General features: G+C 38.5%; 4 protein-coding genes across 4 annotated transcripts in view; 1 reads left to right on the top strand and 3 right to left on the bottom strand.

Annotated features, from left to right (window-relative positions):
* Nucleotides 1-1,891: 1,891 nt before the first annotated feature.
* LOC414744 (receptor for egg jelly 4) lies at nt 1,892-55,451 on the top strand. Its single transcript, XM_030997532.1, has 23 exons — nt 1,892-2,539; nt 4,354-4,567; nt 4,837-5,055; nt 5,641-5,823; nt 7,001-7,975; nt 8,604-8,759; nt 25,251-25,446; nt 25,953-26,197; nt 26,658-26,894; nt 27,946-28,094; nt 28,590-28,853; nt 29,914-30,039; nt 31,596-31,693; nt 32,356-32,476; nt 35,777-36,031; nt 44,444-45,070; nt 46,282-46,512; nt 47,478-47,761; nt 48,841-49,975; nt 50,279-50,675; nt 51,035-51,300; nt 52,939-53,080; nt 53,795-55,451. Exons 1-23 carry the CDS (start codon nt 1,907-1,909, stop codon nt 55,078-55,080), a joined length of 8,439 nt encoding a protein of 2,812 aa, XP_030853392.1. The 5' UTR covers nt 1,892-1,906; the 3' UTR covers nt 55,081-55,451.
* On the bottom strand, nt 35,961-39,562 carry LOC105437536 (E3 ubiquitin-protein ligase TRIM71). The gene is made up of 2 exons (XM_011664230.2): nt 37,636-39,562; nt 35,961-36,038 (listed from the first exon to the last, which is right to left on the bottom strand). Exon 1 carries the CDS (start codon nt 39,479-39,481, stop codon nt 37,643-37,645), a length of 1,839 nt encoding a protein of 612 aa, XP_011662532.2. The 5' UTR covers nt 39,482-39,562; the 3' UTR covers nt 35,961-36,038; nt 37,636-37,642.
* LOC115929156 lies at nt 37,953-42,719 on the bottom strand. The gene is made up of 2 exons (XM_030997531.1): nt 40,883-42,719; nt 37,953-38,040 (listed from the first exon to the last, which is right to left on the bottom strand). The coding sequence occupies exon 1, from the start codon at nt 42,665-42,667 to the stop codon at nt 40,886-40,888; it is 1,782 nt and encodes a 593-aa protein (XP_030853391.1). The 5' UTR covers nt 42,668-42,719; the 3' UTR covers nt 37,953-38,040; nt 40,883-40,885.
* Nucleotides 55,452-59,192: 3,741 nt separating the features above from the next.
* LOC115929068 (queuine tRNA-ribosyltransferase accessory subunit 2-like) overlaps nt 59,193-60,948 on the bottom strand; it is a 4,345-nt gene continuing 2,589 nt past the window's right edge. The window contains exons 2-3 of the mRNA XM_030997213.1: nt 60,331-60,456; nt 59,193-59,676 (exon numbers count right to left, since the gene is read on the bottom strand). Coding sequence (XP_030853073.1) covers nt 59,574-59,676; nt 60,331-60,456 — 229 coding nt within the window. The 3' untranslated portion in view covers nt 59,193-59,573. The remainder of the gene's footprint in view (nt 59,677-60,330; nt 60,457-60,948) is intronic.

The following is a 60,948-nucleotide window of genomic DNA, read 5'->3' as shown; positions in this document are numbered from 1 at the left end:
TAGCAGATGAGAATTGAGAATGACTGAGAATGAGATTGAGAATGAGATTAATAATTAATAGAGTAGATCTAGGTCTAGATCTATAACAATAAACTTGGTTGGTGGACGATTGAATTGGACCCCTCCAAATCCCATTTTAACAATAACACTAACTCAGAGTTAGAGTCTAGATCTAGAAGTCTAACTCTAAGTTCTAACTAGACCCTAGTCTAGATCTAGATCTAGTACTAAGTAAGCTAGACCCTAACAAAGTTAGACTAGATCTATTTCCGTTCTCTTTGAAATAAAAACAATTCTGGCAATTTTGTTGAGTAGTCTAGATAATAGATCTAGACCAGTAGACCTAGTCTAGATCTAGTTCTAACGTTAGAGGTCTAGAGTCTAGATCTAGGTCTAGTAGATCTAGATCTAGATCAGTACAGTAGATGATATCTAAAATCTAGTCTAGACTCTAGATCTATAATTCTGTTCTGATGAGATAATTTGGAATAGGAGGTCAGTGTCAGACTCAGAGTCGGACTGTCTACTTTGGGGTATCAGACCGCCCTCCCCCCCCCCCCCCCCCAAGCCAACTGTTGTCCATAACTAGCATTGGGCCTAGAACTAGTACAAGTAGAAGTCTAGTACTAGATCTACATAGGGTCTAGGCCTACTAGTACTACCATAACTCTGGACTGGAGAGCCTCGGCATGTGAGCAAATTATAGATCCAGATCTAGATCTAGACTCTACAATTCTTTTTTTTTTTTTTTGAGTGGCCTAGATCTAGATCTAGACTACACTTGAATGCAGCAGCAAGATTGGAGATTGTTTCTAACCGGTGAAGATAGTGAGGTAGTTATGTGTAGGAGGTCAGTGACAGACTACTTTGGGGTATCAGACCGCCCCCCCCCCCCAAGCCAACCAACTGTTGTCCATAACTAGCATGATCTAGGCCTAGATCTACCACATACTAGCATAAATCTAGAGAGCCTCAACATGTGTGCAAATACATGTAGATCTATACTCTACAAATTTTCTTTGAGTGGTCGAAAAACACTTGATGAAATTGACGAGGAAATTATCATTAATAATAATAGGAGAGCAACCTGGTAACTTGACAACCAAGGCTTAATACTGTTTATGAAAGACTACAAAGAATTGGTTTGTTTTTGCTTTAACTTTATTGCTCTCAGTGAAATTTTGTATTGAATCTTGATAAAGTAGACTACCGTATGATGACTTTCATGTTTTTCCATTGATTTGGATAAAACACTTTCATTGTGATTGAGAGCAGGGAAAACCCTTCTGTTTTCCTATTCTTTTTCCACTTTAAACAGTATCTCATAAATTTCTGGTCAATCATATAGGTTGTACATGTACACTGTACATGTATAATTGTAGGTCAATTGAGACAATAATATGAAAACATGGCTATGCCATGTATGCTGTGAGCCATTCATCTGTCCATCTACTGATCCATTTTTTATTTATTTGTTTAATAATCATTCAGTTTGTATATAGATATGCGACGAGACATTGGTTACAAGACTAACAAATTTAAAAGTAGGGTCTAAATGATGTACATATAAATGAATATAAGATCAATTTATTTTGTGAAAAAAAATATCCTTATAGTCTAGGTCTAGTGCTTCTTTACAGACACAACCAAAATCTATTCAAAGGCTTTTGAAAACGGGTGTTTGAAAACATTTTAACAAATATGGAGCTTTTCTTATCACTGAAAGAGTAAGATTCATTTTTGAATTTTTTTTTTCTCCATTTAACATTGAAGTACTAGATTGATATCAACACTGCTTTTATTGTTGGTGTTTGTATCTTTTTAGAGTGTTTATTTTTGTTTATCTAAGTTGTAGAAAATAAGGTTTGTAGATCCAAATGGTATTCGATTGTAGCTCCATGATTTTATGACATTTTCTCCATGTTTTCTCTCCCCCTCAGATTTGTTTACAGTGAGCATCCCCTCTCTTTTGGAAGTGAATCAAACATTTGAAATTGCCTTCTGGACAGACTTTCCATTTTTCTTTGAGTGCTACTGGGACTTCAATGACAACATTATCTACATTGCAAATGCCACTGATCTTCAGGAACCGCTAATACACAAATATACACAACCAGCTGCATACAACATTTTAACAAACTGTTGTATGGCAGGCCAACTGGAAGCCCACTTCTCAGAAGTTTTGGTCTATTCTGAGATATATTATGAAATATGTTCCTATAGAAGTGTGAATCTGACCTATAACTATGACATTTACATCCTTGGAGAGTCAGATCTTTTGATCTTCAATCACCATGAGTTTCCAGATCCATTGTATTATTATATGGAACTTGATGGTTACCCGGTCTTTGATGAGGTATTCTCCTATGGTGCACTGCAAAATGATGACCTGTATGCGGTGCTCTTGGACACTTTACCATTTCCCATGGAACTTCAAAACATCATTGGATTAGGACCACACAATGTGTCTGTGACTGTTTACAGTGAGATTAACAATACAGCAGTGTATTGTGAGTCACAAATCAAGTTTGTGGAACTAGTAAGTATAATTCATTATTATCTATATATGGGTTCCAAGTGGTATAATAAATCAGTGTATTCAATATCTTTAGCGCAGTACTCTGATGTCTGACCAGTATTGTTTTTGTTTTGCTCATTCATACAATAACGTCAACTATCGATATCGATATCATCGCAATATCACACAAAAACAAAGCCACATTCAGTCAAAAAAAATTATTTCACTTGGCAGACTATTAAAGATAATAATGATAATGATAATATTGTATGGCTTTGTTTTTGTGTGATAAAAGAATATATTGCTCTCGCTAAGACTCGTCCGATATTGTCATATCTCAAGCAATATATTCTTGTATCACACTCAAAGCCATCCAATATTATATAATTATTGATGGATGATCAAGAAGTGGATTTTTATCAAAAGAAGTAAGCAGAGGAGGTACACTATACTATTCATTTTTAAAGTTTTGTCATTTTTAAAAAGAAAACTTTCATTCAGGCTATTCATATCCAGGGTTGGGTGGTAAATACCGGTGGCGGTAATTACCGGCGGTAAATACCGTCCGGTAAATAAGATGCGCGTCCGGTAAATATGTAAAAAACAGGAAATATGATTTTAATTCTCTATTTATTCATAATTTTACTTGTTTTTAGCCTCATAACTGAAAATATTGTTCTGAAATAATTAGCAGCACAATACTCATAGTAGAAACACACAAACAGATTTATAAAATCCTCACTGCATACATGTACACACCCAAATGGCATTTTGTTCACATGCTAATTAATAGGTATTCATGAATATGGTAATTAGCAACTGGGAACCAAAACATTCATACAAGTTACTTTTATTGTAAAGTTTAAGATATTTGAATAAAATCAGTGAAAATTTGAACAAAATTGGGCAAGGAATAAGGAAATTAAAGCTTTTTTAAATCACTAGATGACATCATTTGTGGACAACTCTCCATGCCTTTTGTACATCAAATTTCATGTTTTTCCTTCTTTCTTGTGGTTGAGATAATAGAATGCAAAATGATATTCTACTTCACATGTTATGAAATCCGATCAAGCACACAAATAAATAGGAAAAAACGAAAGAATTGTGAAATTTGATGTACAAAAGGTTCCTTGCCCGATTTTGTTCAATTTTTCACTGATTTTATTCAAATATCTTAAACTTTACAATAAAAGTAACTTAGTATGAAGGTTTTGGTTCCCTTTAATGAAGAACAACATATCTAGATTAGGTGTATATTTGGTATCTTTTTCCTGTATTTTTTTCCAGCATTACATAATTACAGACATAGACAAACACACAAACAAACACACACACACACAAATAGTACACACAAGAGCAACCATACTCACCAACATTGTTATTATGTTCAAAATTGGACAATCCCTATGAACAAGTGAGTGGAAAAATATATTTCCCGGTAAAAAGTGGTAAATACCGGTAAAAAGCGGTAAATACCAGTAAATACCGCTTATTCCCAACGTCCGGAAAATAAGCCGCCGAAGCGGGAAATATGCCAACCCTAATCCGAATGATAAGTGCCAGATAGAAAGCTTAAAACTATGTCTTTGATTTTCTAGTACCAATCAAAAGTTTTATTATAAGATAATAATGAAGAGATTATATTGGAAAAAAGTATACACAGAGATTTTGTAAGATTTCATTCTGGTAGTGCAAGCAAATTTGTTTTGTATAGTGCTTGGAGACTTATATAGACGGTAATAGATTCATTTTTAAGAGATGAAGAGGGAAATGTATGAATTGGTCTGTTGGATGTTATATGTTAATTGTGTTTTGTTCATTTCGTTCACCAGATTACAGGAATGGTGTTTTATATCAGTGAGTATTTCGTTCAGACCAACAATCCTTTCATTGGCTCTCTTGCTGCGGAGTCTGGTTGGCCTGCTCTCATTGAATGGAGTGCCTATAATGAAGATACGTTTGAACTAGAATTCTACTTTGATTCCTACCGCCAAGCTAGAAGCCCAGATGAAGTGGATGAAGTGTGGTTGTTTATTTCGAAGCCAGGTAAAGAAGACATCCTAACTTCTATTTTTATTTTGTCCAATTCCTATAAGAAAAGCTACATAGTACATTTCACTTGCTCTTTTGTGTGTTTAATGTTGTCTTTTATTCATTGTATACCATGGTAATTGTATAAGAACATTATAAAATGTATTTTCCAAATTTTAAAAGCTTACCGGTATGATTTTCATAATTAGAAAGTTTTTAGAGTATGCAAATAAATAATGAAAGTAATTAATACAAATCTTGTATGTAACTTATTTGGAACACAGGAAACTATACTCTGAGAGCAACTATGTACCATGAGATTAACGAGGCTTCAGAGTATACCACCATCATCGTTGAAAACCCTATCACTACGCTGGATATATCCCTCAATGCACCACTTCACTATCCCCTGGAGGATACACTTCAGATGTTTGTTAACTATACAAGTGATGGAATACCCACTGACATTCACGGTGACATAGATTATGGAGATGGAACTATAGGTTGGTGACCTTTTCCAGCATTTAATATCTAATGGACGTATTGTATTAGGAGGTCGAGCACACTTGCACCCCCAATCCCCCCCCCCCCCCCTCCCCAACTCTTTTCAATTCTCTGTGATCTTGGGGAGTTAGCCCTTAAATATTTGTCTGTAACTGATGTAAGTCAGTGCTGGACAAACTCAGATATAAACTGTATGTATACATCTTGGAAGATTACCAGTACCATCAGAGAATTTTTTTAATTAAATTTACCTTTGCTCCTCCAGCAGTCCCTACTGAAATAGTGGTGACATTTTCCCAATCTGACTCAGTGAAATTTGCATGAGATCCCAGTATTACTGTTTATGTCATATGGTCCCTCCAATTTACAGTAATGCTATAAACAAGATGGAATGTGTACATCTACTTTACATTACATTAGAATGACTGTATATTTTGGCCAACACCATTAAATGCCCATTTATAATTTTTGTGATTTCTAAGGTTATTAATTGTGTGTTCAATATGAATAGTCTTTCTTTTTCTTCAAAATCTTGTTAACTAGCCTGAATTGCACAATTCACATTTTTGTCATCAATTTATCAGAATGGTGGGAACCAATTCCATCTGAGCCAGACTACAGAAATTTGACTTTCAACCACCTATATGCCGTCCCAGATTTGTACACAGTCCAGCTTTTTCTCTACAATTATGTGAGCAGTGTTCATTACGAATGGTACGTTGCTGTGTTGGAAGATATTGAAGATCTCGCAATAGATAGCTTCTCAGGTAAGACAAAAAAATTCTAATAAAATGTATACAACAATTATAGCCTTGTACATCAGAGTACATGCGTTTCATGTGGATTTTGCCCAAATATATAAAAGCAGATATAGAAGTGATATCGTACACAAATATCACCTACAGTGTAGAAAGATTGGAAGATACGTACTGCATGGAACTAAAATAATTTTAGGTTGCAATAACTTCAGTTTACTCCTTTTGGCTACTTTTGGCTCCTTTTAACTCCTTTTGATAAAACATATTGATATCTAAAGTAGATGTAAACATATTGCACAGAAAACCCAAAACCATCCCTTACTGTCTAAAAGATAGATATATCTTTTTTAAATAAAGTTATTGTATATGAGAAAATGTGAAATGTGGTTAAATACTGAGCCAAGTGGACTAAGAGTCCCTATTCTGCATAATACCATGGACCTAGCTACTATGAATGGACATTCAACGAAGCAGTCCCTTGGAACCTACATGTACAGTATGAGCTCCACCGCTATAGGTTTAAATTTTGCGCCGATCCAAAAACCCATTGTGTGGTCCCACCCCGATCTGACAGCTGGATGTGATCACTTGCGCAATCTTGCATGAGCGGCGCCTACAGCGATCCTTGCAGGCGCGTAATTTTGGGTTGTTCGCTGCTCCTACAAATCGTTAAGAACCTAGTCTTAAATAGTATAAGCAAAATGCAGACGTAGCATAAGCAAATATATTTTTGTCTCGCGCCTGTTATTTCATTCTGTCATTGCTTTCAGCGCTGTATTCACTCACAATTATTATTTATTTCGCTGTGCTTGTCCGTATTGTAAATGTTCCATGATACCAATAATGTATTGTGTGAATTAAGCGACTCCGCTGATAGAGGGCGGCCAAATTGCGGCAGGTCTCATTGGACCAAAGGCCCGGCCCTTATCGAAGCCTATTAGAACATGCCGCAGCTTCGCAGTCAGACCTTAAACAAATTGAGAGTAAAGTAAGACATAAGAACAGGTATGGTAGCTATCATTAGTTTGACTACTCTCGCCATCAAAAGTCCATTCGTAGTAGGTCCATGGTGTAACAATGCAAGCTACACATTGTAAACATTGGGCACACAAACAAATTTTTCAGGTATTAACATTGATCGTTTAATGCACATTGCCTGATTTTGATTTTTTTTTCTCATGATAAGGTGAGGATGGGACTTGGACTGCCATCCTACCAATAGAATTTCCTGTGATATTGACTGCTCAACCTCTGAAAGGGACCATAGAGCTGTGTGAATGGAATGTAGGGGGATATCTCTTTAGCTCAACCAACCCCACTATACTGTATGAATTCAATGCAGAAGGGGTCTATGATATTGAGGTCTATGCCACAAATGCATTTTCCAGTGGCAGAGCTAGCACGAATGTGACCGTCCTGGAGAGCATTACAGGAATATATCTCATCAACGATGGACCCGTCATGGAAGCAGATGCAGTTACATTTGTCCTCTTCTCCTACCAGCTTGGATCAAACTCTTTATTTGCCTTAGATTATGGAGACGGAACCTCAGAAACTCTCCAGGAACCCCGGATCCAAGAAAATGTCACCATGTACATTCCTTCTGACCTTGACTTGCCTTTCAATCCCAGGGAGTACTTTTCAGTCAGAGTGGAGCACACGTACGTTTCGGCTGGATCGTATACTGCTACTGCTTCTGCTTCCGATGCAGTCTCCATCAGGCATGCAATGTCTGATGCATTTGTCCAAGCCTCACCCTGCTTTTTACCCAACATGCATATATTGGATGGTGAAAGCAGCTACAGCTTGGCGAAACAATATCATCGACAGAAAAGATTTCAGTTTGCTGCAGAAGTCAACATAGACTGTGTCATGGCTGCAAGTACTCATTATGAGTGGCTGGTATTCAAGCTCAATGATGTATTCACAGTGCCAGTGGATGAGAACCTTTATCAGCTACCGGCTTCAATCAGGACTGATCTCACAACACTCTATGTACCTGCATTCACACTGGAATATGGAACGTATGTGTTCAGACTTCATGTCACTATTAACTTAAGAGATGGATCTGTAGGTGTGAACAAGAATGATCAGACTTATATCAGAGTGGTAGAGTCTCCTCTTTATGCTGTCATCAATGGGGGTAGCTCGAGAGCTATTGGTGAGTGTCTGTCAACTATTTTACTCAACGCTTCCAGGCCTTGTTTCTTAAAACTTCTTATCATTAACAAATGATAAAATTCAATGACAAATTAGCTCTCGGCTATTCAGGTGTCACAATTTCAGGAGCTTATAATAAACAGTTGTCATGGATAACAAGTTTTATTAAACAGGGCCCAGATTGTTTAGTAGAAAGTAATGAAATACACATTAATGAAATTAATGTGTAGCTCACATGGAACAGTATTGATGTAAATGGTGATAATTTCAATTACAAAAGTCACCTAAACAACTTCTGTTATCATTTTTGATTTACCTGAAAAACTTGACTTATAGAAGTTTGGGAGGTTACTGGTACTAACATGTACTGTATGTATGTTTATTTTTCAGCCCGAGAAGAATAATTTTACCTTTGCTGCCTACAGTGTACTTTGAATTTACAATGTACATGTAGGTGAGACTCTACTGCATGCTTCATGAAAGGAAAATAACTTTTTCTATCATACAACAGCATGTTAATCAGGGAAATCAGATGTCCAATGATAGTGTTTGACAAACAAAACACTGCATTTGCATTGTCCATGGATGCTTGACTAAATTATCATAAATTCTCATTTCATTTTTAACAGGCTGGTATCGTGACATTTATATGGATGGTTCATTGTCTAAGGATCCAGATGTCGATGGAAATCAAGACGGTCTTCTTTTCAGCTGGTTCTGCCGGAGATCCAATGAGACATTCCCATCTAACGATGACCTGCTCTTACTTGTGAATCAGCCATCAGGTTAGTGCTAAAGTCCTTATATGCTACCTTGATCTTCTTACAGGTATAGACCAGTTTGGAACGCCCCCCTCTCAAATAATGAAATGGATAATAATAAATGGAGTAATACGTGATGATACCAAATCTGCTGAGGGCCGCCTACTAATTCGTCCTTGTTTTCACGAAGTGACGGTAGTGAGGAAAATCGTAACGCAAAGTGAATGCAATTTTTTTTCACTACCGTCACTTCGTGAAAACAGAGACGAATTGATATATTTGGTAAATTATTATATCTACTAGCAGGACCCGCGGAAATCCGCGGGATTCTAGAGGGGGGCGGGGGTGTAAATAGATATATAGAGACTGTCTAAATTAAAACCGCCAAGAACTTTATTTGCCATTCAGGCCATTAAGAAAATATACATGTTTAGCGTCCCCGCCCGCTTCCTTTTTGGGGGCCGCCTCCTATTTTTTTTTTTTTTTTTTTTTTTTTTAATTTATTTTTTTTTTTTGAAAGAAAAAAAACATGAAAAGTACAGCTAAAATGTATTTCTGATTTAAAAAAAAAAAAAAAAAAATTGTCGGCCGCCATCTTGAAAAATAGCCCGAATGTCAGGGAAAATGTACGGAGCGGCCATTTTGAAAAAAAAAAAAAAAAAGGGCCTCCTCCTCCCCATTTTTCGAAAAAACAGGACGCTAAACATGTTTTTTTAAAAATTTGGCCTTATATAAAAATTAAAAAAACGATCCAACTGTACCAGTAGTTATTCTTTAAGCCACTGGAACTGCGTAGAGTTCCGTAGTGTGGCGTACCGACTATGCAGAAATTAGGCTGCGTATTAATGGGAAAATAGTCCCTGCGTAGGTTATGCGTAGGCTGGCGTACAGGTTTGCTTATGGTTGCTTACTGTGTGGAAAGCTTTTACTGCTTTGTCGATCTGGCGTAGGGTAGCGTACTGTTGCGTAGGCATGTAGCGTAGTGTTGCGTAAAAAGGCGTACTTTCTGCGTCGAGTTTCTACGCCGAAAGTACGCAAAAAAAATTAAACATGTTGAATTGTTTTCGTTCATCTTGCGTACCCCTTTCCGTCCCTCAGCATATAGTAACGTAGGCCAGCGTAGTTGGTACGCAACACTACGCAACTCTACGTATTGACCCCACGCCAATTAGTGACCCGCAAGTGTCACAAATAAAGTATTAAAAATATGCTTATCTGACCCTAATTAAACGCCTAACCCCCCCCCGAGCTTTCGGGGGTTTATGGCCCCTTGAAACCTGTGGACCCCACGCCTACATTATATATACACTCAACTCGCTGCGATCTGATCTCTCCCCCCCCCCCCAACTTTGCAGAACGTAACCCCCGAGCTTTTGGGGGTTTATTGCCCCTTGAAACCCGTGGACCCCACGCCTATATTATATATACACTCAACTCAGGAACCGTGGAAATCCAAGGGATTCTAGAGGGGGGCGCAGGCAAAAAATTAAGTTTTTCATTTCAGGGGCTCCATTTCAAATTTTTGGGAAATTTTCGGGGGCTACTTTTTCAACTTTCGGGGGCTCTTTTTTCTGGGGCTACTTTTTCATTAATTCATAAAAGGATAGGCCTACACTTTGTTGAGATTTGTTTAGTAGGCTAAGGACAGGTTTCAGGCTTCCTACTTCATAATTGCCTATTTAAAAAAAAAAAAAAAAAAAAAAAAAATTCTAGTTCAATAACTAAGATTTCATGCATTGATTTGATGCAAGAACTGTAACATAATAGACCCTAGATCGTGATTATTTCTGACCATGAATTTCGATAATCATTTTTCAAAGTAAAATTTTCACAAGAAAATCAGACAGTCGTTTAAAAACGTAGACATTAGTAATACTTTTACTAATTCTAAGCTCAGGTTTCGTAAATCTATTCACGATACTATATTGAAATCGCGGCAATAATGATGCAAACCAACAGATAACAATTTCAAAGTGTCGAATCTCTTCGACTCGAGCTCAGCTCAGCTGAATTCACACACACTGCACAGGGCCCTGCACAGCAGCAATGCACTGTGTGTTGACTGAAGGCAGCGTGCGACTGAACTGTCAGTCCAATGGTTTTCTTGTGAAAACTTTCCTTTAGAAAATGATAATCAAAATTTAGTATGTATGGCCGTAGTAATCACAACATAAGCTTTCATTTCATACCTCCATTCACGAAAACTATATAAAAATCGCGGCAATAATGATGGAAATAGGTCCCTAAGTTTGGACGGGGACGGGAAGCTTCGTGCGTATCTCTGTGGCTTGTGCAGCTACTACAAAGGATATCCTATAGAAGGATGCTTTACTCGGGTAATCCCGACCCTGTGCATAGTGCATTTAATACGCAACTTAATGTGAGTGGATAGTCATCGGTCGTGTGTCTACGGATGTTATGTTGAATATCCATGAGGTATCTCTGTCGTCACGCATATCCTGCATTATGCATATCGCGTCTGTTTTCGCCCTGGACGTCGACACGGAGGAGGACCTCGGGCGGAGTATAGCCAATTCCACAGAGTAGACTCTCCCGCGGACGATGGCACCGGGCACGGGTACCCCGAGGGGAGGGTTCAGGAGGAGATAGCTGCACCAACTTCGGTCGGCGATCTCATTATAAAACAATAGAATACAAAGGCTCGCGGAGACGTCGCGCCCCCCGCGGAACCTTAGCGTATTATTATTATAGACTAGCAGGACCCGCGGAAATCCGCGGGATTCTAGAGGGGGCGGGGGTGTAAATAGTATAGTTACTGTCTAAATTGAAACCACCAACAACTTTATTTGCCATTCAGGCCATTAAAAAATATACATGTTAAGCGTCCCCGCCCGCTTCCTTTTTGAGGACGCCTCCTATTTTTATTTTTTTTTTTGAAAGAAAAAAAACAGCGTCCCCGCCCGCTTCCTTTTTGGGGGCCGCCTCCTATTTTTTTTTTTTTTTGAATTTTTTTATTTTTGAATTTTTTTTGAAAGAAAAAAAACATGAAAAGCACTGCTAAAATGTATTTCTGATTTTAAAAAAGAAAAAAAAAATTTTCGGCCGCCATCTTGAAAAATAGCCCGAATGTCAGGGAAAATGTACGGAGCGGCCATTTTGAAAGAAAAAAAAAAGAAAAAAAAGGGCCTCCTTCCCATTTTTCAAAAAAACAGGACGCTATAAGCATGGTTTTTTTTAATTTGGCCTTATATAAAAATTAAAAAACAATCCAACTGTACCGGTAGTTATTCTTAAAGCCACTGGAACTGCGTAGAGTTCCGTAGTGTGGCGTACTGACTACGCAGAAATTAGGCTGCGTATTAATGGGAAAAAAGTCCCTGCGTAGGTTATGCGTAGGCTGGCGTACAGGTTTGCTTATGGTTGCTTACTGTGTGGAAAGCTTTTACTGCTTTGTCGATCTGGCGTAGGGTAGCGTACTGTAGCGTAGGCATGTAGCGTAGTGTTGCGTAAAAAGGCGTACTTTCTGCGTCAAGTTTCTACGCCGAAAGTACGCAAAAAAAGTACGCATAGTTGGTACACTACGCAACACTACGTATTGACCCCACGTCAATTAGTGACCTGCCAGTGTCACAAATAAAGTTTTAAAAATATGCTCATCTGACCCTAATTAAATGCCTAAAACCCCTGAGCTTTCGGGGGGTTATGGCCCCTTGAAACCCGTGGACCCCACGCCTACATGTATATTATACACTCAACTCGCTGCGATCTGATCTCTCCCCCCCCCCCCCCCCCCCCCACTTTGAAGAACGTTTCTTGGAGCCTGCATGTAACATGCATGAATGGTGCATGGTGATGCAGATTTTCTTTCTGCACCCGCCCCCCCCCCCCCCCCCCAAACGATTTTACTCATTACGTAACTGTTTTGCAATGCATGAAGTCACATACTTCTCTCTGGTTGAGTACAATTCATAACCTTATTTAAAATTAATGCTTTCTCTTAATTTACTGTAGATATGGCTGAGTAGACGTAGAGTCGGTGGACAAAATTATGGCACTTCGGCCCGCACGCTGTTGTGTTGACGGGTTCTTCAATGAATGGATAGACGTATGTGTAATTGTATAGTTGTACGATTATTGGCCTGCTTGGCCCCCCATACTCTTCGACTCTACCTCACTCAGCCAAAGTACTCATGTTTATTCATGAGGCCGCTAGCCTAGCGTTACTTCGCACCTTCGTACGCTACCCACGGCCGACACAGCGCAGCACCACCGTGTACTGTATGTATGTGTGTGTAGATCTGAAGGCAGCTTGCGACTGAATTGTCAGTCCAATGGTTTTCTTGTGAAAACTTTCCTTTAGAAAATGATAATCAAAATTTAGTAGCATGGCCGTAATAATCACAAAATAAGCTTTCATTTCATACCTCCATTCATGAAAACTATATAAAAATCGCGGCAATAATGATGGAAATAGGTCCCTAAGTTTGGACGTGGACGGGAAGCTTCGTATATCTCTGTGGCCGTGCAGCTACTATACAAAGGATATCCTATAGAAAGATGCTTTACTCGGGTAAGCCCGACCCTGTGCGTCGTGCATTTAATACGCAACTTAATGTGAGTGGATGGTCATCGGTCGTGTGTCTACGGATGCAATGTTGAATATCCATGGGGTATCTCTGTCGTCACGCATATCCTGCATTATGCATGTCGCGTCTGTTTTGGCCCTGGACGTCGACACGGAGGAGGACCTCGGGCGGAGTATAGCCAATTCGCTAGAGTAGACTCTCCCGCGGACGATGGCACCGGGCACGGGTACCCCGAGGGCAGGGTTCAGGAGGAGATAGCCGCACCAACTTGGGTCGGCGATCTCATTAAAAAACAATAGAATACAAAGGCCGGCGGAGACGTCATGCCCCCCCGCGGAGCCTTAGCGTATTACTATTATAGACTAGCAGGACCCGCGGAAATCCGCGGGATTCTAGAGGGGGGCGGGGGGTGTAAATAGATATATAGAGACTGTCTAAATTAAAACCACCAAGAACTTTATTTGCCATTCAGGCCATTAAAAAAATATACATGTTTAGCGTCCCCGCCCGCTTCTTTTTTGGGGGCCACCTCCTATATTATTATTTTTTTTTTAAACAGCTTCCCCGCCCGTTTCCTTTTTGGGGGCCGCCTCCTATTTTTTTTTTTTTGAAATTTTTTTGAATTTTTTTTATTTTAAAAAAAATTTTTATAGAAAAAAAACAGCGTCCCCACCCGCTTCCTTTCTGGGGGCCGCCTCTCCTATTTTTTTTTTTTTTTGAATTTTTTTTTGATTTTTTTTTTTTTTTTTTTTTTTTTTTTAAGAAAAAAAACATGAAAAGCACTGCTAAAATGTATTTCTGATCTTAAAAAAGAAAAGAAAAAAATTGTCGGCTGCCATCTTGAAAAATAGCCTGAATGTCAGGGAAAATGTACGGAGCAGCCATTTGAAAGAAAAAAAAAAAAAAAAAAAAAAAAGGGCCTCGATCCTCCTTCCCATTTTTCAGAAAAAACAGGACGCTAAACATGTTTTTTTTTTAATTTGGCCTTATATAAAAAAATTAAAAAAACGATCCAACTGTACCGGTAGTTATTCTTTAAGCCACTGGAACTGCGTAGAGTTCCGTAGTGTGGCGTACCGACTACGCAGAAATTAGGCTGCGTATTAATGGGAAAATAGTCCCTGCGTAGGTTATGCGTAGGCTGGCGTACAGGTTTGCTTATATGGTTGCTTACTGTGTGGAAAGCTTTTAATGCTTTGACGATCTGGCGTAGGGTAGCATAGTGTTGCGTAAAAAGGCGTACTTTCTGCGTCAAGTTTCTACGCTGAAAGTACGCGAAAAAAATTAAACATGTTGACTTGTTTTCGTTCATCTTGCGTACCCCTTTCTGTCCCTCAGCATATAGTAACGTAGGCCAGCGTAGTTGGTAGCAACACTACGCCACTCTACGTATTGACCCCACGCCAATTAGTGACCCGCAAGTGTCACAAATAAAGTATTAAAAATATGCTCATCTGACCCTAATTAAACGCCTAAAACCCCCGAGCTTTCGGGGGTTTATGGCCCCTTGAAACCCGTGGACCCCACGCCTATATTGTATATACACTCAACTCGCTGCGATCTGATCTCTCCCCCCCCCCCAACTTTGAAGAACGTAACCCCCGAGCTTTTGGGGGTTTATGGCCCCTTGAAACAAATATACACTCAACTCAGGGTTTCAGGTTTCCTTCTTCATAATTGCCTATTTAAAAAAAAAACATTTTTCTAGTTCAATAACTAAGTTTTCATGCATTGATTTGATGCAAGAACTGTAACATAATAGACCCTAGATTGTGATTATTTCTGACCATAAATTTCGATAATTATTTTTCAAAGTAAAATTTTCACAAGAAAATCAGACAGTCGTTTAAAAACGTAGACATTAGTAATACTTTTACTATAAATTCTAAGCTCAGGTTTCGTAAAGCTATTCACGAAACTATATTGAAATCGCGGCAATAATGATGCAAACCAACAGATAACAATTTCAAAGTGTCAAATCTCTTCGACTCGAGCTCAGCTCAGCTCTACTCACACACATAACACTCCAGCGTAACTCCACGAAGCTCAAACACAGGCGCCGCAGGCCTCGGACGCCTGCGGTGCCCGGTGCCGGTGTTGGAGATTCCTCGAGTTACTGCACTGTGATGTGTGGTGACTGAAGTTAGCTTGCGACTGAATTGTCAGTCCAATGGTTTTCTTGTCAAAACTTTCCCTTTAGAAAATGATAATCAAAATTGAGTACACATGGCCGTAATAATCACAAAATAAGCTTTGATTTCATACCTCCATTCACGAAAACTATATAAAAATCGCGGCAATCATGATGGAAATAGGTCTCTAAGTTTGGACGTCGACGGGAAGCCCCGTGTATCTCTTGTGCAGCTACTACATGCAAATCCATGCAAAGCACATCCTAGCTACAACAAAGCACATCCTATAGAAAGATGCTTTACTCTCGGTAATCCCGCCCTTTGCATAGAGCATTTAATACGCAACTTAATGTGAGTGGATAGTCATCGGTCGTGTGTCTACGGATGTCATGTTGAATATCCATGAGGTATCTCTGTCGTCACGCATATCCTGCATTATGCATGTCGCGTTTGTTTTCGCCCTGGACGTCGACACGGAGGAGGACCTCGGGCGGAGTATAGCCAATTCGCTAGAGTAGACTCTCCCGCGGACGATGGCACCGGGCACGGGTACCCCGAGGGGAGGGTTCAGGAGGAGATAGCCGCACCAACTTGGGTCGGCGATCTCATTAAAAAACAATAGAATACAAAGGCTCGCCGAGACGTCGCGCCCCCCGCGGAGCCTTAGCGCATTATTATTATAGACTAGCAGGACCCGCGGAAATCCGCGGGATTCTAGAGGGGGGCGGGGGGTGTAAATAGATATACAGAGACTGTCTAAATTAAAACCACCAAGAACTTTATTTGCCATTCAGGCCATTAAAAAAATATACATGTTTAGCGTCCCCGCCCGCTTCTTTTTTGGGGGCCGCCTCCTATTTTTTTTTTAAAGAAAAAAAAAAAGCGTCCCCGCCTGCTTCCTTTTTGGGGGCCGCCTCCTATTTTTTTTTGAAAGAAAAAAAACATGAAAAGCACCGCTAAAATGTATTTCTGATTTTAAAAAAGAAAAAAAAAAATTGTCGGCCGCCATCTTGAAAAATAGCTTGAATGTCAGGGAAAATGTACGGAGCCGCCATTTTGAGAGAAAAAAAGAAAAAGGGCCCCCTCCTTCCCATTTGTCGAAAAACAGGACGCTAAACATGTTTTTTTTTTAATTTGGCCTTATATAAAAAATAAAAAAAAGATCCAACTGTACCGGTAGTTATTCTTTAAGCCACTTGAACTGCGTAGAGTTCCGTAGTGTGGCGTACCGACTACGCAGAAATTAGGCTGCGTATTAATGGGAAAATAGTCCCTGCGTAGGTTATGCGTAGGCTGGCGTACAGGTTTGCTTATGGTTGCTTACTGTGTGGAAAGCTTTTACTGCTTTGTCGATTTGGCGTAGGGTAGCGTACTGTTGCGTAGTCATGTAGCGTAGTGTTGCGTAAAAAGGCGTACTTTCTGCGTCAAGTTTCTACGCCGAAAGTACGCAAAAAAAATTAAAAATGTTGAAATTTTTTCGTTCATCTTGCGTACCCCTTTCCGTCCCTCAGCATTTAGTAACGTAGGCCAGCGTAGTTGGTACGCAACACTACGCAACTCTACGTATTGACCCCACGCCAATTAGTGACCCTATGGTACGCAACTCTACCCCCGTGGACCCCACGCATACACTCAACTCGCTTCGAGCTACCGATCCCCCCCCCCCCCCGTCCCCCCAACCCGTGGACCCCACGCCTACACTCAACTCGCTTCGATCTACCTGATCCCCCTCGCCCCCCCACAACCCGTGGACCCCACGCCTACACTCATCTCGCTTCGATCTACCTGACCCCCCCCCCCCCACACTTTGAAAAATGTTTTGTGGGGTCTGCATGTAACATGTAAGATGCAGATTTTTTTTGTAACATGTAAGATGCAAAAAAAATATTTTGCCCCCCCCCCCCCCCCCCAACGATCTTATGGCACTTCGGCCTGCCCGCTGTTGTGTTCACGTGTAGGCCTACTTCAATGAATGGATAGACATAAATAGTCGCATGGATGGATACATAATATAGCGTATAGTTGTCGAATATTGGCATGTTTGGCCCTTCATAGTCTCTTCGACTCTGAATAGCTAGCTCACTCACTCACTCAGCTCAGTCGAGCAGCCAGCGCAGCTATAGAGTGCACTGTACTGCACTACACACTGTATGCGTACGGCAGAGCTCTTGAAACTGAACGATGTTTTTCTCTGATTTTCTTGTGAAAACTTTCCTTTAATAAATGATAATCAAAACTGAGTAAACATGGCCAGAATAATCACAAAATAAGCTTTGATTTCATACCTCCACTCACGAAAACTATATAAAAATCCCGGCAATAATGATGGAAATAGGTCTCTAATAAGTTTGGACGTGGATATGGGAAGACATCTGTTGCGCTGATTTTATTTATAGGCCTAGATATCATGAAAGAAGCTAATAAATATCAAATAAAGACTCAACTCGTTTAAATTTTAAATATGAGGTCTACATTTTAATTAAAATTAAAAAAATGGTAAAGATTACAACATCTAAAATATACAAAACAAACACGGGGAAGAAAAAAAAAACACTTGAGACGGAGGCGGGATCGAACCCGTGCGTGCAAAATGTGCAAGAGCTGCCGGCGAATATCGAACGCAACCGGCGCCTCAGACCGCTCGTCCACTTCCGTTTCATGCTAAAGCATGAAATTCGTGACGGATAAGTGGGACGTGCGGACGCATCGACGACGTCGACGACGACCGGGACGTCGCACCGGGCCGGGACGTGGCCAATTCTGTAGATTGAAACCCCGTCCGTCCGCGGGACCGCCCGGCGGCGCCCGGGGGCGGGCGGGAGGGGAGATTTGGGCGCCGTAAAATGGACCCCGGATACCCCCCTCGACGCCTTAGCGTATTATTATATGGATTTGGACTGGATAGATATTGTGTAGTCCCATATACATCTTTCTGTGTACAGTGCTTGTAAATTTACCAAGACTGGGCCAAATTTCTTATCATTTTGATGATTCCAGAATCTTGCAGTACACACCAATACTTACATGTATATGCTAGATGATCAACCTTTTCTGATCAATTCTACGTTTCTTTCAAAATGCAATCGCATGACCAGAACTGGTCTATACCTTTAAACACCAAGAATAATGAAATTAATAAGATCACATTCAATGTATTGATTTGGAACTATTCTAAGATTCCCCAGATGATTGATTTAAACACACACTCTTTTAATGGAATATATTGTTTTCTGTGCAATATGTTTACATCTACTTTGGATATCAATATGTATCATCAGAAAATGGATTGTATTTTGTTTTCATTATTTTACATACAAAATTCTACATCTATTTCACATGTCCTGGTCTATTCAACGTGAAAAATAAATTAAAATGTTTTTGTCATTTTCAATTTTGCTGTGTTTTGGGGGGTTTGTGCTAAAGTCCTTAAAATGCTACCTTGCTCTCTTTAAACTCCAAGAATATAGTAATTAAAAAGATCAAATTCAATGTGTTGTTTTGGAACTATTCTAAGATTCCCCAGATGATTGATTTAAACACACACTCTTTTAATGGAATACATGTATATTGTTTTCTGTGCAATATGTTTACATCTACTTTAGATATCAATATGTATTATCAGAGAACAGATTTTGTATTTTGTTTTCATTATTTTACATACATACTATTTCACATGTCTTGGTCTATTACACATGAAATAGAAAGAAATAAACATCGACTTGCATGTAACCAATGTATATCAAACCATTGATATTATTTGGGGCATTAAGATGAATAACATGCAGAAAGCAAATTGTTGCATCGTATTGGACATGCATATTATCTAATTCTCCAGACAAGTTGCTTGACCAAACAATTACATGCATTTTTTAATGAAATTACTTGTTTTTCCACCATGTTCACATCTAATGAAGACGGTTTAACAAGTATATAAAAAAAGAAATGAATGCTTTCATGTTTTATGAGGTTTTTGTCTCGCCTGCGTAGCAAAAAGCGAGACATAGGTGCCGCTTTTCCGGTGGCGGTGACTGCGTCAACATCAAAAACTTAACATAAGGTTAATTTTTTGAATTTTTGATATAATATTGAAAGTATAAGTTCTTAGTCAATGAAACTTGGACTATCGGTTATCATGTATCACCAATCATGTGAGTAGTATTTCAGGTCACTAAGTTAAGGTCATAGGTCATTTTAGGTCAACAAACTTAGACTATGTTGTGGTATCAACATCAAGATTTTGACATTTTAGCATATTTTCAATTTAAAAAAAAAATCAAATTCTATGAAACTGGTACCCTAGGGTTATCAAGTATCACAACTCATACGACACAAAGTCAAAGGTCATGTTTAGGTCAGTAGACTTGGATTTTGTTTTCACAACTTAATATAAGAATTGATAAATCATTTTTCAAAATTAATTTGTTCATATTTCATTCAAGTTATCAATCGTGGTACAACTAATAGTAAATAATTCTTCTGATGATTCTTAGTCAATCTTCACTTCAAAATGTGATTATATTCAGAGGATTCCATTTTTGGGGGCTTGCTAATGGGCCACCCTGCCTATAAATAATGGTCTAACCTCAATTTTGCATCATATCGAATTGCGTAATGCAGGCGAGACCACTGAGAGCTTTTCCCTTGTTTTAGTTACCCTGCGTATATGTAGTTTGGCATGAAAAAAAAGAGAGGAAACATTTAGACAATTGAGATATACATGTACATGTATACAGGTGCCACTTACATGTATGTGAGATTGAGATTGAAAAGGTTTTATTAATTGCACTTTGCAGCCAGATGGCTGAATTATGAACAATTTACATTGGCAATGAATTACAATACATACAAATGTGGTTGACATTGTCACAAAGTATAATATACAGTATATAACAAAATTCATAACAAAGTTCATAACTAATATGACTAAGGCAATAACAGGCAAATTAAGTCACGTTTAAAATATATTTTGTGAGGTGACACAAGAGTGGGTCAAAGGATGAGCAAGCAGGCCCTTTGCTCTAGGGCAGGTCCAAGCTATTTGGATTGTGACGTACGGGACATTTAGAGACTTTAAACAAGAAATAACAACAGATGAAATTATTTATATGGCTATCTTTTGGTATGAGTCTGTGGCTATTATGGGCTAGTTCATTTGTGGAAAGTTTTAGTTTTGACCAATTTTTTAATTAATTTTTAATGTAATTAATGTGCTGCGTGACGTATGGGACGCTGTGGTGATGTCTCGTGTAGAGTGCAACTCCTCCTCCTGGTCGATCTTCTCTGGATCTTGAATGTAAGGTAACCTCTGATAATGCATACATATCTAGTGTATATCGGAGCTGAACCACGTTTCGGTGATGGCTGCTATGTCCACTTTATGTTCTTCGATGATTAGGGATAATTCGTCGAACTTGTTCCTCAACGATCTGGCGTTATGTAAAAGTAGGGTTGGGGTATCATAACCGCGACTGGGCCGGTTCAGACATCGATTCGATTTAGTGGTAGTCAAACATCTCGGCATATTCCTGGGAAGAAACGGTGATTGTGGGCGTGGTCGGGTGAGCACTGGTATAGCTTGGGCTTTATTGCGTTTCCTGGATCCAGCACGTTTTCCTCTATGACGTAAAACACCTGAAGAAATCCTGAGGTCCTTTATAACTTTCCATGAAGTTGGTGGAACTAGTTTATTAGAACACCCTTGGCGTAGTTTGTAGAGTTCTGAAACAGAGTATTTCAAAACTGTTTGGCTGTTTTTTTTGCTCTTCGTTAGCTGGGCCCGGGTTGGGTTGTATGTCCCCGCATTTAAGGAGTTCGATGTTAAATGTAGACGCATGGTTGTTGTAGTAGATGTTTGCATGTAGATACTTTAGATGGTGCAGGCTTTTTCCCTTCAGAGGAGGGACTCGAGTGTTGTACAGTACGATTCTTACAAAGTCATGTTCTGTTGAATGTACATGTACAGTTAGCTTCAGCATGATGAATAAAATTCCAATGAAGCATGCTATTCAAATACGGTAAGTTCATTGTCTGCTTCATTCCTTAAACAGGTAACAACACGGTTGAGTCAACAGACCGGGTTGCAATGGTGTAGTGCGATAGTGTGTAGTACAATGGATGCTACATGAAATAAGTCTAATGAAACAAGATATCGTTGTCATTGAAACACATCATCAAAACATACCAAACTTGTCTCAAACTTGTCCAAAAGATGCTATGTGTGTTCACAAGACGATTGAAACAAATAATTCACCAATTGGTCAGCTAAGTCCAATAATATCATTCACTAGTAGAGAGCTCAAACAAAAGTGCTGCTGCCTGTTCGGCGCTGCCGTCACAAACATTTAGACAATTGAGATATACATGTACATGTATACAGGTGCCACTTACATGTATGTGGTTATTAAGCTAATTAACATCTTAACCCCCCCCCCCCCTCTTCCCTTTTTTGTTTAACGATAATGCTAGTTATTGCATTGTATTAGATCCATAATTTCTACACTCCTTCAAAAATTTGTGTAAATACGCTTATATACAGGTTACCATACGTATTGTTTTCTATGCTGTATGTTCACATCTGCTCTGGATAGTAGCATACAATTTCTTTTAAAACAGGCTTTTTTATTGATGAAGTAGCTTTTGATAACATGTACCCTAGTATACTGCGGGGTTTAGTAACTAATTATGCATAAACATGGAATTTAGCATGAATTTAAGGTAACCTGTAACCTTTGAGGTTCATTGTGTTATGTTTGTCACATACATGTTTGTGCTTGTGAGGAGCTGTAATTTTTAAGCTTTTTCGAAAAATTTAAATAAAGATATAGTTAATACAAAATACACTGTGCACCAGTTAAAATATAATAGGTATCGACATGTATATAGGGGGGCTATAGCAAAATTTTATCATTTAAAAAAAACCCCTCTTTACTCATCATGGATTGATACCGTAGTCTGCCATATTATTTGTAATAGTATGTATAGTGTTTACCTACGTACACTGAACGTATAACAATACAGACTGTCGCAGTCTCTGATTTGTCATATTTATTTATTTATTTCAAATCTTTTGTCAGGGTAGCCCATTCACCAAAATGTAGTGGTCTTCCATGGGGCCCTTACATATTTACATCAAAAAGCATAACGTTTATACAGAACAGTTGAAATATAATTCCTTAGTACATTTAAAAAGATAGAACACAGCAATAAAAAATGTGGCACAAAGGAATGCTCGTTTGCAAAATAATCATATATCAGTAACCTAGTTCAACTGTAATGCCAATAGGAAAATATTAATTAACTCGCAATTATGTGAATAAATCATGTTAATATTGCAGAATATGCACGTACATGTAGTGTATATTCGGCTGAGCTATTCACAAATTACAACTGTGTTTAAAAAATCTCTTAAATGGATTGACAGAGGAAGCCGTTCTCATCAAAATTTATAGCTTATTCCATTAAAATATAGAAGAAACAATTGGGCTTATAACAATCAGTGTAAAATCTGGGCACACCACTGGCGTACCTATGGGGGGGGGGGGGCAGGGGGGGGCAGAGTGCCCCCCTGACGGGCTCCAGGGGAAAAAAAGAAAAAGGGGAAAGAAAAGAAAAGAAAGGGAAAGGAAAGAAAAAGAAAAAAGGAAAAGGAAAGAAAAAAGGAAAGAAAGAGAAAAAAGGAAAAAAAGGAAAGAAAAAAGGAAGAAGAGAAAAGGAAGAAAAAGGGAAAAGAAAAGGAAAGGAATAAAAATGGGAGAAAAAAAATAAAGAACATGGCCGTAAGCACCGGGGGGGGGGGGGGGGGGGGGGGGCAGTTGACCCCAGATATTTTGAAATCGTACAGTTTTTTTTCCTGAAAATGTAGTGTAGGCCTATACCAAATCCTTCAATTCTACTTTTGAAAATGCAAAAGTACCCTCATGACCAGTTCGGTCGCTCGAACTCCCTTCACTCCTTTTGCTTTTGAGATTCTTCGAAAACTTTTAACGCATCTTTCCCCCTTCCCCCATCAGAAAAATATTCCGCATACGGCCCTGAAAAATTAAAACAAATGAAAATAGGAAAATATAAGTGATATAACAAATTTGAAACTCTTCGCTGGCGCGAACTGCTTGCTAGCCTATTTTGTATTAAATGTTTTCACTTCCTCGTCCCCCTGAAAAAAGAAAAGGATTAGTATTGCCTAGAATACAATTGTGCCTGCCCCGACGGGCCCCGACCTGCAACCATGGCAACAATAACACACAATATATGTACCAAATGTTACTAAAAGAGACTAATTCATTTTTCTCGCTCGCTACACTCGCTCGCGAATAAAATGAATAGACATTGCTTTGGAAACAATTGTGCCCACCCTTGACCTGCAACAATATCATTAAAAATGGAAGAGTTTTTTTGCCCTCTCGCCAAAAAGGAATAACGCGATTGCATCCATCCTGACCTGCACCAATAAAAACAAGTTTATTTATTCATTTCTATTAAAAGAGAATTTATTTTTTTTGCTTGCTCGCTATGCTCGCTCGCCAAAATGGAATTGACACCGCTAACGTGCCCGCCCCAACCTGCAACAACCAGTTAATAATTATGTACGAAACGTTATTCAAAGAAGTTTTGGTGTGCTCGTGCTCGCCAAAACGGAATTAACATCACCTTAGACATGATTGTGTAAGCCCTGCCCTGCAACAAAAAAATCTGAAATTTATGAACCAATTATCATTACAAAAATTTTGCTCGCTCGCTACGCTCGCTCGCCAAAATATAAATAACACCGCTTTTAATAATCACGTCCCTGACATGGAACAATTAAACCAAGTTTATATACCATATTTTCCCTATAAAGAGAAGTGATTTTTTTTTGCTCGCTCGCTACGCTCGCTCGCCAAAATAGAATTAACACCGCTTTTAATAATCACGTCCCTGACATGGAACAATGAACCCAAGTTTTATGTACCATATTTTCCCTATAAAAGAAAAGTGATTTTTTTTTCGCTCACTAGCTCGTGGAATTATGTGCCCACCACTAACCTGCTACAATATCATTAAAAAGAGAAATGTAGGGGGTTGCCTGCCCGCCAAAATGGGATTGACATTGCCTTAAACACGATTGTGCCCGCCCCCTACCTGCAACAATGAAACAAATTTTATATAGCAATTCATTGAGAGAAAGATGTATTTTCGCTCGCTAGCTAAAATGGGTATAAAATCACCCTAAACACAATATTGTTCCCGCGCCCTGCATGGGACAATTGAACCAAGTTTAAGTGGCAATTATTAAAAAAGAAGTGATTTTTTTCTTGCTCGCTACACTAGTTTGCAAAAAAATGAAATTAACGTCGCTAACAAGTGAATGTTCCCACCCCCAACTTGCAACAATACCAGTTTATATACCAAACGTTACTTAAAGATTTTTTTTTGCTCGCTCGCTCGCTCGCCAGAAGTGAAAATTAGCATCGCCTTTTTTGTTTGTTTCGGTCGCTTGCCCCCCCCTGACGGAGTACCCCAGGTACGCCACTGGGGCACACGTAACTATCCACTGTGTACTTGCCTTGTATGATGCTCATGTACATCATTAGGATTGATTAAGCCTACCTGAAGGTAAGAAGGTGCTTAATTATGCATGCATTTATATATCATCATAATGCGACTTAACTCAAACCGTTTGTCTAGTGTCATCCACCAAAGACTTGTGAACAAATCAGCCGATGGCGTGTCATATATGTCTTGTTCAATATTATTCTTGCAGCCCTTTTGAATTTTTAGCAGCTTAGTTGTATGGGAATGAAATCTCTTTGACCATACCAAAGCTTGTAAAATGTTAATGTTACACTATTTGTTACCAGGTGATGATGGATGTCTCCATGAAGGATTCTTAATGCAATCAGGCAACCAGACAACAATGACCATTGCAGGACAAACCCTTGAAGGGAACCAGACCCATGTCTTTAGACTCGTGGTATCCAAGCAAGGCAGAGGGACTGCTCAGGCTGAGCAAACCATTCCTATCCTACCAGGGGACCCTCCTACTATTCTAATAAAGTGAGTATAAGAGTTTAGACACCTTTCCAACCGCGTAGCAAGACAAGTGTGCAGTATTGGTCTCCTTTGCAAGTTGAGAATAGACCAGTTCACGGTTAGCACATATCCCAAATGACCCCGAATATCCACAGATCTTTAAAACATGAAAAGGTCCCACTTTGTATATTCTGAAATAATCACTCCTACAGCGATGCAGGTTCTACATAATAGCCTTTGTTTCCCCTTTTCAAAGCATATATCCACCTGTGTATCATGGAGTGCACTGCTTGTGCATAAATGAATAATGATTACATAACTTTCATGAGCACGTATCCAGTATTTTGTCTCTGTGTATTTCACAATTTGTTCTGCAATGACCTTTATCTACTCATGCTCAGACTGCAACCGTGAACTGGCTTATTGTAATCAGAGCATTTGGATTTTGGGCATTTCCTTTACATGTCCATCATGTAATATCATAATGAACTATGTTTTCAACCTATTGATTTTCATCATTGTCTCTGCAGGTGCATGACAAACTGTGGTTTCAGTCTCAATCCATCTGAGCGGTTCGTCATCTCTGCCAATTGCGATGACTGTACCCTGCAGACGAGACCCCGGTATGTCTGGTCTCTGATCCCAGCCTTTCTAAACAATAGCAAGCAGTTTCTAATCTGGAACCAGGACACCACCACCAGTAGGACCAACGCCTATCTTGCAATTCGTGCTTTTACCTTCCAAGGGTCTGAGGAGTACACCTTGAAAGTCCTTGGTAATTAAAGTATTTTGTGTGTGATGTTGCATCGTGAATTGATGTGAAGTTTTAGGGTTGATATCTTACATCCTGCTAAATCGAATTATGACCCCAGTGCAAAACCTCTGTATTTATATTCATTCAAAATTTAAACTTTCAAATAAGATTGATATCTTTGTAGCTAGTGTGAATATTGTGAATGTGATTCTTATTTCTTTTGTCATAAATGGTGAGGGTATTAATAATTAATAACAACAAAATTGAAAACGATGAGAATTTAGTTTGTAGCATCTTTTTTGTATCAGCCCAGAATTTGTGAATTGTCAATGGGCGGGTACTAATATGTTTATTGTATACACTGCTTTTAAATGATTTGCATTTTGTACTAATATCTTTACAGTATAACAAATATAACATGCCAACATTGATTACACTGGCTTTAATTTTAAATCCATTGCTTTCCTATTGTTGTAATCAGTCTTCAGTTGGAGCGGCGCCAAGACCTTTGCAGAATATGCCTTCTCGACCAATTCTCCTCCTCGGCTTGGAACCTGCAGTGCAACACCCGATGAAGGGGTGGTTCTGGAGACTCATTTCACAATCATCTGTCAGGGATTTGTGGACGAGGATGAACCACTGAGCTATGAGGTCAGAGCGTTGACGGGTTCGGAGAAGAAAACTGGTATCAGCTCCTTCCATGACTCTTCAACATCAGGTACAAAAGCTATTAATATCGCTGCACAAAGTTCTGACCAAGCAATCATCAGGCCTGATAATTACCTGATTTAAATCAGGTTTTTTATTTTTTTAATTTCCGATTTAAAAAAAAAAAATTACCCAATTTTTTTTTTCTTTCTGATTTACCCCCTATTTTCCCCTATTTTTCCCTATTTTCCCCCAATTTTCTTACTCAAAAGGGGGGAATGTTGTTAGATGCCATTCCCCCCCCCCCCCGAATCCTCTTCTTTTTTTTCTTTACTCAAGGGGGGCGTGGTTGAGGGGGAACCCCCCCCCCCCTTTTTTTAATGCTTACTGTCGCCTCTGATTCATGCCTTGCACAAAACAAAAAGATTTGTGTAGATTTATTTCAACAGGAATATGTGGATAAGAGCCTAACTAAAAATCAACAATGAAGTACATGTACCTGTAGTTGAATAATACCAAATTTATTCTGCTTTTTCAAGGTATAAGTTTCTTTACAGTAACATGCATCACTGGCAATAGAGTAACAAAAGGTGTGGAAAGAATATAGATGTTGTATTTCTATCATCCCTGTCGTAAAACACTGCCCACTTAAATTACTAATTTCCTCCAGAGAGCTCACATTTGGTTAGTTATACAGTGAGTCTTGTTACTAGGAAAACTATGAAAACAACTTCCAATATTTATATATGTATATACCTATTCGTTTTGATTGTCTTATTTCTTTGTCTTCAATCATTCTTTAGCTCTGATATAACAAGATTTCAATGTAACTAGGTATTTATCTTGGATCCAAGAAGATTGTTAGAACAAGATTTGATCTATTGGTTGAAAAATGAAAATCTATCTCTCTTTTCTTCATCTAGTAAATGCAATCACTAGGTGTATCATTGGAGTAAACTCATAGTAAGCTTGAAGTGAAGTATGAAGTCACAGTGCTCATTTGTCTGGTAAAATTGATGAGAGGGGTAAACAGTGAAATGTTTGCATGACCCTTGAATTTGTTATGGCATTGTTCTATAAACTATATACATTTTAAATATCGAATCAACTCCAAACTTTAGGTACCCTGATATATTTTGGTGTGGATCCACATATCCCCCCTACCTTCCTACCTGTTGGCATAGCAAGTCATTGTGATCACCAAGTGGACATTATCATTACGGTGTCTGATACCTATGGGGCCAGCATCAAAACTTCAACTGCTGTGAAGGTATCACTTGCTTTAAAAAAAAAAATTGTACTTGAATATTCACTGTGACCTCAATTAAAATTAAATAACTGGATGAAAATGGTCAGTAAGTTTTTATGAAAATATGATTATTATCTGTGCTGTATATGTTTATAGAGATTAGTATCTAATCTACATTCACACATTTTGGGGCCTAAAATTACCCTCATAGCAAATTTAGGTTCTAAAAATGCACTAGAAATGTCATAAACAAAAATATGAGCAATATTCATGCACATTAAAAGCATATGCAGTCTTAAACAAGAACTTGACTATCCCTTTAATTACATAATTGAAATTTGTTGGATGAAGGCTAACAAATCAAAGAGTTTTAACATGTGTTTCTGCTTGAATCAATATTTGTATGCAAAATTCAGTTTGAGAAAAGAGTAACTGCAATGAAATATCATCTAGTATATATTTTGAATCTGAATCATGAATCCAATCATTTGTGTGGTTGATTGCGTGAAAATGCAGGTAAGAGAAGCAGAAGTGGACACCAGCCAACCAGACAAAACTGTAACAGACACTGTCCTTGAGTTTTCCTCTGGTGAAGAAAACCCCCTCTCAAAACTGCTAGAATCTGGAGACACCCAGAGCGCAACCCAGTTGGTGTTTACGCTCACATCCCTGCTCAACGCAGACGCTGAGAGTGACTTTGATCAAGCAGAGGCTGCCACGGAGGAGGAGCAGGAGGAGGAGAGTGAATTCATGGAAGAAAAGAAGACAAAGAGAGCAGAAGTATTTAAACATATTTGACCCACTCCTCCCTTCCCGCCAGTTTACAGAGCTGCCAACCATAACTTTATTCTCGGAATGATTCCGCTTTTCCCTCCTAATTACGGTAGTACGGTTTTCTTCATAAATACCGGTACATGTTTTTTAAAAACCTTTTTTTTTTTCTTTTTTTTTTTACATACCGCATGTCAAACAATTGCCCTAAAAAGTTGATTTGATCACAAATTTAGTAGAAAACTAAGGTTAAAACATATTGAGAAAATTATTCTCAAAAAGAATGAAATGCCGATAATAAGAAGAAAAAAATACCTACTTGTAAATAAACTCTAGGTCCTAATATGGAAGAACAGCATGAGGAATGGACATTTCTGCATTGGAAATGTGTCACGCTTGTTGTAAGTTTTGTTTTAATGAATTCCTTTTTTTTTTGCTTGAAATTCCTATTTTTCCATCAAGGTTCCTTTTTTTGGTCACACAAGGTTGGCAGCTCTAAGTTTAGCATTCGGTATACCTGGGCCGTGTAACATTGTTGGGTTTACAATGTATCTCACCCAAATCAATGATATCTCCTTAAATCAATCTCATCTTTACAACCATTTGCAACTTAACCTTAATTAGTTTTATTTCACAAATAGATCAATTAATTGTAAGATAAAATCAATTGTATCGAGAATTGAAGATAGATTTTCACAGTTGATTCAAGTAGATGTTTTTGTACATATACTTTCAAACAATGTAAAGACATTGAAGCAGTACTAGATATCTCCTGGAACCTATGCTATGCCCAATCATGTACCAAAGCTATTAAACACAGGAGATATTTGGAGTGTGTACATAGAAATAATTATTTGAAAAACATCACAGCCTGTCTGACTGTATTACCTTAACAGATCTTTTCAATTAGAATGCCATAGAAAGAAAATTTATGTGGTAAATGTACTAGTAGTTGAAGATACTCTATGAATTGCCATCAAGATACTGTAATGCAGCCATTAATTATCAACCATTCTAGTAAGTTAGTTTTCGTACCCTCATGTTGTTTTTCAAACCATACTTTTTCCAGGCTAGAGAGTCCATCATTGCCAACATCGGTCACATAGAAGTCCGAGACATGGAAACGCTACAACAGACCTCGGCTGTGATTGCCCAAGTCACTCAAGAGAAAGATGAAATTTCTGCTACAGCTCAAGTGAGGCCAATGTTGTTTTCTGAAAACCAAAAAGGCATTATCCCATACACCTCAAAAGTAGCCTTCTGGCTCTCAGCAGACATTATACACACATAGATATAAATATTGATATGAATATGAATGAATATTAGGATGAATATAAGTATGGATAGGAATGTAACTATGAATATTAGTTTGAATATGAAAGAATATGTAACTACAATGCAAATGTTGAAGTCCTCAGTGACTACTCTAATACCAAAAACTTTCAGAACCTGATATGCATGGCTGCCTTTTGAGTTTCATGTAATTAAGCAAATCTTCCTGGTTATACAGTTAGCAAATGCTAATCAAATATTGCTGCACTTCAGAAAATGTACTCAGAAAATGGCCCGTAAAATTTATTTTACAAATTGACAGACTAATTCTCACATTAGGTATAGTAGGATAGCAGCTTAAATTGGATGAAAACAAATATTTTGCTGAAATCTATATGCCTAAAACAATTTTTTTTTTTCCCCCCTTCATGATGATGTAAATTGTAATTCACAGCTAAAACTTGAAGAAAAAAAAGAAAGAACTATGACACATACACAAGTTGTTTGACCATGAGTTTCAATAAAATACAAATGTTAGACAGAAAGGAGTGAAATACACCAGTCCATTGCATGATAACTATTTGGAAGGATAGCAAAACAAATATTAAGTTATACCTTACGTCTGTAAAACACTGATAAGTGTAGTTGTATGGACCAAACAATGCATTTTGAGTGATACATCATTTAAACAAAAGAAAATGCTCGTGCAGTTTTGAAACTATGTTTAAAATACAGGTATTGTATGACTCTTTTAGCTTTCCTTATATTTTACACTTAAGAAGACAAAAGTATATTTAACTATATGTTGATGTGGAGCCGCATGGTAATGTGTCCAAAAATTGCCCAGATATACAATTTCAACAAGTACACTGAAAGAACACTGTTGTAACAAACTATCATGATAACAAGTTTTCTAGTCTCTGTCTTTGTTGTCTACTGCATTTTATGCCTGATTTGATGACACTCGATTGTATTGAAATCAAAAGTTAAACTCTCAAACATATTTATCCCCATTTACAGATGAACTTTCATGATTGTAATGACATATATCATTTATATTACAATAGACCATTCTACGAATAATTATATTTTAGTAGTCAGAACGTGAATTGCATACATAATGGCTTGCCCAACCTTACAACACGTAGTGCATTCTGACTATTGAAATACAATTATTCGTAACAAATTCAATTTAATTATTTTTAATTATTTTATTTTCACATTCTGATAAAATTAAATCACAATAACAAACATTTACAATACAAAGTCATTTCAAACAAATAACACAACAGAACAGAAGGATCAAAATGTAGGGGGACAAACAAAGGCCAAAGGCATATCAAAGGCTTGTCCCCAAACTATATAAGTAATTGAATATAAATTAAGTGGTACAACAGGAAGACAGAAGAAAAAAAAGGAATGAAAGAACTTGTGCATTGTATTTGATTACATTACAAAAAATGACCTTTTTCTTTACAGAAATCAGCTGCAAAGAGCTATCAAGAGATGTGTCATTTCCTGAAGGAAGAGAGTGGCAGTGGGCACACTGGAGGAGACACAGTAGAAGAAACAGCAAGGTAGGCAGAACAGCACAGCTCAGTGAATTTGTTTCGCATTGTGGAAAAACAAAAATTATCTTCAGATCATCATTTCTTGGGTATTTTTCCTGACATCTGGTTCAGAACTTTATAGGGGCATGACCTACCTACCATAGTATAAGTCCAAATCCTTAAGTAGAACTTAAAACTAAGTAATGTTTTTTCTTCTTGCGCTATCAAAAAATTTCACTCGTGTAGATTTGTGACGACTTGCACGTTCCTTGAGAGACCAATGGTTAGAGCATCCAGTGGCATGGATGGCCTACCATAGTTCACGTCCAACTTAAATTGGATGTGAACTATTGAAGTTCATGGTTGCTCTCACCAATGATCTCAAGGGACGACATAAATCTACAGAATTTAAATTTGTTGATATGAGTTCATTGTTGAAGAAAAAAAGGTTCTTACATTGTAAACTTAGCTTATCTGCACTAGTTTGGCCAGGAGGTTATTAGACTTCCCTGCATGGTCACTGACAGGTGGTTGTCTCGTCAAATCAGCCCGCATTGACTTTACACACCAGACTTAGGGGGGTGCTTTCAAAGGGAGGGAACATGCATATACGTACTCTAAATAACAGTGGGGGGGGGGGGGCCTTTGAAAAAAGACATATTATCTCTGATACATTTTCTTCCACCTAGTTTCATCATGGTTGGACTGTCGAACATCATGGAAGCTGCCTTTAGCACTTTAACGTCAGTCGTCAATGAAACTACTCCAGTGACATCTCAGGATGACGATGCTGAGAAAGCTATTTCAGATGTAAGTGATTTATGATTTCAAGCTAATTTTAAGTTTGATTCTAGAAATTAAATTGCTTTTCCAGAGGAACATGCATGGTTAAAGAAATTCTTACAGCTTGTTCATATATGTATTATATAACCACAGCATTTTTGTGCGCTTACTCAAGCTTACCCAACTAGTACTTCACGTTTTTGTATTTCGTACACTAGATAAGATATGAGCTATTTGAAGCAGCAAAATACATTTAGAAACAAAACTAACAACAAAAAAACCTTCAAAACAATACATTAACACAATGCACAACTCTCATCTTGGCATATTCAATTTCAATTTGTTTAATTCAATTTCAGCAACACTTTAAAAATACATATATATATATATGGGTGTAAAAAATTTTACAGTATGATACATTACAAATTATAACAAACTTAAAAACAACCCATAACACATTATAATGGGTAATTAGGATGGCTATACAAAAAACAAGTGGGTTTTTTGGCCAACCAAACAAATCATAAATGAAGTGTATTACAACACGTGTTGGACACGATTGTAATTCACAAAAAGAATTGGGTGTACATGTAAATATAACGTTACTATACACACAAAAAGATATCTACACAGAGGCTACAGAGGATACAAATTACAGTATATATAAACAGTGTATTAAAAACAAATATGACTAAAACTTATTCAGATGTTCATAGAAATTTCTTCAATTTTCTTGTACATGTGATTAACGAATTGATTGATTGTTTTTCAATTGGGAGATTATTCCAGACAACTGGAGCATGATGTTAAACATTTTTTAATGAGAATAATACATAATTTTTCTCAGGTGATATTTATCTCTACTTCTTGTGTTAGATACATATACTGATGAATTAAATGTTAGCATTATTGAAATAGACTCATGTACAAAATTTTGGTCCTGTGAAGAGCACTCAATATTTTGAGGAGGTGCGATAGCTCAGTCGGTAGAGCAGTGGTCTCATAATCCGGTGACCCGGGTTCGAAACCAAGGCGATGCCCTAGTTCCCTTTGGTAAGGCATTATTCCTCATTACCAGGTCCCTCGGAGAGGACCTAAAGCTGTTGGTCCTCTGGTTGCTTACTAACAAACATGCTTTCTTAGCAGTCAGGTAAAATAACCACCACTACTACTACAACCAATCAAAAAACAATAAATTTATTGATGCAGGATATAAAAGATGGTATGGTTGAAGAGTAAGGGTAACAGGGCGTTGTGGCATGTGCCTGTAATCCAGCTACAATGGAAGTTACAAACTGATTCAGCCGAGGACACAGGTTCATCACATCTTTCCGATGGTGACGTTAAAGAGAGGGTTCATTGATTTAAAAAACTAACTTTAATGTCATAATTGCAAAGGTGACACTTTGATTGGCCAAGGTTATCAAAAGCCAATGCTTGGAAACATTTGAAGTAATGATTATTAACATTTACAAAACGCTTAGATGCAGCCCCGACATAGCACCTGAAAAGGCTCACATGTCACATGTTGAACATGATGTGCACAAGCAGACGATGTCCCATGACATCTCACACAATATCAGTGCCTGTTTTGTCAACTTTTCTTCAGTTATTTCTCTTACTTCAACACCCTCAGGCGAAATGTTTAATGTATTGCCTCACTCTAAACCCCGTGCATGGTATTATTTTGATGAAAAATGCAAGGATAAAAAAAAAAAAGGGAATCCGTCGCTTGTAAACAAAATAAGACGCCATTGTATTTTCAGCGTCATACACCGCAGCATGTTCGGCGTTTCAAGAGGGAACAAATGACGTCCATGCTATCATTCCGGAGGTTTTTTAATTTGAAAGTGTGGTTTCTTTGATTGTTCATTAACCCCTATCCTGTTTATTTACAAACAAAAGAATTTAGTTATAAGAATGGGGGTCATATCCCTTTTTGAATGGTGTAAAATTCCATCACATTTATATACACTAAACTCATTATAATTTGAGAAATAAAAGCATTGCAATTATGTTCATTCTTTATGGGATGTCGTCTGCTTGCGCAGGGTTGGTTCATATTGTGACGGCATTAAAACATCGTTATTTTTCTGGTGAATCTCTCGCACATCCCAGATGCTATGGAGGTTGTTTTATTTGTATTTTTATAAATCACCCGATATGTAGTTGACCTAAAACTTGCATGATGGCCATCTGTTAGCTTAACAGTTTCTAGTAATACGCTATTTGCCATATTTAAGATTTTCTATGAACCCGCACTTTAAAGGTCGGTCCCCAGACGTAAATAATAATATCTGATTGATACACATCTGTAAAAAACCTAATTACACACACATACAAGTTCCAGCTGGGTATAGTCTTATACATGGGTTATTAGATCAGATCAAAATAGAGTTTTAACATGCAACCACACAAGTTCCAGTTAAAGAGATATGTACTTCTGGTTGTAATAATGAGTTCACAAGGAAAAATCACATGAATGTACTGTATTAACTACTAACTGTTGTATCACGTACTAACCTTTGGTATGTAGAAGGAATTAAAAGATGGATTGGTATTTTTCACACATTTTTCCACACTTCCACTTAGTAATAATTTCAAAAATAATATTAATTGGAGCAACAACGTGTTTTGCCCATGGGTCAGGACTGCTTGTTTGAATCAGATAAATCTGAATAACTTTCCTTCTCATTATTTACCCATCATATCAGATTTTATTAATTAAAAAAAACAGTTTTTTATTTGAATTTTGTGTTAATTTTTCTTATGCTGTTCATATAACAACACTACTCTATCCAAGCATGTTGTTACTGATTAATTTAGAAAATATAATATTTTCAAGAGAGTAGTATACATTCAAAATGAAAATGAGTCTTTTTAATGTATCAAACTACTTTATAATTCTTAAGAGATTAATTAAGAAATATGGTCTCAGTTGGAACATATATGTGATATATGTGATTCAGTGGGGAGCAGGTTCTATTCTGTGAACGTTCTGGATAGAAACTGGTACTTTACAGTTTAACCTCTCACAGTAGCCACCTCTATATAAAGGCCACCAGTGTATATATTGGTCACCTGTATTGCCTCCCTCTAGGAGGAAACGTGTTGAATAACCTCTCACAGTGGCCACCTCTATATGAAGGCCACCTGTTTATAGTGGTCACCTGTATTGCCTCCCTCTAGGAGGAAACATGTTGAATAACCTGTCTACAGAGGCCACTTTTTGTTTTTCCCCTTGGGCGGCCAATAATAGACAGGTTTGATTGTACTTATCTTAAGACTCGATCGTCTCTAGCTAGCTGTCCACTGTTTCATCCGCAGACAAGAAATGTCAGCATGGCTACCCTGCAAGCCCTGGAAGAGTTACAGACAGCTGTCTTGCAGAACAAGGTCCCTGGCGAAGAGAGCACAGTGATCAGAACAGAGGCTGTATCCCTGATCCTCCAGAGGCAAGAGCGGTGGGAGGTAGCATCTAAGGTCAGCGACAGCAAGGCAGGAGCTACTTCCTTCCAGCTTCCAAGCAATGTACTGGACGGCGGAACAGAATCCAGCTTTGATGACATCGTAGACAGCCATGTGAGTGCTTTAATGATAGAAATAACAGAAAAAAAGACAAAATTGGTTATTGATAGACTCAGGGATGCCAGTTAGAATCGATCAGAGGTCCTGAAAATCACCCAGAATGAGCTATTGTGTACACAAAAAAACCTCAACTATGGCCTGAAAATAAATTGCGAGGGCCTGAATTCATTATTATATGATTTTGTAAGGCTCTCACTAACTGATATCAAAAGTAGACCAGTTACTGATAGACTAATTTATTATATGATTTGAAAATGCCCTGACTGATTTCAAAAGTAGGCCATTGAATGATTCAGTGAAAGATAAGCAAGACAAATGGCAATATTGATAATTATGAAATAGGTGCTTTAAAGTCCTGAATTATGTTTTCTGGTTGTCCATCCCTACGTCCCGCTCTCATGATCGCATTATCTCAAGAACTGATTGATGGATCACTATCAGACTTGGGTCATGTATGTATCTTGCAGAGCCAATAAGCTGATTAGATTTTGGGGACACAGGGTCAAAGTTCCAACGGTCATGTAGAAAAATAGCTTGTATTTACGTTATTTTAAGAACCTGTAAATGGATTACAATCAAACTTGGATTTTTTTAATTGCTTCTGTTTTGGTTTGATGGATATCAGATTGTTTGGTTGATGGTGGATGCATCATTTTTGACTGCGTTAAGTCGAACATCCATCTACCAGTAGTTTAAATTTTAAATTGTTTAAAGTTCAACAATTTTTTTGTCTTCCATTTTTTTTCTTCTTATTTTCTTTGATGCATGATATATAAACAAATATACCATGCCTTGTTTTCGAGGTACTGGTTTAAACTATAGGTCTCTGTGACTCAAATAGTATTATATACCGCATGTCTAGATTCTAGGCCTCTGGTCAAATTTGCGGGCATGAAATTCACTATGGACTATGGGCGGTATAGTGAAAAATATTGACCGGGCATAGAATTATGTCTTTGTACGCGCGCGCGTAGCTACGGCAATTTGATACGCTTGGGTGCGGCCAGCACCATATCATACATGTACACCGAACAAAATTTCGAAAGAGCAATCGATGAGAATTATGTTACGGTGCTGTATTTCATCTGTCTTTGAATTTATTTCTGAGCTCAAGAAGGATGTGGTATATAAAACAAATGTTGACTGCTTCTTTTTTCGCGTCACGGTTAAAAACCATGGCCCTCGGTGATCTCACAACTGCGCTATGCCCCTCGACTGCCATCCCGGAGAATAGCACGGTTGTGAGCTCACCTCAGACCATAGTTTTCACCGTGCCCCTCAAAGCAGTCAACATTTGTATACTATTTGCTCCGAAGCAAATTGTACTATATAGTCACCTCGTGCGCATAGTTTTAAACAGAACCTCTCAAGACAGTGTATATTTGTATACTATCTGAGATCCAAATGACATGATGATTACTTGTATGCGATGCACAATGTTTGAAGGTGAATAAGACTAATGTTAAATTGCGTAGAAATGTACAGCAATCATTCCAATGTCTTACAAGCACATGTAAGTCATATGAAATTCAAATGCAAGAAAACCTCTTTGGGAACAGATAAAGAAAAAGACAAGATCAGGTATTTGACCAGCTTACTCGATAGCTACTGTGGCGTGTTGCTCAGGATATCAGATAGGGCTGGCAGATGTTCACGATCATAGTCTAGGATAATGCCGCCTTGTCCTGTGGCCAGCAAGATGGCAAGGTTCCCCTTGCGACTGATTTCCACCTTCTTAGCAGACGGTACCCAGTCCAACAAGATGGGGTCTACCAGGGGCTTGGAGCTTTCAAGTTGGTGGATACTAAGCTCAAAACGACCTGGTTCAGAGAGTCGATGGTAGACTATCAAGACTTCACAGGTGATTGGATCTACCAGAAGTTGAGCGGGGTCACCAAGTTTTGTATCGATCTTGCAGGGTTCTGGGATGCCATCTTGTATTGTCGGCCTTTTCATCACCTTCTTCTTCGATGTGATGTAGTAGAGGTGTGATCCGGAGAGAGCTACATTGATGGGATGAAAAAATCCATTCACGCTGAATGTATGTTCGACAAATCTATCTGATGGATTGAACATCCAAATTGTGTGTCCATTTGTTTCTGGAATCCAAAGTTGGTGTTCAGAATCCATATGGACGTAGAGATCAACAGCACTTCTTCCTCTTTTGATGGGAAGCTCTTTGCACAGTGTTGCCCGTCCTGTAGTGTCGTACAAGTTCAGACACCATGTTCCACTCTGGATACTAGGTATGACCAAGCTTGAGTCTTCTGTACTCTTGATGTCCACTGGTTTGCCTTCAATTTGCAAGCTTAGTAACCTTTCACTTCCGACTTTTGAGAGTTCCTTAACTACAACAGCATTCTGGTGCTGCTTACTGGTGTAGAGAACATACCAATTTCCGTTTGGCACACAGGTGAAGGAAGTCACAGTTGTATTCTGGCATCCTGCAGTATTGACAATTACTTTTGATGCCAGTTTCCAACTTAAACTTGTCAGAATTACCTCAAACATCTCAGATTTTCCGTTCATTCTCATGTTTTTATTAATCTTAAGAGAAAGACTTCTGGCGACACTTGGCATCAGCTTGGCATCCATCTTATCTTGCATTTCAGAGAGTGAAACCTGCAGACATTCTTGGGCCTTTGCAAACTTCTCAGTGATTTCATACTCGTTGCCTCTGCCTATCATTCCCACGATGTCATCAATGGGCCTCTGATTGTAGTACATCAAGTCTACTTTCTCTTCCAGTTTGCATCCAAGCTGCTGTACCTGGCTTTTGAACTGTTCTTGCTGAGTCTCAATCTCCTGTATCATCCTATCTGAAGCACCCTGTGCCTCACTCTGCAGGTGCCAAATGTGTGATCTTATGGTGGACACGGCTGCTTTCTGGTTTACAGCAAGTACAGACTCTGTCATTTTCTGGTGCTGTCCGATGAGAGTGGTTAAAGAGGCCTTTAACTGATCACTTTTGTCTTTGATATTGACAAAGAGATGCCCTCTGTGGTCAACCACTGTGCAATCCCTGCATATGAGCGCACCATTGCAGGTCTCACAGCAGAAGTTTGTCACCTCAGTGGAATGCTTCTTACACTTGGCCGTATATTTTCTTGCCGCAGGAAGAGGTTTCTTCTGTTCTTCTGCAGCCGCCATGACCGGCGCAGCCCCCTGTGCAAGGCTCATACCTTGCAGTCGGTCTATAGTAGCCTGCAAGCTGTAATTCCGTGGCAATCCACTCACCCCATCCTTGGGCAGTACTATTTGCCTTCTGCATTCTGGACACTCAATAACATTTCCTGGGATAGGGCTTTGATTAGCATGGCCTTGTAGGCATTTCCCACAGAAGGTGTGGCCACAGGACAAAAGTCTGGCATCCTGAATAATTTCCATGCATATTGAACACTCTGGAAGAAGCAGTGCAATTTCTCCTGCTGTTTGTGACATCATGCAATATAAAATTGTCCTTTTCACTCACAAAATGTGCAGAGATATTCCTTTCCAATATGATTTAATAATATATGTATGTGACGGGCCCACACTACTGTAAAGAATACATTACATAGGGTGATGACCTGTATGTGGAATTCCCCATGAATATTGATCTGCATGGTAGCCAACCACATCTCATATTAATGAGGTGCTGATGTAGTGTGTACAGCCTGAGAATGTACCAAGAGATGTGCAGATGCACCACTCTCCAGTGGGAAATCCCACGCGCATGTATATTGTAAATGATGGTTGGTGATTCAAACTCCTCAAATCATAATACACAACTACTTGTTCATTATACAAATTGATAGTCATGTATCTCTTGCATGCATAGATGTACAGGTGTATGTAGGAAAAATGGACTTGAAATGAATTAAAGTATAGTAATAATAATAAAGAATTCATAATAAATGTTTTACATGCAGATATAAAATAAGAAACAAACATGAATTTTCAAAACTTGAAGATTAATTGTCAGATTGCTGGTTAACTTCTTCAAGAATTTTTTTTTTAAAGGGATGGAGGGAGGGGGGGGGGGCAAATCCAATGCCTATTTTCTAACACATTATTTATTACAATACATATTGTTGTATACACGATTGAATATACTACCTTGGATCAAACGTAATATATAAAATCATTTTTTTTTTTAATTTTGATTCATGTTCAATACCAATTTCAATGTTCAAATATCTTAAACTTGCCTATAACAACATACACAACATTGATATTGCTTCTGATATGATTGCGCTGCTGATGTCCATGAATTAGACATGATATTGTCTGAAAAGTTCTGTTTTACATTTTCAAAAATATATTGAAGTGTATTTTTTGATACAGTTTAGCATTGGGTTATTTGCGGAGCTGAGGTGCTTACCTTATGCGGATTTCCATACTGTCAGCAATATTAATTCGTACATGTGCTTCATATCAGCTATGAGTTTTTTTTATTTAAATAGTTAAAAAAAACAAATATTACAAATCACAATTGAGCAAATGTAGTCCACATTGTTTTGGAAAGCTAGACAGAATTTTGAACAGAAAATCAAATCATTAGTGTTTTTGCTGTTTGTGCTGTAAAATTCCTTCTGATGAGCAGATTACAAATTAAAAGCTGAATTGTTTGATTATGTGGACTGCATGGCAGCTCAAATCCTCTATTAAATATCTGAAAATGGAGCATTTCTTTGGATAGATTATTGATTCCTCTTATCATAACATATGACATGTATTAAAGTCGGTTCAATTTGAATTAGATAAAATTGTTTACAAAATTTCATCAGATTTTGAAAAAATTTGTACATTAATTTGCTATATATGGTCTTATATATACATGATGCAATTAATATATAACCTTACCAATTATTCTTGAGGAAGGAGGCCTGGAATGTCATGAAGTGATGGCAGATTTTCACGTTGATACTCGACGATCATGCCACTCTGTTCCTTTGCTAGTAGTATGGTAAGATTACCTTTCTGATTGATATCCACCTTCATAACCGAGGGAACCCAGTTCACATTGAGAGCTTTAACGACGGGTTTGGAGCGTCCAAGTTGATGAATGTTTAGCTCAAAGTTTGAGTCGTCTGTATTAACACTTTGGTGGACGACCAAGAGTGTGCAGGTCTTTGGATCAACCAACAGTTGTACAGGCTCACCAGATTTGATGTCGTGTTCACATACAGTTGGAACGCTACTAGGAAATTCCTGCCTCTGGATGATCTGCTTCTCTGCAGTGATGCAGTAGATGCTTGTTCCACAGCTAGCAGCATTCACAGGTTGAGGGAAGTCATCCATGCTGAACTTTTGACCAGTCCCGTTGTTCACATTGATTTTCCAGATGCCACATCCATTCTTATCAGGTACACAAACTTGGTCTTGATGATTGGCAGTGACCTTCAGAGTCTCATTTACCAAGTCCTTTACCTGAAGTGGTTTCATCCCAGTTGATGTCTTTGAAAGGCGTTGGACAGTGGCCAGGCACAATACATTGTTGCAGAGACCCAAGATGCACAATTGTCCTGATTTTGTGAAGACAATGTCCAACGGTTTTGCTTTCAGGTTTAAGGTTGTTATCCTCTTACATTGTCCATCACTTGACAACTGCCTTAAGCAAACGCTCTTCTCTTCTCCTCTTGCTTGTCCGCTACTCCCTGATGAACACAGTACGTACCAGTTCCCCAGGGGACCACAGGAGAAGGCTAATATGTTTCCCATGGCATTAATGTCAACGTATGTTGTTGCAGGTTTCCAACATGTATTGGACAGCACTAAATCACACAGTTTTGTATCTGTAGATCTGCTACCCTCCTCTTTGAATGACAGACATTTTGCTACGTCAGGCATGATGCTGGAACTCGTCTTTTCTTTCATTTCAGCTAGTGACATCTTCAGATGCCCCATTGCTTCAAGGTAGCCTGCTGTGATATCGTACTCATTGTCACGAACCACCATTTCAACAATACTATCAATGGGCTTCTCATTGTAGTACATGTTGTTTGTCCTTTCTTCCATTACTTGTCCAATATGTTGTACGAGACGAATCAGTTTGTCTTTTTCTTTCTGAAGGGCAAGGATCTTCTTTGCTGCGGTTTGTTTCACTTCATTTTCGAGACGCTGAATGTTGCAGGCGATTGAATCTACAGCTCGGCTCTGGTCTCTCCCAATCACCTGTGCTGTCAGCTTCTGGTGTTGTTCGATGACTTCCATCAGTGAAGCCTTAAGATTGTCACTTTTGCCTTTGACGCTGACAAAGTGGTGCTTAAAATGATCTCCTTCAGTACATACCCTGCAGATCAGTGTACCCTGACATGTTTCACAGATGAAATATGCTACCTCATTTGTATGTCTTTCACATTTGACTGTGTACTTCTCTTCTGTAGGAGTTGGCTCAGTTGCCTCTTGTCTTGAAGTCTCTTCTTTCTGAGAAAGCGTCATGTTGTCATACTTGTCAATGATAGTCTGAAGGCTGAAATTCCTTTTGAGACCATTCACACCGTCCTCTCCTAGAGCCATCTCTGTGCGGCATTCAAAACATGCCAGCAATCTGTGTGGTGCAGGGCTCCTGAGCAATTCTTTTTCCAGGCAATCTTGACAGTAGGTATGCCCACAGTTCAGCAATCTGGCGCCACGCATTATGCCCATGCATATTGGACACTCTGGGAGTAAGTTTGCAAGATTACCTCCTGTGCTATGCTGAGCCATTGTTTTATTAAAGTAGTACTTCTTTTTCCTAGAAAACTATAGAAAGTACCTACATTTGTGTAAATGTTTTCATTACCTCAGTAATACAGTACAGTATGCCAGTTTTAATGTATCAGTACATCATTTACAATTGTACGACTTTCCCACAAATACAAAAGCAGAAAGCCTTCAATAGAAACATGCCATATAACACAACATACACATATAGTACATTATGTGTGATGTACATGTGTATATTTGTATGTAGATAATACATGAATATATGTTACCAGTCTGTGATCGTCATTGGGGAATCCCCACTTCATTTTATGAAGAAAGTAGAAAGCCTTAGAAACATGCCGTATAACACAGCATACACATATAGTATGTGTGATGTATATGAGTATATTTGTATGTAGATTATACATGAATATATGGTACCAGTCTGTGATCGTCATTGGGGAATCCCCACTTCATTTTAATAAGAAAGTAGAAAGCCTTAGAATCATGCCATATAACACAGCATACACATATAGTATGTGTGATGTATACATGCATTTGTATGTACATTATACATGAATATATGTTACCAGTCTGTGATGGGGAATCCCCACTTCATTTTATGAAGCAAATGTCAGCAGATATAGAAAAAGGAGGGGAGGGGCATGTGTCATGTACACTTTGGCCCCTCCCATGCCTTAGTAGCTAAACCCATCCAAGAATATTGATATTTAATACTTTCTTTATTTGAAGTTTAGTAGCTAAGACTTCTTGCATTGTCTTTATGTACAAACAGGTACATCCATTCAGTTATTCCTATAGGGGGAAAAAATTACTTATATCGAAACATTTAACAAAGATGTTAGTCCGTTTAAAAAATGAGAAATTTTCTTTGAAGTAATTTTTGCAATCATTGTGGCAAAAAAGAAGTAAAAATATCTTCATGCACTGTGATTATCTGCTAAGTTTGAACTTTCTTTTGTGTAAAGGATCTACTATTAATAAATGTATTAAAAGTTATTGGCTCTAGATTCTTACATATATATATATTCTGTCCATTAGGTGGTATACATGCGCTTCAAGTTAATAGGCTTCAGGATGAAAGTTACTCGACTTTTTTGAACTTACGCAGAGAAAGGAGTGAAAGTAATAGTATCTGGGAAACTTACATAGATCTGTAAACATCACCATTTCTTTAAACTCTTTCAAACGTTAAGTTTAAAGCTTATTTTATTGCTATATGTTTTGGATATGAAAATCTATATTAACAAAAGTTTGAATATGTTTTTTAATTTACAATTTTCTTTACTCAATTGTTTTCACTATTGAATTTTATTTTATTATGTGCTTATGATGTATATTTTGTTTTCATGTTTTTTAATGGGATCATGTTTACAAAATTACAAGTTGTACCAAACTTGTTATGATCCCACTACATTTACATTAGTCTTTTCTTCTTTGTACATTTGCTTGTACCACATGTTTTGTATATCTTTATAAATGTTTTTGATATGGAGATGTGGAAATGAAATTCAATCAGTCATTTCATTCAGTTCAATTCAATAAATCTGTTGTCACCATGCAATGAAACCTTGGACTGCAGTATTGTTGGAGTATATGATATACGTACTGTGACAAGAGTCGAGTTCCATTCCCCATGTTTGTACCATCGGTAGACCACAGCCGCTGAAGAGTTGCTTGATATTCACTTTTGTTCACTTTTATCTGTCTGTCCAGATTCATGAATACAATCACAATCCATTCGCTTGGGCTTCAATGGGTGGAGAAGACGACATCACAAGTCAGGTGAGCAGTCTTGAACTGGAGCTAAGCGACGGGAATCAACACACCAAGCTGACCCCTGTGAACCTACCCAAAGACATTGACATCTTCATAGATAATGAGGATACTAAGGTTCAGCAACTCCAAGCGGCCAAGGAATCACAGAGTGGAGAGATCAATTACTATTTCAACGTCATATCACAGATGGCATATGTAGTGGTTGAGGTTGTCGTGTACAACCGTTCATTGTACGAGCCCTTCCCAGAACTATTCCTGTTTCTCACCCGCAATGAAACTGGAACGAACAGTTCTGCAGGAGTGGATGCTACCCACATCTTGAACACCTCATTTCCGGCAGGAGCTGACCCCCCTGTATCGGCATTGAATGACACCCACAATATGACAGGAAACCCTTACCTGTGGATTATTCCATTTAGTGAGATAGGGGTGAATGGTGACCATGGTCTTGTTCTCAGTGGCTGGGGGATGGTTAATAAATCGGATATTGCTTTGTATGCCTATGGAGCTCAGTGTGTTTACTGGAATACAGAGGAGGAGATGTGGGACACCACTGGATGCAAAGTGAGTCTTAACTTAATGGCAGGTTGACAAAACTATTAGAATTGTGAAAATATATATTTTGCATATTTCTTCTTTGTATCAATAAGCCATGTGAATATATACCTATATAAGAACACAAAACAACCTCAAACATGTTTTGATGCCTAGAAAGAAAACATATACTTTTGATCACTGTCCACATATTTTTATGCCTGCAACGAAGTAGCCGGAGGCATTAATGTTTTGGGATTGTCTGTCAGAACGTCCCGTTCTCGTGATCGCGTTATCTCAAGAAACGATTGATGGATTCCTGCAAAACTTAGGTCATGTATGTATCGTGCAGAGACAATAGTCTGATTACTCGAGGTCACAGGGCTCATTATCAGGGAATAATTTTCCTGGTATCGCATCGCAATTTGCTATGCATTTTTGCATGACTGCTATACAAAATATCTTTTGTGTAGCAGTTTTCTTCCATAGAAATGTACAGAATTTCATTTGAAATATTTATCCATCGGCTGAAATTGCTAATCAAAAAATTTGAGGAAAATTATTCCCTGATTATATATGCAAGAATAGCTCGTGATCACATTATCATTAGAACTGATGGACGGATTCCTGCCAAAATTAGGTCATGTATGTATCTGGCAGAGCCAATGAACTGATTAGATTTGGGGGTAATGAGGTCAAAGGTCATGGGGTTCATTATCTATGCAAAAATACCTTATGACCGCATTATCAGTAGAACCGATGGATGGATTAATTATTGTCAAACTCAGGACATGTATGTATATTGAACTGATTTAGATTTTCCGGACATGAGGACAAAGATTAAAGGGTCATACATGTATATGAAAAAAGGCTTGTGATCACTATATTGCGAGAACATGCTAATGGATTGCATATATTTGCCTCTGTTTTGGTTTTTAGAATCGCTCTATGGCGGAGGCATCATTTTCAACTGCACGCAGTCGAAGATCAATCTAGTTTTTATTGAATAAAGTACTGTATATCATAAGGGTCACCATTATTTTCAGAGATCAAAACAATTTTCCAGTGTTTTTATTTTCTTCTACTTTCCCCTTTTTTCTTTTTCATCCCATTTTACAATATCAATATCCTAATGTATGAAAAGTCATATTTGTGTTTTTCACATATTTTAAATGATCAATTTTCTCACTGGAAAGCAAGTTGTAAAGGAAAGCCTTTCATCTCTTTTCCTGCAACGATAGGTTGGACCTCTGACATCCCGCATCCTTGCCCACTGCCAGTGTAACCATCTCTCTCACTTTGCTGCTGGCTTTGTGGTTCTTCCCAACACTGTGCACTTCATCAAAGATGCATCTCTCTTTGCTAAGATACTGGAGAATCCAATCACTGCTATGACAGTGGGATCAGTCTTTGCTCTGTATGTCTTGGTTGCCGTCTGGGCAAACAGACACGACAGAAGAGCTGAGGAACAGGTATGTAACAATATAACACCATAGGCATAGGGTCATTATTCTTTTAAAGGGATGTTAAATCTGAGATACACGGTCCTATATGTTACCATTGTCTGTGATATGGTGTAATATTGAAGCCCTAAAAAAATGATCAAGAAGCGCCTCAAAAAAGTTAAAATCTTTGAGTGACCGGTTTTACCATACTCGTTTTCCCCAATAGACTGTAGTGTTATGAAAACCGTTTGGCGAACGGTTTTCAAAATTTGTAATTCCAATCACAAATATCTTGATAATCAGACAGGCGATCGGCTTGTAAAAGTCATGGAGTTCCTGACTGACCTAAAGGTTTATAATTATCATTGCAGCATGAGCTAAATCAAGGATTATTTCTAAAGGATCTAAGACAAAGTTACCGGATCCCTTTAAGAGGTAATTCGAAACAACACAACTATGTCAATGTACAAAACAAAACTGCCCATCCACACCCTTAAAGGAAAAAAAAATCACAAATGATTTTTCAGAGACCATGTTTTCATTGAATGTTTACTTGCCTATGGTGGATGTTATATCTAGATCAAGGGGTCATGACAAGGCTGCCTGACTAATGTTTTAATATCAGTTGGTCAAGCCCAAAACAATTCTGTGAGCATCATTCCTCTCATTACACTCTCCCATTTGTTTTGTGTATAATTTTTGTGGAGTTCATAACGTTAGGAACCAGAGCACCATAAGACTTAGTTCCCATAGGACATATATTTATTCGGATGGTCATATCTCATCCAATACTTAACATATTCGATTGGTTTTCAACATTCGGACGTTATTTTTTATGCTCTTTAGGAAAATGAAGACAAAATTGAGAAATTCTAAAAATAGGTTTTTATGGTGTCTCAGCTTTGTTCCTCTATTTGTCTATATTTTTTCACAAGCCTTTCATGTTCACCTTTAAAATTCTAAAAGTCGCCCTTGTCCATTTCTTTGAACAGGCACGGGTGATCTTCTTGGGTGACAACAACCCAGAAGCTCAGTACAATTACCATGTGACCATATTCACCGGTTTGCGCCGTGTGGCAGGTACCACAGCTGTTGCCACCATCACCCTCTATGGGGCTGCTGGGTCCAGTGAACCCCATGTCCTTACTACTGAGGGGAAGCGCAAGATTCTGCAGAGGGGAGGAGTAGATTCCTTCGTGTTGTCTACACATGGTTCCCTGGAAGAACTGACGGCTGTGAGAGTGTGGCATGATAACTCTGGAAAGCAACCCGAATGGTGAGGCTCTAAGTAAACCATGTCCAGGGAATTATCTGAATCAACTTCAAAGTGTTATACAGTGCGTCCCAGAAAAAACGGAACCGAGAAGTATCGATGTTTTATCATAACTTAATCACAACCATAATTAATGAATGATACATATTTGGAAAGCTTAGAGTCTCCTCTTTCAGTTGATGCTACTCACGTGATGCATATTTCACGCATGAGTGATTAAAAGCAATTTGAAGGAAGGAAACCAAAAAGTAATTTGGCGGGCGGTATCTGAATTTCAAAGAAAAATTCATATTTCTAGAAAGTTCATTTTCTGCTCTTTCATATGATACCTCAATCAAGAAAAATAAGCCAGGAATAACAAAGTTCTGTTTGTTTAAAGTAGCACTTACATTTTCATAATTTTAACAAACGAATTCGTTTTCACTGGGTGCCTGCCGTAGCAAAAAGCAGATTTGACAAAAGACTTAACTCCGTTTGGCAATCAGCCATGCATGAAGACTCTCGTCTACGGCTGATTGTCAACGATACGGAGTTAAGACTTTTGTTAATTTCATTTATTGATACGGCAGGCAGCCAGTGAAAACAAATTTGTTTAATACAATTATGGAAATGCAAGCACTACTTTAAACAAACAGAACTTTGTCATTCCTTGCTCATTTTTCCTGACTTTCTAGAAATGTGAATTTTTCTTCGAAATTCAGATACTGCCCGCCAAATGTCTTTTTGGTTTCCTGCCTTCAAATTGCTTTTAATCACTCATGGGTGAAATATGCATTATCTGAGTAGCATCGCATAAAAGAGGAGACTCTAAGCTTTCCAAATATGTATCATTCATTAATTATAGTTGTGATTAAGTTATGATAGAACATTGATACTTCTCGGTTTCGTTTTTTCTGGGACGCACTGTATATCATTCATAGTGCGGTTTGTAAATAATATGCATAACAAATAGGTCATTAGGAACATTTACAGGTAGACAGTGGACTGGCAATGTATAATGTATTGTGCCTTCATGCATTATGGAACTGAAAAGTACACTTCAGAATAGTTTAAAAGATATGAATTTGGTTCTTATTACACAGGCACCTGAACCGCATCCTGGTACACGACCTGCAGACCAAACAGCTATGGTACTTCCTCTGTCATACCTGGCTAGCAGTGGATCTAGGAGAGTGCACTGTGGACAAGACCTTCCCAGTGGCCACCACAGAGGACCTACAGCAGTTCCAGCACCTGTTTATCACTGGACTCCTACGTGACATGAAAGACCACCACCTGTGGGTGTCCATCTTCACCAGGCCACCCAACAGCAACTTCACTCGTCTGCAACGCATCACCTGCTGCTTCACTCTTCTCATGATGTCCATGTTGGCAAGCATTATGTTCTTTGGAATCACTCCCGAGGATGTGGACGTGGGCGACTCCAAAGGTCCAGAGATGTCGCAGGAGATCGGGATGGGAACTATCCGTGTGACATGGTTCGACATCCTGGTCGGCATCGAGAGTGGACTTTTGGTGTTACCGGGGAATCTGCTAATATTGGAAATCTTTCGAAATGTCAGAAGCAGGCATCCTTCAAAGGGTGACAAGTCTGTTGAGATTGTAGCTGAGAGCGAAGATGACAAATCAGGAACAACTAAAACCACAAGTGAGCAGTCCACAAAGTCGATAGCTACGGCATCCTTAAAAGCTTCAGATGGTGAAAATGTGCCTCACCATGCAGGAGATGGAAGTCAAAACCACTCTGAGCAGATACCATCAGAAGCACAATCTCCTGAGACAATAACCCAAGAGAAAATGAACAATGAACATGACATTGAGAGCCAGATTCAACCTGTTGCTCAGTCCGTTTGGATAGACTCTGCATCTAATGAGTGCTCTAAGTCAGCAGATGTGTCTGTAAGAAGTATCCATGTCAGTACAACTGAGGAAATCCCACCATGTTGCTGTTTAAGACCATGCTACAAAGGTTCAGAACATGATGATGTGGTCTCAGGAGGAGGAGATGACCGTTTACACAGAACAGCATCCTCTTCGGTTCTTTCATCTTCTGATTCCCAACCTGAATCTTTGAGTCCGGAAGCAACAGAGCTGCAAAATAGGCCTCCGTTCTTCATGCGACATGAAGACTACCTTCATCACCATATCAACACAATGCATGAAGAAATTTACCATGCACCGGAGGGCTACTTCAAAAGTGAGGAAGATCGGAAGAAGGTAGGAATTTTAATGGCACATACAATATCAAAGATAGGGTATATTTTATTAGTGCAGTGTATCACCATATCAGCTTCATGGTTTCTCTGTAGACAGAAGATGAGGCAAAACATTGCAGCAAATTCTAATTTTGAAAAATGAATGATGTTTGTATAGTGATATAATTTCATTGCACCATTTAATATCATGGGAAAATATAAAATGACAAATAGATTGTATAATGTAAGGAGAAAATCTTTTTTGAAAAATTATTCCTTCAAGGTATTCATCTGTAAATGTATTATGATTGACATCCTCTGCTAGGCACTGCGGAAACTGGAAGAAACTCTCAAGGTACATGGCTGGTATCAACATCTACAAGAGGAGGAGGAAGGTCATGCTGCAACTGAAGACCAAGATAAAAGCGGTTGCTGCCAAGGTGAAAGTCAAGGATGCCTGCCCTGGTGGTTCGTCTACATTGGCTGGTTCTTTGTAGTGGTCACCAACCTGGTATGTGGCTACCTGGTCATCCTGTATGGTCTAACCTATGGCCTCCAGACCTCCATGGACTGGCTGGTCAGCATGATGGTTTCATTGTTCCAGAGTATCTTTGTCCTGCAGCCAGGCAAGGTCATCCTGGTGGCTGCATTCTCTGCCGTTATCTGGAAGAAACATGAGGATGATGATGTTGGCGTGGACCTCTTTACAGATCCAGCCACAGGCAAGTATTTCAGGGGGAGGGTGCCAGATTTCAGGCAATTTACTGGTTTCAAGCTCTGTCTCATCTCCACTTTGGTTTTTGTCAGGATTCACGACAACAAAGAATCCAGTTTTATGGAACTCTATAAGTGTCAGATTCTTTTTACATTCACAACATAGTCCTACATGTCGATCAATAATCTCTGCTTGCTCTCTGATAAACCATCAATAATATTTTGTGTCTGATGTAGCCTATCAAAGTGTAGGTAGTCGATAGGAACCAACTAATTAAGGTATCAAATTTCAAGTTGTTCATGTATAAATTATACTAATGGTATATTCATGCATGAAAATTTAAGCGCTCAATACATTTATACACAGGTATCTTCATGACTCCGGCAAATGCCAAAGGGAGAGGTAAACGGCACACCATTGCTCGCTACTACCAACCACCCACTATCGAGTCTGTAAATCAAGTCAGAGAACGACGGGAAGCTGAAGCGAAGATGTGCAAGATGCTGAAAGAACTCCTGGGACAAATTCTTCTGGTGGTCCTAGCCCTAGAAGTCGCCCACTTCCAGAGGGATCCCAACAACTACCTGTTTCATCAAACCGTGGCTAATACTTTCACTGCAGGATTTGAAGATGTGAGTTAATTGTGTTAGTCTCTCTTGGAAAGATTTCTTAGGGGGTAATGAGACATTTGCTTCAGGCTTTATTTCGTCAAAAGTGTGGTGTAAGGGTTATTCTTGGGTTTCGGGGGTTGAAGGTTAGAGTCCCTTCATAGGTGAAATTGTTTGAATCTACAGTCGACCTCGTATATGTCAAATAACTGCCCAAGTCGATGTTGATAAAAAAATATATGCCCTCGGTGGCCCTGTATTCCAGACTTGCTGGCTCCCGCTCCTCCGTTCTTCTCTCTCTCGTATTCGCCTCTCTCTTGCTCTCTCTGCTCCCCTTCCCATTTCATCTACACTGTCGCTCATATAGTTGGAATATTTTTGTTTACCTCAATTTATGGAATTATTTTGACAATGATTTATTCCTAAATAGATCTAGATAATACTATACTTTCTCAGATTTTATTGAATAATAATTTGCCAGTGTTTGTTTTGCGTGACTGCTACAGCATTAAGCTAAAGCATAATTCATTGAATTCCCCCCCCCCCCCCCCCGGTCCCCAACTGAAAAAAAATCTTCTGTGTGCCCATGCCTTGAGCCATAATGCATGGTCGTACAGAGGATTTTGTTATGTTAAGGAACGGGGTAAAATTCAATAAATTATTGAAAATCTGAGAAAGTATAGTATTATCTAGATCTATTTAGGAATAAATCATTGTCAAAATAATTCCATAAATTGAGGTAAAAAAAAATATTCCATCTATATGAGCGACAGCGTACATGTAGCATGTAGCTCTCTCTTTCTCACTCTCTTTTCTTCTGGTTCTGGTTCTGGATTTTACTCCGACAAAGCGGGATCCCGCACCACGTCAGAGGGCTGACCTGGGGGTTGACCTGGTGGAGTTATTTCCGATTGGTGTTTGTGAAAAAATCGCAGAGCCTTTTCTTAAAAATGTCTATGTTTGGGGCGTCTAGGATGTCATGAGGCAGGTCGTTCCAATATTTAACAGTCCATGGGAAAAAGCTATTTGAGTAAATTGTTGTGTTGGTCTCTGGAAGGATGATAGGTGTGTGCGTCTAAGTTGGCGAGATGGTCTGGTTAAGTAGGGGTTCCAGTCAACGTCTTCTTGGTCCTCATGCTGCTAGATTTCTTCATTTATCTTGGATTCTTGCTTTAGCAATATCACTGCTGTATGCACTTTTACTGGCAATGTACACATAACATGCACACTTTGTTAGCATGGATTTTACCAAACAAAGTGCATTCATATAAGACTATGTATTAGATAGGCCTATGGGTAAGCCAAATTTCTAAGAATTACGTACAAGTCGAAAATTGGCTTAGTCGACTTACGCGAGGTTATCTGTATTTTCAAATTTAGATTTTACTCTAAATGGTGATTACCATTTTACTACACCTACATGTATTTGCAGATACTGATACTCCTACGTCTAACAAAACAGCTGATGGAATTTCCTCTTCTTTGTAAAGATATCTATGAATTAGGTGTGTAAAATGAGTTCTGTATTGAAGCATTACTATGAAACAGTCATGAGAAGGTGGGCGGTATCTTTTAAAGCTTTCTCTGATTGACCTTGTTGTGTGACAGTGTTTAACTGTAAAATGATAAATTCCTATTCATGAATGAATCTTTTTGTATCAGGTTTCCTCCATCAATGATGTGTATGGGTACTTGGAGGAATCGTTTGTACCAGAGCTGTATGGAGAAAACAGGGGATTCCTAGGAGATGAAAGCACCTACAGAGTAGGGCGAGCTAGACTGAGACAGGTCCGGATCATCCCTGGTGAGAATAAAGAGGTTCAGCATAAGGCCTTTAAAAAAAAAAGATGTTGTATTGCTCTTTGCGACCGATCCCAAAATCTTGAAATCTACGGTCAGCGTTTTTTTTAAAGTTTTTTTTTACCGTTTTTTTTTACCGTTTTGGGGGGAAAAAAATGTATTAAAGCATTCAAAACTGAGAAATAACAGGGCGTTGTGGCCTGTGCCTGTAATCCAGCTTATAATGGAAGTCACAAACTGATTCAGCCGAGGACGCAGGTTTGAAAATGAGTCGCGTCTTTCAGATGGTGACGTCAAAAGTCGATCCCCAGACGTAAATAATCATATCCGATTGATACACGTCTGTAAAAAATTAATTACACACACACACACTCACACCAAAGAGGGAGTAAAAAAAAAAAAACATTAAAAAAAAAAAAACATTTCCGACCGACCGACCCACTTTTGGGACCTAAAGGGCAATACAACATCATATTTTGTTAGGCCTAATTCTTACATGCACCAAGTCACACATTGGCTTTGATAGAATAGAGTTTTGCATACATACATGCAGACATACACGAGTAGCATGTGAAATAATACTTTTGTTGTCCACAGCGGAAATATCTCATTGCATGTAATGATTTTGCTGTATGTTCGGTTTCCTTGGAATTTTCCCATCGTTTCCTTACATCAATATGTTAGTAAAACCAGCATACTTATTTATTTCCTCATGTAGATGCCTGTACTCCACCCAAGCCTACACAACACATTGTGAACTGCACTGGAATCTTAAGATCTCAAAGTCATACCAACCAGCAGACTTACAACAAGTCATGGTCAGAACTCCTTGAAGATGATACAGAATCTAAAGCAATTACAGATTCCTATGGCCCTTGGAAGTTCACACCGTCAAGATCATCCCACGGGAGCTATCACATGGGTACAGTTACATTGTACACACAAGGTGGCTACATCCAGGTCTTAAGCTCGACTGCCCGCAGCACCCTCCGCGTACTCCAAGAACTTGAGAATCGGAAGTGGTTGGACGAACTGACAAGGGCTCTGTATATAGAATGGACAGTCTTCAGTGCAGATGCTGGATTGATGTGTGTTTGCACTGTCTTGTTTGAGGCTACCACAATGGGGAATCTTGTCTCGACAGGAGAGTTCCATGCTTTCAAGATCTTCAGCTTGGAAACCGTTGTGGATAAAATCAACCTGGCCCTCCAGAGTGTCTACCTCTTGGTGATCCTTGGCCTTATCCACTTGGAAGTCAAGAAACTGAGACGCAAGAAGAGGGCATATTTCCAATTCTGGAATATCCTGAACATTCTGACCATAATTTTGTCCATCCTATCCGCTGTATTCTACAGCCTATGGGCGACCTCTCTGCACAAAGCCATGAAGGACTACACCCAGAATCCTTCTAAGTTCATTTCCTTCTTCTATCCTGTGATCATGGATCAAACCTTCATGGCTGTTACAGGATTCCTAGTGTTCATCAACACACTCCGTTGCGCCAAGATCCTGCGTTTCAACAGCAGCATCCAAACGATCCATCACACATTCTCCAACATAACCAGCGAGTTCTTTATCTTCACTCTCATGGTGTTAATCTTCCTATTTGCCTTTGCTCTTCTGTTCTGTGTGACATTTGGCTCAGACGTCATGGATTTCAAGGATGTGGCCTTCTCCTTCCAGACCATCTTCCTCTTCCTAGAGGGGGGCTATGAGGAATTCATGGATGTTAGTGAAATCTATGCAACACTGGGCCCACTTTACTTTATCTTCATGACAATTGCTCTATTCTTCCTCCTCTTCAATTTCTACATTCTCCTCATTCTTTATGCATTCCGAGATGCAAGGCATATTCTTCCCAATGAGGACCACAAGGATGTGCTGAGCGCCATTGTGGACTGGTTATTCTCTGTCTGTTCAATCAGAAAAGTATCAAGGAAAGACGAAACTATGAAATCTGCGCCAGTATTCAAACATTACCGAGGTGAATTAACTTTGGAATAAGTTCTGCAGGTCTTGAAAAAACTATTTATAATTCAATAAAACTGAAATATATTGAGTGGAAATGAGTCACAGCACTCCACTATGCATGCTCATGGCAAAATGCTATTGCATTCTATTGATAATACTGTAAAGCTTGTTTAGATATTCATACTTTTTGACACAGTTTTAAATGTTATGTACATTAAATCAAAAGAAGAAGGATAAAGGAGCAAAAAATGATAATAACCATCATTTTTCACAGATCTCACGCTTGCTATAAAGCTCCAACCCTAACAAAACGGGGAAATAAGGTCACGTGGCTCGATGACGCATTGGTCTTAGTTGTCATTTTTAAAGCTAGATTTCAGAATTATTGATGATTTCTAAGAAAAATAATTGTCGTATTCGAAATCTCTGTCAAAAAGTCTTCTACATGTCTTTTTTTCACTTTATAGCCCGATCTGAAGAAATTATGTACAGTGAAATTTTTAAAATTTGGACTACATTGTGATTACAATTTAAGCTAAAGACAATCAAATACTCGACTAAGAAACACTGTATATTTGTTCATATAAAAAAAATCTCTTTTATTCTGCATAAATATTTCTCGAAAAATGTTTTAGATGCAAGAACAATGTTTTTTGAAATCGTTTGAAATAAAGCAACTACAATTACAATGAAGCTTTTTTATGCCTCCGCCACCGAAGGTGGTGCCGGAGGCATCATGTTTTCGGGTTGTCCGTCCGTACGTCCGTCCGTCCGTCCGTACGTCCGTCCGTCCGTACGTCCGTCCGTCCGTCCGTCCGTCCGTCCGTCCGTCCCGTTTGACCGTTATCACAATATCTCAAGAACCATTTAAGATTTAAACTTAAGACTCGGGAATAGTATTTATCACCATAGGAAGACGATCTGATTAGATTTTGGAGTACGTAGGTCAAAGGTCACAGGTCACAGAGGTCAACTTATGAAATTCCTTGTATTGAGTTTGTTAGCGCGATATCTCAAGAACCATTTGAGATTTAAACTTCAAACTTAAGGATAGTATGTATCACCATAGGAAGACGATCTGATTAGATTTTGGAGCACGTATGTCAAAGGTCAAGGGTCACAGAGGTCAACTTATGAAATTCCATACATTGAGATTGTTATCATGATATCTCAAGAACCACTGGAGATTTAAACTTCAAACTTAGTGATAGTGTGTATCACTATAGGAAAACAATCTGATTACATTTTGGAGCACGTAGGTCAAAGGTCAAGGGTCATAGAGGTCAACTTATGAAATTCCATACATTGAGATTGTTATCATGATATCGCAAGAACCACTGGAGATGTAAAAACTTCAAACTTAAGGATAGTATGTATCACCATAGGAAGACGATCTGAGTAGATTTTGGAGCACGTAGGTCAAAGGTCAAGGGTCACAGAGGTCAACTTATGAAATTCCATACATTGAGATTGTTATCATAATATCTCAAGAACCACTGGAGATTTAAACTTCAAACTTAATGATAGTGTGTATCACCATAGGAAGACAATCTGATTAGATTTTGGAGCACGTAGGTCAAAGGTCAAGGGTCACAGAGGTCAACTTATGAAATTCCATACATTGAGATTGTTATCATGATATCTCAAGAACCACTGGAGATTTAAACTCCAAACTTGTTTAAATTGCTCTATGGCGGAGGCATCATTTTCGACTGCGCGCAGTCAAAATTCCATCTAGTTTAATTCATTGTTTCTCTCTCAAAAAAAACATTGTTTTTGAAATGTGCAGATGTGCATCACAATTCTGTTTTATAACAATCACCGGGCATGGTGGCTCAATGGTTAGAGCGCCCGCCTCATGAACAGGAGGTCGTGGGTTCGATCCCCGGGCGAGTCATACCAAAGACTTATAACAATGGGACCTTCTGCCTTCTAGCTAGGCGCTCAGCATATTAGATTGGAGAAGGGTTATAGTAACATATTATGTTATGCAGGGCCCGCTGGAAGAGCAGTTTCATAACTGAAGTGGCTACCCTGGGTAAATAAAACGTTATTATTAAATAATATCTATTTGTTGTGATATTCTAAATACAGTTCTTATACATGTATCTCAGATATACTCGTATTAAAATGATGTTTCCTTCAGACAATTTACATTATTGTGTACCATTATTAAATTGTGATACAAATGTCGGCAAAATAGAAGAAGTCAAATTAAGTTGGCAGAAAATGCACTTCATTTTCTTATTTATCACCACACTCTTTGCTGAATTCGCAAATGATATATCAGTTGTAGTGTGAAAAAATTCTAATTTCTGGTGGTTTTGATCAAATCATCAAGCATTCAATGTCTATATCAGGCCTTCTCAACTAGTATATTAGAAGCGCCAAAACGAAAAGAATTTGTAGTTGAAGTGCCACCCTGTATGGTTGATGGTGCTGCGAGGGAGCGTAGCGACCGAGCCGAAAATGGGTGGGGTCCAGGGGCAAAGCCCTAACGGGGGTATGCACAGGGGGCAGAGCCCCCTGAAGCTGGAGGATTTAGGGCTTTCTAAAGGCCCAAATAGGGCATTTTTAACACCATTTCATTCCACAATATAATCAATCTTAATTTCATATTGATGTGAAAAATTAGTACAATTCCTGGGTACAATTACACTGGAGGTATATTTATATGTATTTTTGTGTGTGCAATAAACACAGGAAATGTCAAAATAAATTGAAAATCAAACAAACAAAAACAAGATGTTTCCAGAGATTGGCAATGTTAAAATTGGTATCCCATCGTAAGCTAATTGTTGTTCAGATCTTAGGTTTAGATTCGTATAAAAATAAAATTTTGGGCTCAAATTCGACTGCAACTTCTTGATTTAGCCGAGTATTTAATTCTAAAATATCTTTTCTTTCTTTCTTTCTGTTTTTGTGTTGTTGTTGCAACAGTCGCGCGCCACTCCGACTGACCGCAAGCGCTACAAGTGGCGCGCGCGCCGCCAGTTGAGAAGGCCTGGTCTATATAAACATGAACTTGTGCATCAGTAAGAAAGCAACTTTCTAGTCATCTGAAATTGTGCATTGGCATTAAAATGTAGCATTCTATTTATCTTCAATGAACAGTGTCTTGCCATATTTAAATAAATATTCAATAAACATGTTTATTGTTACCTCATTTAAAGCTTCTTCATTTTTTCTTCATCTCACAGCTCCTCCCCCCCCCCCCCCAAGAAAAAAAATAATGAAATGTCCAATGCTTTGACCAAAAAGTTTCCATTGAACTCATTTTAATACCTCTTGACAAAATCTGTCATTACATTTGAGAGGAAGCTAGATTATAAATGTATGTGTAACCACTAAATAGATTACCAAGGTCATCTGCTGTTGCTGGCTTCTTTGAGGTTCAAGAACGTCCGTTCTTTTAAAGGGCCACTCTAACCCAACTAACATAGCCTTTCAAAACATGAATACACCTCTACTTATTAATATTCCAGCCTCTGATTTTTCAGAAAATCTCTAAATTGACCCCAAAAATGATAATAACCTTCCATTTCATAATTAGGAATGACAAAATTGCCAGAAACATGAAGACATTTTAATGCCTAAATCACCCTCCGTTTCACCGGAGAGGCGCCTGGAGTGACGTCAAATGCGTCATCACCGAAACTGGGCTATTTCCTGAGCGTTCTGAGTCGTCATTTTCAAAGCTAGATTCCAGAATTATTGATGATTTCTAAGAAAAATCATTGTCGTGTTCGGAATCTTCGCCAAAATTATTCTACATGTCTTTTTTTTCTTCATTTTTTAGCCCATTTTGGTTAGAGTGGCCCTTTAATGATGTTCCGATGGTCCAATAAAATTTATCTGAATCTGAAGTAGGTCACTAAAGCTGTATTTGATAGATCACTTTTGATTGATATTATTCAAGGCTTGGTCCAAAGAAATATGTAAGTGGAATTTCATAAAATGGGTTGGCAAACCTACAGGGCACAGGCCTGATAATCACCCAATTTAAATTGGTTTCCCGATTTTATTTTTAAAATTCCAGATTTTTTTTCTCTCTTTCTTCCCGATTTTTGCCCCTTTTTCCCCAATTTTCTTACTCAAAAGGGGGGAATGTTGTTAGATGCCATTTTTTAAATTTTATTCAAGGGGGGGGGGGGGGGGGGGAGGTCGTTTCAGGGGAAAAAACGCCTATTTTTCACCCCTGAGGGCAGCGCACTGAAGGACCTGTCTCGATTGTGTTGACTGCATGGAATTGTGATAAACCTTCTAACTGGATTACCGAGGTCATCTGTTGTTGATGGCTTTTTTCAAGTTTCTGAAACTTCTTCTTTTTATGATGCTCCAATGTTATGTACTTTCTATTCCTTTCACATATATATTTCAATCAGGTGCTTGGTGACGGTCCACACAAGTATAAAAGTGGAATTTTACAACAGGGTCTATACCTCTGCACGACATTGTCCTGAATGTCTGTACTGTTGACTGCACTACATAGAATTGTGATAAACCTACATAATGGATTACCGAGGTCATCTGTTGTTGACGATGGCTTCTTTCAGCTTCTGGAATGTTCCATCTTTTAGTGATGTCCTGATGGAGTGGAAGAACTCAAAATAATGATGACAGTTGTGGCTGGAAAAGGAACATAAGAAGAGACAATGAATAGCATGAAAAAAGGGCCACGTGGTAGACTAACATGAGACAAAAGTTACACGTAAATGAAAAGATATTTTAAAATTAATCAGAATTATTTACTTTGGTCACATCTTGAAGAAAAAGGGATACACTACGGTCCTTTAATACTTCAGCTTATTATTTCTTTATTCTTTCAACTCGCCTGTAAATTAACCAAACTTTTGACAAAAATGTTCATGCTCTTCTGCCAAGCAAGAGCAGATTTTCTGTACTTCAAAATCTCTTCTATCCAACTTTTTACAATGTCATACCTGCCAACCCTTCCAAATAATCCAGAATATTCTGATTTTTTTAATTTTAGGACCTGAAAATTTGGAATATTAAGATTTTTTGTTTTTTGTTTTCTAAAGCTAAATTAAGTTTGTTTTATCATGTCCCGCGATTTGAGAGTTCACGTATTGCGTGCGTTGAATGGCTGCATGATCGAGCAGCAAATTTGTATTTGCTTTTTGGTAAAGATTTACCGCGTATTGCCAGTTACACTGCCGCTGCAAGTGCGGTTTATTATTTTCGAAGGCATATCGTGCTAAAAATTCCTAATTCTTATTTTCAAATGTTGGCAGGTATGCAGTGTACATGCTCAGTACTTACTCCATGAGTAACACCCTTGCTAATAGTTCGTTGACATTGAGAAGATGGTTGATGTATGCCTTGGTGTGGTGCGTACAGCAGTAGCAGTCGCACCCATTCAACACTGGGCTAAAATCTTCAGCAAACCTGGATAGATCAAAAGCAGAATGTACAGGGAAATCTGTTTATAAAAAGCGCTCACAGGCAGGACGGGTAAATAGTCTTTATGAGTAAGTTTCTGCATATTGAAAGCTATTTTTTATTTTCCTTTTTAAACACATTTTTCTCAAGCCTTCCCTGGAGCTGGTCAGTGTTCTTCCTGTAGTGTCATCTCCTAGTGTACACGGAAAAGAGATCTTCTGTAACTGCATATCCCAGGGGCGATAGTGAGCATTATATACCTCACTTAAGAAATCCAGCCATCTGATTGGTCGAAATTGCAGTCGTGGTTTTAACCATTATTCCTGTAAATAAATGAAAAATGCCAAACCCATGTAATAGTTCTAGGGTAAAATCCTGGCAAAATTCCAGTTACCGGGAAAATAGGTCAGTCCTGCTGAAATACCCGTTGGTTCAGTGTTAAAAAGTGGTTTGAGCGATCGCGGTTACCATACCTACGTGTATGTGTGCGAAGAATTG

This window comes from Strongylocentrotus purpuratus, unplaced genomic scaffold, assembly GCF_000002235.5.
Source record: "Strongylocentrotus purpuratus isolate Spur 01 unplaced genomic scaffold, Spur_5.0 spur5_scaffold_4, whole genome shotgun sequence".
Lineage (NCBI taxonomy): Eukaryota > Metazoa > Echinodermata > Echinoidea > Camarodonta > Strongylocentrotidae > Strongylocentrotus > Strongylocentrotus purpuratus.
This window is presented reverse-complemented; position numbering and strand designations above follow the sequence as displayed.

Coding starts and splice junctions, on each gene's coding strand:
- LOC414744 (XM_030997532.1), top strand. CDS start 1,907: ATGACATTTTCTCCATGTTTTCTCTCCCCCTCAGATTTGTTTACAGTG. Junction 25,447..25,952: donor CCTCCTACTATTCTAATAAA/GTGAGTATAAGA, acceptor TTGTCTCTGCAG/GTGCATGACAAACTGTGGTT. Junction 45,071..46,281: donor GGGACACCACTGGATGCAAA/GTGAGTCTTAAC, acceptor CTGCAACGATAG/GTTGGACCTCTGACATCCCG.
- LOC115929156 (XM_030997531.1), bottom strand. CDS start 42,667: ATGGGCATAATGCGTGGCGCCAGATTGCTGAACTGTGGGCATACCTAC.
- LOC105437536 (XM_011664230.2), bottom strand. CDS start 39,481: ATGATGTCACAAACAGCAGGAGAAATTGCACTGCTTCTTCCAGAGTGT.